Consider the following 72,089-nt stretch of genomic DNA (forward strand, 5'->3'; position numbering starts at 1 on the left):
CTGCTGCTCACGGTGTCACAGGTGTCTGTGCCGGGTGGCGGCGGCAAGGGTTCCGCAAAAACAGCAGCGAACGGCTCCACCTCGTTTGAAGGCGTCCCCTCGCACCTCCGTCGCGGGGGTGGGCTCGGGCTCCCTCGGGCTGCTGGTCGTAGGGTCCACGTCGGCAACCGACGTCCGGACGGTGGGTGTGCTCCGCGTTTCTGTGACCACGTTGTCCTTGCCCGGTTCTTTCCTCGAGGCGGCGGCCGCCGCATAGGACCGTGGTCGCAAGCAGTCTGCTGTGGCGTGGCTTCCATCGCAGCGCCGGCAAGTCGCTCCGCATCCGGCCGTGTCGTGGCCGAACACCTCGCAGCGAGCGCACCGCGGCGTTCGACGCGCCGCGCCGATGTGGCCGTCCTGTCCGCAGCGGGAACACACCTTCCGGACGCCTCGGTAGTCAAACATGACGCGGTGGCCCTGGACGGTCAAGAAGTTCGGCACCGCCTGCTTCATCTCCATCCGGACCACGCGCGTCCCGTTGCCGACGTGACGACGGCCCTTGAGGACGGGATGGGTGATTTCAAGCACCTTGCCGTAGGAGCTCAGTGCCGCCGCCAGCTCCGCGTCTCCCACGAACAGCGGCACACGAAAAGCCGTCACGTGGACCACGGCAGGACCCACGCAGGCTACTGGGACGGAAGTGCCGTTCACGTTGAAGGCGCCTTCCACGAGCATCTTCTCCGCCGCCGCAGCCGAGGCCATGGCGACGCAGAACTTCATGCCTCCATGGTGCTGGAGGCTCTCTAGCCCTTTCGGGCCGACAACCGACTCGATGCCGTCGACGATGTCGTCAGCTGTCGCGTCGGAAGTAACTGTGAACGAAAAAATTACCGACGATTACGTTACTTCCTAATGCGAAATTTGAGCGCAGCAAATAAGCTGTTTCACCTTTTCGATAGATTGAGGCAAAGAAATCGAGCAACACATGTATGCGCTATCACAGAATTTTTTTTTTAGCAGACGGAGGACTTCCATCGGTCGTCTCGCTCATGGCTCAGAAAGAACTGGCAGATAATTTCGCAGTGGCGAACGGCAGCGGCAATTTCGGCTCGGGCGCTGCACATATACAGATCCGCCGCCACCGATCTGGCTCTCTGATTGCCACCGCACAGGGCGAACGGCAGCGGCAATTTCGGCTCGGGCGGTGCACATATACAGATCCGCCGCCACCGATCTGGCTCTCTGATTGCCACCGCACAGGGGTTGCATTGGAGGAGGAGCGAAGAAAGGAATTAAGTTCGAGCCGGCGCTTTGACAACCGGAGACTCGCAGGAAGAGGGGGAGGGGGGGGGCGGCGTGTACACCCAGCGGCAAACGATGGGGGCAGAAGCACGCGCAGCAAGCGGACAACACGATAAAGGGAGGAGGGAAGAGATAGCAGCGACTGACTGATGCCGCTGACGCGGACAACACGATAAAGGGAGGAGGGAAGAGATAGCAGCGACTGACTGATGCCGCTGAGGCCGATAGTGAGTCAACCCCAGCTGCGGATGAAAGGGGGGCGGAGCTGGTTACGAGGCCGACGCCGACGACAACGCCGACGACGACGACGACGCGAAACCCAGGAACGGACGCCAAAGAGCTGCGCTCTAAAACAGTGCGCCTTTGGGGGCGGCGCACGGAACACCGGAGGGGCAGCAGGTCCCGGGCCTCCCATGACGTCACGGGCGGCCGACTGGGCTGCTGCTTGATCGAAGGTCCCGAAGTTGCCCGAGCACCGGCAAAGGCACGGCGCCTGGGCTGGGAGGCTAGTTGCGGAACCTCGGGGTCGCAGTTGATCCGGGGCCCGCCTGCACTTGTCGAAACTTCTCGGGAAGCCAGCGCCGAAAAAACTTCGCTGGTTCTGGACGAGCTCGGGCGTAGAAAGAGAAGTTTATTTTGTTCTGTGTTGACATAGAAAATACAAAACAAAACGGATGAACTGAATGCTCTGATGAGTCAAGCACATGCGCAGTACGCAGCACTGAGCACGTCAGTAATGCAGTAAGAAAGCCGATACTCGACCGCCGCGCAGGACGATAAAGTATGTCGACCATTTGCGCAAGAACTCCGCCTCCCTCATTGACAGAGCGTCCACGCATGCTTGTTCAAAGAGGCGCGTGCGGAGGCGCTGCAACATTGGGAACATTGTTCTTTGCGAACGCCCATTTAAGGATGCCACTCGACGCTGCCGCCACATAACGAACATGCCAACACACAAGAGCATATTTTGAAACACTTCGGGAGAACTAGTGCGCGCTTCCAGGCGGGTTAAAAACATGCGTTACACTAATGTCCAAAAGGTGCGCGCAACTACACACTCAAACATTGCGTGCTGCAAAGTTTCAAGGAGACCGCACTGCGGGCATCGGGCGGAGGGCGCCACGCCACACGCCACAAGGCGGTCTCTTGTGGGCAGGACCCGCCAGCCTCGCTGCCAGCCGAAGTCCCTGACATCTACAGGAAGCGCAGCTGAGGTCAGTTGGCGCCAGCGTGCCCGTCTCGTTTTCTGGAGTTGTTCGCGGGTCAGCGCAGCGACCGTTAGTGCTTCACACATCCTGGAGGGCGGGGTTTCATCAACATCCAGATCGGGCACGCTGGCAGTCAACGCCGCCAGTGTGCGACGCACATTAACGAAAAATGCCGGCGGCTGCTCGGCTGTAGGGCCAACCACGTGTTGTGTAAAAAACACGTTACGCGCTGTACCCAGAAAGTATGTGAGGAGTGTTCTCCCGGGATAGTCTGGGTTGCGTACAAGATCTCGTACTCCTCGCAAGGCGAGCACATTGCACATGGTGCGGATACAGGGTATACCAAACCCACCCATGTACGATGGAAGGCGCATGAACATTCGTGACACAAGTTCGGTTTTGCCCGCCCAAACGAAAGAGCCAGAGGCCGAGGTTAGCCTGCGAGCAAACGTGCGCGGTGGGTTTGCGACGCGCGCGACAAAAAACATGCGGCTAGGATTGTGGACTTAACTATATAGCAGCGCTCTGCCATTGAAAGGCGGAAAGTTGACGCCACCGAGAGGGGTTTCTCAGCGTTCGTGCGGAGGTTAGTCCAGGTTTCGCGGGTTACTTCTCCGCTGGCGAGGAATACTACACCCAGGACTTTCACTCCCTGCACCCACTCCACCTCGCCCGCAAGGTTCGGCGTGAAGGTGCCAAACCTTAGTGCCTTGCTTTTTCACCTGTTCAATAGGGCCCCCGATATCTCGCTGTACTCGAGAAACAGCCGCGAAAAAGCGGCGTAGCTATCCTCGTCCTTGAGGAAAAGCGACACGTCGTCGGCCGAAACGTTGATTTGGCCCTGGCGGGAGCTCGGGCAGCAACGAGCGTGCTCGGCGGTCGTCGAACAGAATGACCGCCGCTGTCGGCCGTGCTCTTTTTAAAGCTGATAGCGAACCTTCGAGATAGAGCTTTAGAAGTTACTAGAACATTCTGGCGCAAACTAGAAACGGCTCCGTCCGGCTGCGATCAATCGAGATAATTCTAGGCGCGTCTTGCGTCACAAACGAAGCGATAAAGCAGCGTGCCGGCAGCTTTGAAGCATGAACAAATAAACACAACAAACAAACGCTGCAAAGATTCGCGGCAATATGTTGCTTTTACACGAAAACGTAACCCAATAAACTCTGTGTACTGTTTGAATTCTACGCCTTTGGAAAAAGTTTCTGAATTTAAGTACCTCGGTGTACATTTCAGAGAGGACCTACATGGAGAGCCCACACTGAATATGTGGTAGGCAAAGCATCGAGAATGTTAAACGTCTTCCGGCGTAATTTCCATAAAGCCTCAACAAATATAAAATGATTGTTGTACCTCACACACATCAAGACCTATTCTTGAGTATGCTAGCGTGGTGTGGGATCCATGTATGATTACGTTAGCGGATGGTTTAGAACGCATACAGAACCGTGCAGCCCGTTTTGTCGTCAATGATTACGAAGGAGTGTGCGATGGGGGGGCTAGTTGGTAATCCATGAACTAAGAACGAAAACCACGCAAAGGACGATACACAGGGAAGAAGTAGACAGGAGGAGCGCGGACTTGCAACTGTTTATTTAAACCCATCTTCCTTCCATCACCAACCCTACGCATGCGCAACAAGCAATCTCTTCAGTTCCTTCTTGTACAGATGGACCGAAGCCTTGCTTACACACTTTTCGGGCCCATCAATCTGCCAGGCTTCGATGACCTCACGTGTTTTCTGGGCTTTGGCCCTTCCGATTATCTTTGTACGCTCAAAGAGTGGCGTGCATTTTTAGAGCGCACCTCTTTGGCGTTCGTTCCTGGGTTTCGCGTCGTCGTCGTCGTCGGCGTTGTCGTCGGCGTCGGCCTCGTAACCAGCTCCGCCCCCCTTTCATCCGCAGCTGGGGTTGACTCACTATCGGCGTCAGCGGCATCAGTCAGTCGCTGCTATCTCTTCCCTCCTCCCTTTATCGTGTTGTCCGCGTCAGCGGCATCAGTCAGTCGCTGCTATCTCTTCCCTCCTCCCTTTATCGTGTTGTCCGCTTGCTGCGCGCGCTTCTGCCCCCATCGTTTGCCGCTGGGTGTACACGCCGCCCCCCTCCCCCCTCTTCCTGCGAGTCTCCGGTTGTCAAAGCGCCGGCTCGAACTTAATTCCTTTCTTCGCTCCTCCTCCAATGCAACCCCTGTGCGGTGGCAATCAGAGAGCCAGATCGGTGGCGGCGGATCTGTATATGTGCGCCGCCCGAGCCGAAATTGCCGCTGCCGTTCGCCCTGTGCGGTGGCAATCAGAGAGCCAGATCGGTGGCGGCGGATCTGTATATGTGCACCGCCCGAGCCGAAATTGCCGCTGCCGTTCGCCACTGCGAAATTATCTGCCAGTTCTTTCTGAGCCATGAGCGAGACGACCGATGGAAGTCCTCCGTCTGCTAAAAAAAAATTCTGTGATAGCGCATACATGTGTTGCTCGATTTCTTTGCCTCAATCTATCGAAAAGGTGAAACAGCTTATTTGCTGCGCTCAAATTTCGCATTAGGAAGTAACGTAATCGTCGGTAATTTTTTTTGTGACACGAAAGACAGTGTTTTGGCAAATGCATGCAGCTGTGAGAGCCCAACGAATTTTACAATCCATCTGTGCAAGAAGGTCCATCTGTACAAGAAGAAACTGAAGTTCCTGAAGTCGATTAGATAGAGATTGCTTGTTGCGCATGCGTAGGGTTGGTGATGGAAGGAAGATGTGTTTCAATAAACAGTTGCAAGTCCGCGCTCGTCCTGTCTACTTCTTCCCTGTGTATCGTCCTTTGCGTGGTTTTCGTTCTTAGTTAATGATTACGACTTTCGACACAGCGTTTCAGCAACAAAGGAACCTCTCGGTTGGGAACTTCTCAGTAATGGCGCATGCGCATTAAACTTGAAATGTTCTATCGCATCTATTCCAGCAAAACCTGGATTGGCAAAACTCTGTATGTTCAGCAGCCACATTTTGTATCTGCACGTTGTGATAATGATTTGAAGGTGCGTGAAATCAAATGCCGAACAAACGTTTATCAGAACTCTTTCTTTCCGCATGTCATATCAGTTTGGAACAAACTCCCCAAAAACGTCGTTGACTGCACATCTGTTGAAGCGTTTCGTGCTTTTAATCGGGCTCTTATTCATTAATTCACTTGATCTTATCTCTGTATCATTAATGTGTGCGTGTGTGTGCCCGATTTTGCTGTATTTTACGGCTGTTCCGTGTGTTTGAATGTCTCATGACGTGACTATAGCACTTATAGCGCTTGATTTCGTTGTACGCCCCCCCCCCCCCCCCCCCCTGCAATAATGCCTTCGGGCGCTGCAGGTATCTGTGAGTAAATAAATAAATACCCGATACAGGAGCAAGCGCTTCCTTGACGAGGTGTTAAACCATCTCCGCGAGAACAAAATCCGGTTGAGAGAGTGGGCGATACCACTTCTCGCCTCGCGAGCGGTACAGCGCAATCAAGCGGTGCAGCAATCAAGGGGTTCGCTGGAAAAGACGCGTGCGGCGACAACGCCTCATTCATCTTCCCTGTCTATCCGTTCCTGTAATTCTTGGACGAGGCTTTCTGGCCAAGACAGGCATCGTGACTGAGGGTATACCGAGACAGGCGCCTTGAAGCGTTTCGCGAAAGCGCCGGCGGCGGTGGTGGTAGTGGTTTATTTAAAAAATAAAAAAGTGAAGCAAAAGAGTGTTGCCGGCCGCGGCAATTGCTATCTAATATCTTAAGCACCCGAGCTGCAGCCGGCGGAAATGAAAGGGAAAGGGAGAGGATAGTGAGGAGAAGTATAGACGGGAGCGACAGCAAGAAAGGACAGGGGAGAGCTTTCTACACTATTTACAAAATACAAAAGTAATCAAGGTCGCGCCGCTCGCGCGCTAATGTCCAAGCATTGTCCGAAAATAAGTGCGCGCGAGCGGCCACTGCGCACAATCACAAAAGATGTAAACTCTATGTACATAGCCGCGCGCACGTAGCGTCCTGTCTCGGACTAATCGCGCGCGCGACACACTGCACTAGCGGCCGGGGTGGGGCGCCCGGCCGCGTATACCGTCCAAGGTAGCACCAACGGAGCGTTCGTGTCACGCGTGCACTACCTGGCGAAGAGAAAGCGGGAAGTCAAGCCTGCCTGCTCGATGAACGCACAGAGGCTCACCATTGTTCTGTCGCGGGTGCGCGCACTGCCGCGCGGCCACAGGAGCGCTTCGAGACTGTCCGGGATGATTCCCAACGCCCTGTAGGCCGCGAGCATCCCGCGACGCGGCACTGCAGAAGCGGTACAGCGAAGGAGCATGTGCTCCAATGTCTCCACTGCGCCGCAGTCAGCGCACGCGTCGCTCGACGAAAGTCCGTGGCGCACCCGTCTTACCCCGGGCCACACGCAGCCGACGCGCACTCGGATGATCATCGCCCGCTGGAGGCGCGACAGTGAGCGCGCGCCGACGAGAGAAATGCGCTCTCCTCGCGCGATGCGTGGGTCCGGGTGTTGCTGACGGAGGTGGTCGTGGATCACCGCACGCACGTCTTCCAGGGCGAGCGGTTCGTCGCTGGGAGGAAGCTGATGTGCGGCGGTGGCGAGCTCGTCGGCTTGCTCGTTGCCGCGGATGCCGCAGTGACCGGGCACCCACTGCACGCGAATACTGCATCTGCGCTCCGCGAGGCGCTCAATGCGCTCGCGTAACGCGCACAGCAACGGGGTGCCACGGCCGGGAGTCTGCAGGCGGCTGAGGGCGGCACGGGAATCACACAGCAGAGCACACCTGGGTGGCGGCGGAGTAAGGGTGAGCACCAGGTCCAAGCCCAGGCGAAGACCCAGTAGCTCCGCCGTGGTCGAAGAGCCCAGGTAAGCCACTCTTTGCTGGCGGTGCAGCTGCAAGGGCGGGGATGGTGGCCGCTGCAGCGAGCGAGCAGTTTTCGCTCACCACGGAGCCGTCAGTGAACACAAGCAGATGGTCGCGCAGTTGCTCGTAGATGACGGCTCCGGCCAGCTGCTGCACCGCACATAGTGGTGTGCTGCGTTTTCCCGCGATTATTTTTTTTATTTATTTATAAATACTGCGGTCTTGAACTACAAGACCATCGCAGGTGGTTACATGATTTGTGTAACACCAAATGACAAAGAAAAGGAAATACAGCAGACAAGGCGTCACGGCCACGAAATTAGTACATCACACTCACAACCTCAGAATATATATACTGCAGTCATAGAGCCAAGCATATAATTAAGTAAATTTAAACAAATTACTCATCAACCGAACATTCAAAATTTCTTCACTTGTTGCAGCAGCTCCTCAAAATGGGACAAATTATTCTCTTCGACTATATGACCAGCAAGGTTGTTCCATTCGGTAATGGTTCTCGGAAAATAGGAATATTTGTAGCAGTTCGTTCTTGTGGATAAAGGTTTTACGGAAAGAGAATGTCTCAGGCGTGTTGCATAACCACTAGAGTAACTAACAATTTTCGAGATGTCAATGTTGTATTGCCCATGAATTAACTCGAAAAAGAATTTCAAACGACAGATACGGTTTCTATCAGTAACGGATGGTAAGCCACTCTTTTTAATAAGATTAGTGATAGAGGTGCGGCCATAGGAATTATAAATAAATCTTACTGCTTTCTTTTGAATCCTTTCTAATTTGTTAATGTTAATCTTGGTATATGGGTCCCAGATCATTACGGCATATTCTAAGATTGGCAGCACAATAGTGTTATACGCAAGGAAACGTGTTTCAGGAGTAGCGAACCGTAGTGCACGGCTCAAGAAGAATATTTTGCGCAGAGCATTTGCCGAGATGGTATCAATATGTTTGTTCCAGGAAAGATTATTGGAAATCCATAGGCCGAGATATTTGTAGCATGTTACCTCTGAGAGTGCACTATCGGAAGTACCATACTGGTAGAGAAGAGGATTCCTTTTAAGCGTTTTTCTCATATATACTGTTTTATCAAAATTTATCACCATTTGCCCCCTATCACACCAGCGCATTACTTTCCGAAAGTCATTATTTAGCCTGATTTGATCTTCCCTTGAGTTAATTCGTTCATAGAGGACACAATCATCAGCATATAACTTAACATTAACAGAGAGATCTTGGACGATATCGTTAATATAAATAATAAACAAAAGAGGTCCAAGCACAGATCCTTGGGGAACTCCCGATTCAACTGGAATGCAATGTGAGAGGGCACCATTTAGTGTAACAAACTGGCGCCTGTTTGTCAGGTAAGCCTTAATACAGGTTATTAGTTTATCGTTTTTTATTACAGAACTCAATTTATATATTAGCTTGTTATGAGAAACCGTATCAAAGGCCTTGCGGAAATCTAAAAATATTACGTCAGTTTGTCTTCCTTCGTTTATGGCTTCTGCAAAATCATGAATTGTTTGTATTAGCTGTGTACATGTCGAATATCCTTTCCTGAAACCATGTTGAGCTTTCGATATTACGTTATGTTCTTCAAGAAAGGTAGATAAATGTTTATGAATAATGTGCTCAAGTATCTTACACGCTGTGGACGTAAGTGAAATAGGGCGATAGTTTTGCACCTGCGTTTTGTCACCAGTTTTATGTAGAGGTTTAACTCTGGCAACTCTCCGTGTTTTTTCCGTGTTCCTTCTACTTGTGTTCGTGCTTCTTCGCTGCAATATGAATCAAGAATGTTACCAACTTGCCCAAAAACGTGTTTTACTCTGGCAACTCGCTAGTCATCGGGTAGGGCGCCTTCCTGTATAGACCTTCTAAAATGACACATAAATACTTGGAGCACCATTGCGCGTACTGCTTCAGAAAGGCATTTGGGATGTCGTCTGGGCCAAACGATTTAGAAGTAAATTGAACACTCCATTTTCAGATATGGTAACATCAGGTATAGGGGGTAAAGACAGACTGAAAGATGGGAGATGACCATTGTCTGCAGTAAAAACAGTTTTAAAGTGGTTATTAAAGGCTACACAGGCAGCATTATCATCGCGAATAGAATTTCCATCTATTACAAACATGTCGGCACTGCGGGAACTTGGGGTAATCGTCCTCCAGAATTTTTCAGGAGATTTTTTAATAAATGATGGGAGTTGGACACCAAAATATCTTTCTTTGTCAAGTAAAGTCTGATCTTTTAATTGTTGTGACACCTCCTCAATAACACGGGCTATGGAAGGGGTGGCTGATTTCGCTCGCTTTTTAAGACGTTTTAGTCGACGCTGCAAGTGCAGCGTCTCTCTGCTGATCCAAGGGTTGCGGCTACAAGACTGCTTAGATATCTTCGGCACAAAACACCGGATACATTCATGAACCATGTTCTTGAAGATGAGCCACAAGTCATTAATAGTGCAAGGATTCGTTTGGAAATCGTCATAACGAAGGTCAAGAATGTCAATGATGGACTCATTATCTGCTCGCGAAAAATTTGGAAAGGAATGAAGAGCATCTTCATGCTTTAAAGAAGCATCATTTAGTGACAATAAAACTGCCTTATGATCTGATATACCAGTAGCAACATCACAAGAGATGTTTTCCGTAATGGTGCCACTTAGAAAAAAGAGATCTAGGATGGACATCGAACCATGCTGTATTCTTGTAGGCTCATTTACAACTTGCAGCAGATCAAAGTTTAAGGCAAGGTCCAGCATTTCGTTTTCCATCAAATTACAGGACTGTGAAGAAAAAGTGCACCAATCAATATTCGGGAAATTGAAATCACCGGTCATAATTATTCTGTCTCCCGGTTTTACATGACACTGGATATACTCTTTTAAATGGTGCAAGACAGTGACAGGAGAGTTGGGGGGCCTGTAAATGGCGCCTAGTAAATACTTGATGTTATCAGCATAAACTTTGCAGAATATGCCCTCGACTCCGGTGACATCAGGTTGTAGAGATGCTTTGTATAGTATCGCAACTCCCCCACCTCTTCTGTCACGATCTTTTCTAAAGACCTGGTAGTTATTTGGAACAAATTCACTGTCATATATATCTTCACTTAACCACGTCTCAGTCAGCACTACTACATCACGGTCATGCTTAAGTAAAAGACCTTCCAACTCAACGACTTTATTAACAACACTGCGACAGTTAGTATTTAAAAACCGAAAACAACCTTTTTTAGTTTTGTTCTGTCAGGTGTGCTTGGTAATCCTGTAACGCTTGTTTTCAGTTTTGTCCCAGGCAAATAAAGTCCCGTTCACACTTAATTTATCGAAGAATAAAATCTAGAAGAGTGCGGTGAGGGGCTAGTTGGTACGACATTATGAGAACAAAAGTAACTGCGCAAAAGGACGGGACAAGAGAAAGAGAACCACACGGGACAAACGCAGACTGACAACTGATTTATTCCACCAACTCCTCTTTCCTTCAGCAGCAAAGCGCATGCGCACCAACCACAAAAACAAAAAACAGAAGCGACACTCATCTCGTGGAATCAAGGAACTCGAACTCCTTGCGGTACAGGTGTACTGAAGCATCGCTAATGCACTTATCAGGCCCTAACCTCGCGATTTCCAAGGCCTCGATAATTTCTCGTTCTTTCTTGTCCCTCGAGCGTCCGATAATCTTAGTCCTATCGAAAAGCGGATTACAATCTCTGTCATCATGCTTGCAAGTGTGACAATGCTTAGGCAGATGCTGCCCCCTTGAATCTTCTAAGGAATTTGCGTGCTCTAATAATCTAATGTTGACGCAGCGGCCAGTTTGCCCTATGTAGAACCTACCACAACTCAGGGGAATCTGGTAAATTACATTGCATGTACACTGGACGAACTTATTCCTGTGGTTAATGCCACACTCAACCTTCTTTTGCTTATCTTTTCTCGCCAAATTGCACAAACGCGACAACTTGCAAGGTGCAGAAAAAATGACGTCAACGCCGAATTTTCCGGCGACTCTCTTGAGGCCGTGCGAGACCCTGTGAACATAGGGCATAACTTCATACTTCCGCCTCTCCTGTGCATCCGCCCCCAGAGGTTTTGAGTTTGGGCGGAAGGACTTCAACAGGGACTCAGCGACAGCCTGAAGAAGGGCCAGCGGAAAACCAGCAGACCTAAGGCGACCAACCTGAGCCTCAAAGCTAATCTGAACTTTATGTGGACAGGACTTGGCTAATGAAGCCCTGAGGCAAGTTGATGCAATACCCCTCTTGACCAGCTTCGAATGACACGAGTTAAAGGGTAAGAGTGCCTTTTTCGACCTAGGCATGTACGCCCAGCAGAGGTGGTCAGGATCGTTAAAAAATAATTTTAAATCTAAGAATTGCAAACAAGAGTTTTCAGGAAGTTGAATGGTAAAATTAAAACTCGGAAAGGCTGACTTAAAAGATGCTAAAACCTCCATTGCCACCTGGGCCAAGTCGTCGTTGTGGTCAATATTTAAAAGGATTAAAAAGTCATCCACGTATCGGAAAACTCGAACGATACGGTCGTCAGATAGTACCCGCGATAGCGAGCGGTCAATTTCAGCTAAAAGGATTTCCGATAAAACTGGGGCTACACATGACCCGATGCAAATTCCGCGTTTCTGCACGTAAAATTTTTCCGGAAAACTCACAATCGTTGAAGTAAGATAAACCTTAAGCAATTCCAAAAACCCTTCAACAGAAATACCGCACGCATTCTGGAAAGACACAGCACCAGAACGTTCGATACAGTTCCGGACTGCTTTCGGAAATCCTTTTAGCTGAAATTGACCGCTCGCTATCGCGGGTACTATCTGACGACCGTATCGTTCGAGTTTTCCGATACGTGGATGACTTTTTAATCCTTTTAAATATTGACCACAACGTCGACTTGGCCCAGGTGGCAATGGAGGTTTTAGCATCTTTTAAGTCAGCCTTTCCGAGTTTTAATTTTACCATTCAACTTCCTGAAAACTCTTGTTTGCAATTCTTAGATTTAAAATTATTTTTTAACGATCCTGACCACCTCTGCTGGGCGTACATGCCTAGGTCGAAAAAGGCACTCTTACCCTTTAACTCGTGCCATTCGAAGCTGGTCAAGAGGGGTATTGCATCAACTTGCCTCAGAGCTTCATTAGCCAAGTCCTGTCCACATAAAGTTCAGATTAGCTTTGAGGCTCAGGTTGGTCGCCTTAGGTCTGCTGGTTTTCCGCTGGCCCTTCTTCAGGCTGTCGCTGAGTCCCCGTTGAAGTCCTTCCGCCCAAACTCAAAACCTCTGGGGGCGGATGCACAGGAGCGGCGGAAGTATGAAGTTATGCCCTATGTTCACAGGGTCTCGCACGGCCTCAAGAGAGTCGCCGGAAAATTCGGCGTTGACGTCATTTTTTCTGCACCTTGCAAGTTGTCGCGTTTGTGCAATTTGGCGAGAAAAGATAAGCAAAAGAAGGTTGAGTGTGGCATTAACCACAGGAATAAGTTCGTCCAGTGTACATGCAATGTAATTTACCAGATTCCCCTGAGTTGTGGTAGGTTCTACATAGGGCAAACTGGCCGCTGCGTCAACATTAGATTATTAGAGCACGCAAATTCCTTAGAAGATTCAAGGGGGCAGCATCTGCCTAAGCATTGTCACACTTGCAAGCATGATGACAGAGATTGTAATCCGCTTTTCGATAGGACTAAGATTATCGGACGCTCGAGGGACAAGAAAGAACGAGAAATTATCGAGGCCTTGGAAATCGCGAGGTTAGGGCCTGATAAGTGCATTAGCGATGCTTCAGTACACCTGTACCGCAAGGAGTTCGAGTTCCTTGATTCCACGAGATGAGTGTCGCTTCTGTTTTTTGTTTTTGTGGTTGGTGCGCATGCGCTTTGCTGCTGATGGAAAGAGGAGTAGGTGGAATAAATCAGTTGTCAGTCTGCGTTTGTCCCGTGTGGTTCTCTTTCTCTTGTCCCGTCCTTTTGCGCAGTTACTTTTGTTCTCATATTATCGAAGAATAACTTGACCTTCGCACCGTTCGACCTTTCCTCTGCAGAGCTTTCCCATAGTTTTTGCCTTAACTGACGAACGCGAAGAGAAAAATCCTCTGAAATCGATATTTCAGAGGATGCCGACGATCTCTCGCTGTACCTCCGTCGTGAGGGGCCAGGGGGAGCAGAGGCCGTAGGGGGGCGTGGCGCGCGTCAGCTGGTCATATTCCTGCAGTGCCGCGCGGGTATTGACGAAGGCGCTGCAGGAGTTCCCCGCCGTCTGGTGCGCGGTGAAGGCGGTCGATGTGGTGCAGCGAGCGCTGCGTGGCCTGTAGCTGCAGCGGCCACGCGCCCGCCTCGGCCAGTGTGGCCTCGCATTGCGAGTTGCCGGGTAGGCCGAGGCAGGTCCGCAGCGCTTTGCGATGCTGTACCTCCAGTGCCTTCCATGATGGTTTGCGCACCGTGACGAGGGGCAGCGCGTAGAGTATCGCCCCTAAGGCTGCGGCGTTGTAGAGGCGCAGCGCAGCCTGCTGAGAAATCCCCTGGCCCCGGGCGGTGAGCTTGTGCACGGCGGCTGTAGTCCTCTTCATCTGCTGGCAGGCCCTGGTCGCCGCGGGGCGAAAGGAGAGGCGCTGGTCGATATCCAGGCCGAGGTACCTCACGGAGCTCTTCCACGGCAGCGGCGTCCCAGCCAACGTCAGCGGCGCCAGGCGGGCGCTTCTGCGAGCTCCGCAGGCCATGGCTGCAGACTTCTGCGCGCAAAGCGCCAGACCGAGGCCCCGCAACCGGTCGCCGATAGCGTCAAGGGAACCCTGGAGGCAGTCTCTCACGCGGGAAGCCTCGCCCGGAGGTCCCAAGCACCACAGAGCGATGTCGTCCGCGTATATGGAGATGTACACGCGGTGCCGGTTGCCTGTGGGCAGACAGCCCGACATCGCCACATTGAACAGGAACGGGGACAACATCGACCCCTGCGGCACGCCTAGATCCACCGGGCGGGGCTGAGAGAGAGCTGCTCCCACGCGCACGCGAATAGTGCGAGCGTTGAGGAACCCCTGCACATAACGCAACCCGCCTCTTCCAGCCTCGCGAGAATTACCGCACGGTGGACGTTGTCAAACGCACTCGAGACGTCGAGCAGCAAGAGCAGTGCTACGTGCCGCGCCGCCATGGCGTGCTCGAGTGCGGAGACAACGTCCGCGATTGAATCTGCCGCGCAGCGCATCCCGCGACTTTTGGTCACGTGGGCCGGAGCAGACGACAACCGAGAGCTGTCAACAAAGGCGACAACCTCGCGATGGCTGCAGACCGGATACCCTTTGTCTCGGAAAAAGGAGGGCTCCCTCTACCGCACCTGCAGCGGGCTACCAAGGAGTACCGGGAAGTGCTGCGGGGTCCAGTCGCGTAGTGTTGACATCGGAATTCGTCTCTAAAGAGGAGGCTGACACCGCGTACCCTTCCGCGTAGCTTGCCCGTGCATTAATAGACACTTTAGTTGGACGTACGCAGTGAGCTTGCGTACGCAACGACACCGCGGGTAGCGAATGCGCATGCGCAGAACGCAACGTATCTAGCCGCGCGTTACGTACGCCCGCCCGCTGTAAAGCATAACGTAGCGTACGCAACGCGGGACGCTACGTGCTGCGTGGAGAACATGGCGGCGACCATCTCGCCCGCTTCGGACCGATTTCACTTCGCCGCTGCTTTCTTCAATGCGGAGGCTCGCTCTAAACTGTGCTGTTAGCTTTTATTTTGTCTACTCTCACCCACACGCCAAAATATTAGGGACAAATGCCCCTTGTTTTTCAGATAATGAAGCGATTTTTGGACCTTTTAAGCCTAACTAAGGTTGTGTACGTTTATCGTCATAGCAACCTAACCTGTCGAATAATTTTTTTTAGTCATGTGCCTACTTTTGCACTTCATTAAACAATATACATTTTTTCTTTCATTAAAAAGAGTAATATACTATTCATATTGTCAGAAACTGAAAAATGTTCAGCCGAGCGCTACAGCGCTTTCAGTGTTTGTCACTAGATGGCGACACAACGCAACGCGCTACGCGACTGCTCTGCGGCGGTACGGCCAACTATAAGTGTGACGGGGGTGTTCTTTACAGCGTACGGAACGTAGTGAGCGTTGCGTACGCAATGTCGCTACGTACGCAGCAACTAAAAGTGTCTAATAAGAAACACGCGCGACCAACTGCACACCTTGGGAATGTCGCTCGTGGAGATTCCTGTCTGCACAACAAAGACGCTCCTCTCAAGCTCAACACGTTGTGGGGGCGTGTTCCCTGGGGAGAGTGCGTGATGACCTGCCACAGTGAACATAGACACGCCTTCCTCGGCAAACACTGTCTCCATCTAGGGATTCTAGGGAAGAAATCCCTTATAAAACCCGGCCCCGGGGACGGTCAAGGAGTTCCTCACATCGAGTAGCTTTCTCTCATCGAGACTGTTCGACGGAGCACCATTCTGAGTTGCTGTACGTGTACATAACGTAAATAGTTGTATAAAGTTTTCCTCGCCTTCCTCCTAACCCAGTCTCCGATCATCCTCATAGCATCATCCGATCCTCCGAGTAGCAACAGTGGAGACCGTCCGGCCCGAGAGCTAGGATGCGAGCGGACAGGAGAGCGAGGCTACAGAGAAGGCTGGATGGATGGATGGATGGATGGATAGATGGATAGATAGGAGCGCCCCATTTGAAACGGGATGGTGGCAATTGCCACCATGCTCAGCTTTTCTTTCTTTATTTTTGTTGAACTGAGTTGTCAATTCACATTAAGATTCGCCATCTTTTTTACCTACGGTTTCCTACACTTCTAACCTTATGCCACATCTCTGCTTTTCAGCCACCAATCCTCCAATCGCTTTTTGCTAACTTCTACTGCAGATTTATTTGCATAACCATTGTTATCTTTAAATCCTAGGGCCTCCGGAAGAGTGACTGTGCCTGCATCGACATCCCGATGGATACCACCACATTTGAGTATGAGGTGTTCAATTGTTTCCACAGATCGACCACGCACTGCACATGTGTCATCTTCGTTAAATTTATTTTTGTAGCTGCGCGTTCTAAGACACCCTGACCTAGCTTCAAAAAGTAGGGCACTGCCTCTTGAGTTATCATAGAAAAATTCTTTCCTGGTCTGCCTTTTCCAGTATCGATATAGTTCTACACTACGTTTCTTTTCCATTGAATTAATCCAATTTTTTTAACTGCCGCGTTTTTAACCTGTCGTTTAATGCTATTTATTTCTCCGTCCTCATGACCGGCATACTTACTGGTTAGTTTTCTAGTTCTCTCCCGCCACTGTGAGTCAACGCTCTTCCTGTATAAATATTTAAATACCTTAGCTGCCCACCTGTTATCATCCAATTTCCTCAGGCGTTCTTCATATAGTATTCTACTCTTAGCTTCCCGTGCTTCGAACGATGCCCAGCCCATATCTCCTTGTACTGCCTCGTTTGTGGTTTTGCCGTGGCACCTAGTGCTAATCTTCCAACAGCTCTCTGATTTACGTCTAATCTCGACTGAACTCCTGCCCTTAAGCACAGAGCCGAAAGTAAGCCCCGGCACCATTATTTCTTTCCAAATACCTCTTAGTACTTCATATTTGTTGTACCCCCATAATGCCCTATGTTTCATTATCCCGGCATCTCTTCGTCCTTTTGCCCTAAGAGACTGTTCATGCTTTTCCGTGTATATCTGCCCTTCGTTAGCCATATGATTGGCCACGACACTGCTGCTACGGATCCATACTTACGAATGACGCTTGTACAGGTGCTGCTTACCCTGGGCCAGCTACCGAGCCGACCCTGTTGCCTGGATGGGCCGAAAATGGACGTCTGGGAGAGCGGCGCTGCAGCCTTCCTTACAGAGCCATCTGACAATTGCCTCCCCACGGATTGGCCGCATTACCCTTCACCGCTAAGCCTGGAACACTTCACAATTCGTCGAGCAACATGAGGCCACGTCACCTGTCCGGCTACTTGAAAAGGGCGTCATTCCTGTTGACGCTGTTGGCCACGACACTGCTGCTACGGATCCATACTTACGAATGACGCTTGTACAGGTTAGTTATCTTGAAACTAAGTGTTATCGTGACAATAATGTTTGCCTCTTTGCGGTGTCATGGCCACCTGATGTAGTCGATTATGTGAAGCATGTTCGTGCTGCTGCGTCGTACATTTGGCGCCTTTTGGTTCTTGGCGGTGACGTGGAGGTAAACCCAGGCCCTATGACTAAAGCTCAAGAAGACAAGCTTGACGCTGTAGCTTTAGCCTTTCAGCGTCTTGAGGCGAACAACACAAGCATTCTTGAATCGATAAATCAAGTCTTGAACCTCCACGTCACCCTTAGGAACACTTGGAACAGTTAACTAAAAGAGTTAATGACCTGGAATGCAAAATTGAATCTCTACCCTCCAGCCAGCCTGTTGAAAATGCGGATATCTCTAAAAAAAATTCAGGACAAAGTTGATGATCTGGAAAATCGCTCAAGGCGGTCGAACGTGTTGTTTTTCGGCATCGAAGATTCTGATCCCTCTGAGCCTTGAGAAGACTCGGAGCGGTATGTAAAAGAATTTTGCACAGATAAACTTGGCGTTACTGTCACTTCCGTTGCCAGAGCTCACCGCTTAGGGCGTCTTTCGACTGACAAGAAACGACCCATTATTGCAAAATTTTATAATGAGAAAGAAGTAGACTCCGTCATTAGTCTTGGCTACAAACTAAAGAACACCAATTTGAGCATATCACGCGACTACTCTGAGGCTGTTCGTGATAAGCGCCGTAAACTGTGGCAGTTTTCTAAGACGATAAAGAAAGAGGGGGAACGGATTCGTCTGTATTTTAATAAACTTCACGTAAACGACGACGTTTATCTCTGGGACACTACTGACAACCGGGCTGTGCGTCTAAGTGAGCCTTCTACCAACTGACAACATTCAAATCATCATGGTGCTTCCGATCGTGCGCTACCAATCTTGCCGGGACCGAAGTGTTTAGATAACATTTGCTTCCTATATACTAACATCAGAAGCGTTACAGCGAAAAGTGATGCCCTTTCCTCCTTTATCGACTCGTCTGGAACCTCATTAATAGCACTAACTGAAACGTGGCTTACCGATTATATCTCAGATGATGACATCCTTTCATGCGAATCAAGTTTTAAATTTTTTCGTTGCGACAGAAAGAACAGAAGAGGAGGAGGTGTGCTTATCGCGATTAAGCAAGAGCTCATATCTATACCAATTGTTGCTTCTGCTTTTCTCGAGTGTGTATTCGTCTCCTTGAAATGTACTGCTACGAACATTATTGCTGGTGTGTTGTATCGCCCACCCGACCTGTATGATGGCTTTGCAGATGAATTTTGTCGCTTACTGACCGATGTGTGTACGCGTTTTCCAAATTCTGTCAGAATTATATATGGCGACTTTAATTTCCCAGGCATCAATTGGGAAACACTATCTGTTCCTCCAAGTGATAAGGATGCGCACGCTTTCCTACAGATTTGTCTTGATTTTCACCTAACTCAGCTCATTACAAAGCCCACGCGATCCTCAGGTACCACTGCAAACATTCTTGACCTGATTCTAACCAATAATCCCGATGCTTGTTCTAAAATATTTCACCTTAATGGTCTTTCTGACCATGACATTATTACTGGGTGCATCAATTGCAGAATTATCGAAAGAAAAACTACCACCAAGATGATCAGGTGTCATTGCAGAGCTAATTTTGACCAAATGAACCATGAATTAACCTCTTTCTCTGGGCTGTTCTTGGCTGAATCTACATTCCGTTCCATTGAACAGAACTGGATAGTGTTTAAAACTACTCTAATTAACCTCATTACAAAACACATACCAGTTATCACAATTAAGTGCAGCAAAAGTGCGCCCTGGTTCAGTGGGCGGCTGCGAAGAGCTAATAATAACAAGAACCGTTTGTATAGGCAGGCAGTTGCTAACAACCAATTAAACACATGGGAAAAATACAAACAAAGTGATAAAAACTACCATAAAATGCTTAAAACTACCCGTCGCCAGTTTTATAATGACGTTTTGCCTACCATGCTGTCTAATAATCTCCGTAGGTTTTGGAGAGCAATTAACCCTCATTCGCGTGCCGATTCTTTTTTGACAAGTTCTGATGGTGACCAGCTGGACGATGTCCATTCTGCTCAGCTCTTCAACAATGCCTTTTCATCTGTTTTCACTCAAGAAGTCATCACCACCTCTCCAGTTCTCAACCCATTTCGAGATTATTCAATGCCCCCAATAGTCATCAGGGAAGATGGTATTCTTACTTTGTTAAGTAATCTTAAAATTACCACAAGCGCAGATCCACTGGGCTTTAACAACAAAATACTAAAAAAGATATCTCACAGTATTTTCCAAGTCTTGTCTGTACTTTTTTCTCAGTCTTTATCTTCTGGCTCCATCCCGCACGACTGGCGTATAGCCAAAGTAATTCCAATTTTCAAATCTGGCGTCCGCTCTGATCCTCTAAACTATAGACCCATATCATTGACTTGCACTTTCTCTAAGCTCCTTGAACATGTCATACACACTCAGATCATTCATTATCTTGAAGATCATAACATCATATTTAAATATCAGCACGGTTTTCGCAAGAAATTTTCTTGCGACACTCAGCTCGCCGGGTGTCGAGCTGAGTGTCGACACCCGACTTATTTAACTTATTTTACTAAACTTATTTTACTTATTTTACGACTTATTTTACTAACGACTTATTTACTTCTTTATATGTCGGAATTCAAGTCGATGCCTTGTTTTTAGATTTTTCAAAGGCATTTGATCGGGTTCCCCACCATAGACTACTTCTCAAGCTATCGCACCTTAATATTCACCCTCAGGTACTATCATGGATTAAAGACTTCCTTTCATCTCGCGCTCAGTTCACTTCTGTTAATGGTTCTAACTCTACAATGGCCCATGTCACATCTGGTGTGCCTCAGGGGAGTGTGCTTGGTCCCCTGCTCTTTCTAATATTTATTAATGACTTGCCAAATTGCATTTCTTCACAAATTAGACTGCTTACGACTGTGTTGTGTATCGAACCATTACAAATGACTGTGACCGACAATCCTTACAAACTGACCTCGATTCTATTAACACTTGGTGTCAGTTGTGGCGTATGACCCTAAATCCCTCTAAGACAAAGCTCGTCTCATTTACTAGAAATTCGTATCGCATACCAACCGCATACTCTCTTAATGACATAACAGTTGAGACAACTTCCACTTACAAGTATCTAGGAGTTCACCTTCAATCAGACTTAACCTGGAGCTATCATATTAACTTGATTCTAGCAGCTGCTAACCGTTCTCTTGGCCTTTTAAAACGTAACCTTCGACATGCTCCGGCGCACGTGCGTAAACTTGCTTATATTACATTAATTCGACCTAAAATTGAGTACGCTTCCGCCATATGGGACCCAGATCAAGCCTACATCAAAGATAACATAGAATCCCTGCAAAACCGTCATGATGTGAACAGCGCGAACTACAAGGGACAAGAAAAGAAGGGACACAGGACGAGCGCTGACTCGCAACTAAAAGGTTTGTTCACTGAAACCTTCTTATGTGAAGAAACAATCAAAGGGAAGAAAAAACACAAAAAACTAAAAACATGAAACGCAACAATCGTCAGGTGCTCCCGAGAAAATTCATCTCCCTATCGCAAAGGAAAACAGATGGTTTGCTGACGCAATTCTGTTGATCCCCTGCGATGTGAAAAGCCTCGACAACTTCTCGTGTCGTCTGATCACTGTGGGTGTATAGTACACGTGTTTGATTGAATAATGCAGTAAATTTTTTCTTTTTCTTTTTCATGACTTTACATTCTAGACAATGTCGTCCTGTGTACCTTCTTTTTTTGTCCCTTGTAGTTCGCGCTGTTCACATCATGAATATCTACCAACTCGCCCAACTGAACGTTTTGCTGCAAAACCGTGCTGCTCGTTTCATTTATTTAATTATTTATTTATTTATTTGAAATACCTTACAGGCCCATTGGGCATTGTATAAGGGGGCGAAAAATATATAATACAGTGCATTAATAACCAAAGGAAACATACGATCATGATAAAAAAGGAATAAATCTATACAGTGCATTAATAACCAAATGAAACAAAATAGAAACATATAAGTCATGATAAACAATATATCAACAAATTAGTAGAGAAGAAGAAACGACGCGGAAATAACAACAGGAAAAGAGAAAAAAAGAATACGCGGCACAAAATAAAGCACTACAATAAAGGATAATGTGCTCACCGAACGTGGGAACAATAAGTAAAATAGCGCGATGACGGAAAACACAGAAACATGGCAGACAAACATAAATAAGAAGACATCCGAATGGCACGAGTGTAGCAGCGAAGCAAATAACAAAAAATCAGAAAAAAATAAAATATTTGAACGTAGGCTTGCTAAATGACTGTTTCAGTGAAATATGTGATGAGTTGAGAATGGAAAGATTCTAGATTAGATGCGGAAGCGATGTTGTCTGGCAGATCATTCCATAATCTGATGGCTCGTGGTAGTGCAGATGAATTAAAAGCCAATGTGTCACCATATATTCTTGCAAAACTAAACTGATTATACAATCTTTTCGACGTGCGGGATGAGACATCGAGTTGAAATGAACTAGTTCTATTGAAGTGCGCATATTTGTGAAATAGTGTTAGGAGAGCGATGTCACGGCGCGTGCTTAATGATTGTAGAGAAAGATCTGTTTTAATCTGAGTGATGCTTGAACAGTAGTTATAGTTTCGTGAAATTAATCGTGCTGCCCTGTTTTGGATAGATTCTAACGCGATGATCATGTTCTTATGATAGGGAGACCAAATGGGAGAAGCAAATTCAAGTTGTGGACGGACAAAAGTGAGGTATGCTAGTTTTCGAATATTAGATGGTGAATTTCGGAGATTACGGCGTAGGTATCCTAATGACTTCGAGGCGACAGCACATATGGATGAGATACGGAATGACCATGAAAGATCTGAAGAAAGGTTAACGCCAAGGTATTTGTAATGTGATACTTGAGAGAGTAGATCATTTTGAATACGGTATGTATAGCTATATTTGTTATTTTTACGGGTGAAAGAGATGACTTTGCATTTTGATACATTAAGAGTCATTAACCATGAGTTGCACCAGTCGTTAATAGTAAGGAGGTCTGATTGGAGCGCCAGGTGGTCATTAGTAGATCTAATAGGGCGATAAATGATGCAATCATCCGCGAAAATTCGCATACTGGAAGTTATATTATTAGGTAAATCATTGATATAAATAAGAAATAATAAGGGACCAAGCACACTGCCCTGCGGTACACCGGAGTTAACCGGGGAAAGGTTACAGGACAGATTATTAACAAATACAAACTGTTGGCGATGCGAGAGGAAGTTACGAAGCCATGTTAAAGTTAGCGAGTCTAGACTGAGTGGTGATAATTTCGAAATCATGCGGCAGTGAGCTACGCGGTCGAAAGCTTTGGCAAAATCAAGGAATATACAATCAGTTTGAAGGTTATCGTTCATATTAAAATGCAAGTCAGTAGTTAGTTCGAATAACTGTGTTTCGCAGGAGTGACCCTTTCTAAACCCGTGTTGATTAGTGAAAAAAAAGTTATTCTGCTCAAGATGACTGAAAACATGCGATGAAATTATGTGTTCCAGCATTTTGCAGCAGATGCACGTGAGAGATATAGGACGGTAATTTTCAGCTGAGTTTTTGTTACCAGATTTAAAAATTGGCACTGTTTTAGCTATCTTCCAGTCTGAGGGTAGTATTCCTGTAGTTAATGATTGCTGAAAAATATGAAATAAAATTTTGCTTGCAACTGGAACTGTATTTTTTAAAATTTTTGAATTAATGCCATCAACACCAGCCGAAGTAGATACCTTAAGAGAATTTATGAGACACGTGATGCCATCTTCAGTTATCTGAATAGGTGTCATGTAGCGGTAATTAAGATCGGGAACTTCCGGAAGGGTAGAATGATCTTCAGAAGAGAACACAGATGAAAAGAAGGTGTTAAATATTGAGGGGAACTCGTTGTCTGGAATGGGGGTGTTCTGACTACTCACGTTTTACTAGCGTCACGGCTTTAAAAGCTCGTGCTGGACTTGACAGCCTTTCCCATCGTCGTAAACTGGCTCGCTTAACTCTTTTTCACAAAATTTACCATCATCCGTTGCTTCACGACAATTTCTTTCACTTGCCCTCAGCAGTGTTTCCACGCCGTGACCATCCTTTCAAAATCAAACGCATCACATGTCGCACTTCAAGTTATGCTAAATCATTCATACCCAAAACCATTATTGATTGGAACCGGCTGCCTTACACAATCGCAACTGAAACGAATGCGACATCATTTCATGAACTTTTAAAAAATCAAAGGCTTGTGTAGTTTTCTTCTAGTTCTGTTCTGCTCACCGCAGTGTGTTCGAGTTCTGTTTATTCCGTTGTTTTTATCTTTGTGTTTTCTTTTCTTGTTTTTTTTTTGTTTATTTTGTGTCTTGTTGTTCCGCCACATTTCGATTCTTGCTGACTACCAGTTTTTGCTTTTTTCTTGCTTCTTTTTTTGCCCTGTTACTCATGTTAATGTTCCTTCTATGTATTCAAGTTGAAATTTTTACCACCCCCTATGTAATACCCTCGTGAAGAGGGCCTTTAGGGGTATCTTGAAATAAAATAAATAAATCAATATCCCGAGGTATTTGTATTCGGCCACTTTGGGTATTTCGTGGCCTTGTATTGTAAGCACCTGATCAGTTGTATCGTTGAAAATCATCACACCTGACTTAGTTGCGCTAAAACTGAATTCTAGAGCGCCTCATTCGTCTCCGCAACCATTAACCCAAGTTTGTAATTCTTCCTGGCTATCTGCTAACAGTACAATATCGTCCGCATACATTAAACCCGAGAGTCGCTGCTCAACTACATTTCCGCCTAATCTGTACGACAGATTATAACCTCGATTACTTTCTTCAAGCCTTCTTTCCATATTCCGTATTATTTCCATATAGCCTGCCGCGGTAGAAGACCGCCCTGCAGGAAAGGGCAGCGCACCGCGTGTTGACTTTAAAAGAAATGTACAGCGTGAACAGAGACGACGGATGAAGTGCACAACACCAGCGATTCTGTTGTGAACTACTTCTTCGTCTCTGTTCGCGCTGTATATTTCTTTTAAAATGAATTTCACCCAGCTAGCCCAACTTGCCATCCTAATACACCCCTTGTCGGAAGTGAACTGCGTATCGGAGAGGGAGCAGGCACGTTTGTCATCTCTGTCCTACGAATTCAACGCGACATTCACGGGCCGTCCTGGCCTCACTATACTAGTAAGGCACAGAATAGACATGGGTGACGCACTGGCTTGGAAGTAGAATCCTAGACAAATTAGCCTGGCTAAGAGAAAAGCACCAGACAGCGCCTTAGACGAGCTTATCGACACTGGCTTTGTTAGAGGTCTAACAGCCCTTGGAACTTCCCGGTAGTCTTAGTTCCAAAAAAAGACGATACGTATCGACTTTGCGTGGACTACCGCAGACTGAATGAGGTTACGAGAAAGGACGCGTACCAACCATTTCTACCCTAGTGTCCAACCTAGGTGGAGCGATGTACTTTACAACGCTCGATGCTAGCCGCGGATATTTCCAGGTGGAAATGAATGAGCGTGATAAGGAGAAAACTGCTTTAACTTGTCACAGCGGTCTTTTTCAGTTCAAAAGGATGTCTTTTGGCATGGTAGGAGCACCCGCTACTTATCAGGGCCTAATGGACCGTGTTCTGGGAGATGCGAAGTGGCAACATGCGCTCGCATGTCTAGACGACATCGTGGTGTACTAGAAAACGTTTGAGGAACACCTGCGCCAATTTAGGGACATCCCAGAGAGACTGAGGTCCTTGGGAATCACTTTGAACCCGAATAAGGCACAGATCGCCCCAACCCGAATAACACTGTTGGGGTTCACTGTCCACAGAGGCCGCATTCTACGGTGCGATGATAAGCTCAAGGCTCTGCTTAAGTTTCCGTAGCCGTCAGATCTAGCCGGTCTCAGACGCTTCCTGGGAATGGCGAACTTTTATCGCCAGTTCATCCCAGATTGCGCAGCGCTGTAGGCACCTTTGACAAAGCTTTTGAAGAAGGGCGAGCGCTGGAGTTGGGGCCACGGTCAAGAGGCTCGCGGACACGGTTGAGTAGCCGCTAACCGACCTAAACAGGGAGTTTGTGATTCAAACACACGCAAGCGACCTGGGCTTAGGAGCAGTGTTGCTTCAGGAGCATGAAGGCGTCCTCCGTCCGGTAACATTTGCGAGCCGCTCGTTGACGCCGGCAGAGAGGAACTACTCGGTGACAGAGAAGGAAAAGCTTCACTATAGGCTCGTCAACACCGCGCTTCGCGTGGGCCACCCCTGGGCGCCTCCGCGGCGCGCCCTTCCTCCTCCTCGCCACCTGTTTACCCTTCCCCGCTGCCAGCGGTTCTTATCGCAAGGCGTTTCCATAACACCCGAGCGGCGGCGGCGGACATAAAAGAGGCCGCGTGCTCCGTCGTTACTTCTCCTCCTCGCCATCTGTTGACCGCTTGGGGCGGTTGGGACGGCGGTCTCCGTCCCAAGAGAAGGCTCTTTCGCAAGGCGTTGCGAGAACGCACGCGTGAGCGGCGGCGGCGGCCATAGAAGAGGCGCAGACATTCGCCATGCAAGGAAGAAAAGAAGACCCAGAAGTGGTAGCGAGGGAGTTGGCTCAAAATCTACACCGCTACCGTGGTGCTCCCAGTGCATTGTGCGCGAACTGCGACAGCCATGACGTCAAACAAAGCATAACTGCAGCTTTTCGCTTGTATATCCAGGCGCAACTAGAGCTAAGCCACTGCCAATTTTTTGCTCTGCGAAAGTTCGACTACTACGTCGACGGGGTGTCATTTGTGATCGACACGGATCACATGGCGCTCACCTGGCTGACACGACCCAGCGAGCCGAGCGGCCGCCTAGCGCGTTGGGCCCTCTTGTTGCAGCGTTACGACTTTACCGCCCGCTACCGCAAAGGGAACAACGCCGTGGCTGACGCGAGCGCCTGTACAGAGCGAGGAAGGTCTCGCGGCGCACCGCCCGACAGACAGAGAGAGCGCGGGACTGACCCTAGCCGTACCTCATGTAACGGGTGCGGACCAACCGCTGATCCCGGGCGAGAGCGTGAACCACGTGGACTACGTGAGTTCCGTGGGGATCGTGTTCAGCAGAACACGAAGCTCAGCGGCGAGATCCGTTTTGTCTAAGGGTGTTCGACAGGCTGCGGGAGCCGGGCGGGGTCTGTGCGGAGCGCTTGGAAACAGCTGGTAGGCGCGCTGGATTCGTATCTGCTGGATTCCGACGGCGTCCTGCTGAGGTGGATACCCTCCGAGAACGACACAAGCGAGGCGTTCAAGGTGGTGATACCGCCAGCCAGTGGCGTAACCAGAAATATTTTTCGGGGGGTGTTATATGCCGCCGGTAAAAACATAAAAAGAAAGAGAGCCTGCGCCGGAACAATATCTTAGTAATTTTTATTGTTTAATAAAACCGAAGGGTTAGGTGTTTCTTTCACTGTAATATCTACACAAAAATTCGAGTGCACACAGGACCCTGAAAACTTGATTCGTAAAGAACATTTATTTTCTATAAAAAAAAACACTCGTACGAAAAATCGCTGATATTTAAAATATTTCAGTTATATACAACAACACCAAAGCTTTTTTTCTACAACAAAGCCAGCAAATACGAACGAACGGCATTTGTCAAAACTTCTACCCCATGCATGTGAACCTGCGCTCGGCCGCAGGGGTGGTTTGAAAAAGAAAAGCACTTTTTATTTTCGCGATAGTTTATTGTCGTCTGGGGAAAATGCAAAGGACGAAGTATATTTAATTTTGTGAAAGTATATTTAATTGTGAAAGTATATTTAATTGTGTGAAGTGTGCCTAGAATTAAAAGCAGTGTCATACGTCGTGCGATGGCCAAGGAGAGTGGCTCCTTTCTGAAATAATTTCGATCCACTTCCAACTGTAGAGCCACCACAGTGTGCACCAACTTTTTCAAGAATAAACCGTAGCATATCGACGCTTATTGCCAGAAGAAGCTTGTTGCAATAGAAAAGAAGCTTGAAAAAATTTGTGGGCTCGAAAAGCTAGTCACGGAGTGCGCCAGGAAAGTCACGGAATTAGAACGTAACCTTGCTACCATAATCAGCAAAATCGACGACCTTGAGAACAGAAATTGTCGCTCTAATCTAATCATTTATGGTGTTAAGGAGCAGGAGGATGAAACTACAGACACTTTGCATGAAACTGTCACGAAAACAGTCTTTGAGGATACACTTGGAATTACAAAGACAGACATTGAAAGAATTCATCATCTGGGCAGACCAAGTAAAGACAACGAAACTAGACTTAGGCCGATAATAATGAAGTTTCTTGACTGCCGACACAAACTTAGCATTCTTAAAAAATGTTCTAAACTAAAAGATTCCGGTTACTCCATTGGAGAAGATTTTTCGCTTGCTGTCAGGAATGTTAGGAAAAAATTATGAGACCGTACTGAAGAACACCGTGGTAAAAAAAGAAAAGGTCTCTCTGGTATACTACAAAGTAAAAATAAATGGTCAGCTCTTCACATGGGATAGTGAGTGCAGTGACATTGTTGCAGTTGAGCCAAAAATTGAAGATCAAAACAAAACTGGAAAGCGAATCACCAGGAGTCAACGTCACTAACTGCACTCAACTTAAATGCACGCAGTATTACAAATAAAACACATGAACTTGAAGCTATTGTGCTGGCTTTCAAACCCGATATTGTCGCAGTTATAAACATGGTTACACAATAACATTTCTGCTCGTGAAATTGTGCCGCCGGGCTGCACAATTGTAAGAAAAGACCGAGAATCAAAAGGAGGGGGTGTCGCTCTACTTAATAAAGGTGGCATAAAATATTCAGTCATGCCGGACGTTCTAACAGCTGAATCAGTTTGGTGTAAGATTTATCTGACAAATGGTATCGCGCACGTTGGCGCTGTTTATCGGCCACCAAACACAGAAAACTCGTACCTAGATCCCTTGTTTGATTACATGTTGAAGCATATGTCTGGCAGCAGGATACTAATGGCAGGAGATTTTAACTTTCCGGAAACTGACTGGAGCTCTCAGGGTTCAGGAACTGTGGCAAGATCCATAATGCTTGATTTTTTGTTCACACTTAATCTAAGTTAGCTTGTTTCCACGCCCACTCGCATCCAGGGAGCGTTCAGAACAATTCTCGACCTAATATTTGTTACGAACCACTTCCTCCGCGGTACAATTGATATTCATATACATGAAGGATTTTATGACCATGAACTGGTCTCGTGCACCTTGCCCTTACCGAATGTCATCCGCTCTCATCGTCCATTTAAAAGTGTACACGTTTTTAATAGAGCAGATGACGCAGCCATACTTACATACCTTGCTCACGAATTTCCAGATTTCTATGATCTCTGCACCAATGAACAAACTAGCATAGATGAGGCCTGGCTTCAATTCAAAGCTCATATTGGGCATTGCATTGGCAGTTTTGTACCCTCCTCCCTAAAGGTCATCCGTAAGCAAAATCCTTGGATCACGCGTGATATAATACACACGAAGCGCAAAATAAAAAGACTATGCAAATCTAACAAGTTACAAGCTGTCCCAGCCTACCAATCGCCGAGCCGGGAATTAACAAAGTCACTTAAAGGGAAAGAATTAAAAGCCGCTTGTAAATGTTATGCTCAGAAGCATTGACACCAAGTCTTCGGAACTGAGCCGGCAATTTATTATGAATTTTTAAAAATCGTGTTTTTTAAAATTCGCGGGCCGTTCGGTGTCTTCGTAGGGAGCCATTTTGGAACCAAAATCGGGAAAACAGACGTCACTAGTCCCATGACGTCGGCAGGCCACCACACGCTCTCATTCGCTCGAGCCGCGGCAGCTACGACGTCACGGGCACACTTCCGGTAGCGGTGAAAATCGTCTGCTCGAGCCGCCGCGCGACCCCCTCGGGCAAGCGCGAGCCAGGGCATTGCCTTCGCGCATGTTTTCAATTTACCTCTGCCGGCTCTTTCTGTCGCGAGTTCGGGAGCCAAGAAAGCGCAGAGACCGGAGAGACGCTGCCGACGCACGCTGCTCCTCGGGAGTGCGACAACCGGAAGTCGTAAACCGAACGTCAGCGAATGACGTATTCATGGGCGGTGCCCAGTCCCGGAGCTGTTTTCTTTATTTTTTATGGTGCTCCGCGCGTACGAGTTGAGGGGGAGAGGAGGGGCGTGATTTTTAATCGTCTATAACTTCGTTGTTATTGATGCTAACTCAAATATTCTTGAGCTGGGGCGACGAGTGATGGATTGCCTATCTTTACGTAATCTCAATAAATTTATTTCATAGTCCCTTTAAGAATAAAATTAAATGCTCGAAAGAATGTTTTTGCAGCAGCACTTTAAACAATTTTATCAAAACCGCCCCGTGCCGCCGCGGTGGCTCAGCGGTTATGGTGCTCGGCTGCTGACCCGAAAGACGCGGGTTCGATCCCGACCGCGGCGGCTGGAATTTCTTTGGAGGAGAAATTCTAGAGGCTCGTGTACTGTGCGATGTCAGTGCACGTTAAAGAACCCCAGGTGGTCGAAATTTCCGGAGCCCTCCACTACGGCGTCTCTCATAGCCTTAGTCGCTTTGGGACGTTAAACCCCATAAACCAAACCAAACCAAAACCGCCCCGTATAAGCTTTGGCATTATATTAATCAACGTCCAAGCGCTCATTCGCCGGTATCTCCCTAGGAAGGCAGAGAAAAGGCAAATTTATTCAACCGGTACTTTCAGTCAATTTTTTCGCCAGACGACAGCCAGCTTCCTGAATGCAGGTCCAGCACTACCGGTCACGTTAAACTGTCAGGCGTTCCTATTATATCTGAGAGCGGACTGTTATCGCTTCTGCTGAGTCTAGACGAGAAGAAAAGCAACGGACCGGACGGAATCCTAAATACTTTTCTGAAACGGTATGTGGAACCAGTCAGTAAATTTCTCTCTTTTGTATTCAAAATCACTCCGGGAAGGCCGTTTCCATCAGAATGGAAAATAGCTAAAGTAGCCCCTGTGCACAAGTCAGGCAACTCATCTTCACCGACTAATTATCGTCCCATTTCACTCACCTGCACGTGCTGTAAATTACTTGAGCATATCATACTTAGATACATGGCCCAGTTTGTAGAACACAATCTACTTAATACAAACCAACATGGGTTTCGAGCGGGCTTATCTACCGTTACCCAGCTAATTGAAACCCTCCATGACTTTGCGTTAGGCATTAACGACCACTCACAAATTGATGTTATTTTTTTTTTATTTATCAGAAGCCTTTGATCGGGTGTCCCACATGAAATTGTTATTTAAACTAGAGAACTTATTTGTAGACGGCCCGATTCTTCGCTGGATTATTGACTATCTTCGCTACCAGTTTGTACAGCTTGGTGAATGCGTTTCAGACACGGTTCCTGTCCTACCCGTCGTTCCATAGGGCTCAGTACTTGCTACTCTTCATTAACGACGTAACCAGGGATATAAATGCCAAAGTTCGCCTATTCGCAGATGATTGCGTGATTTATCAAGACATGAAAAATTCGAATGACCAAGTAAACCTTATCAACGCCCTGAATCATGTCGCGCAATGGTGCAATAAATGGCAGATGATTATGAATTCAGACAAAACAGTTTCCATGAGAACAAGAATAAGACATCGTTGAATTTTGAATATCGCCTCAACAAAGTCCCACTACGTAAAGTGCAGGAGTATCGGTACTTGGGCGTACCGATAACATCAGAACGCACGTTCGAAACGTCACAAAAAAGCTACGAACAAACTGTTTTTTCTCAAACGTGTGCGGCGTCACACTGCTCCCTGCACTAAGCAACTCGCATATGTCACCCTTATTCGTCCAGTTCTTGAATACGCCAACGGTTTCCGTACGTGAAAAACGATGTGACCATGTTAGAAAGCGTGCAGCGCAAGGCTGTTCGATTCATATTCAATAGATACCGCCGCAACGATTCCTCAACTGAACTACTGCATCGCGCAGGCCTTCCAACGCTGACTAACCGAGCAAAGGTACACGGCTTCAAGTTCTTATTTCGACTGCTTAACAATTATTTTAAGATTGATCCCTTAGCCTTTGTTAGTACCAACCGTTCTAGAAACACACGCCGCAAACACGCTCTCACGCTTCAGAATTCTCGAGTAAAAACAACGCCTAACGCTCCGTTTGCCCGGTTCCGCAGGTCGTTCCCGCCCCTTTGCATCGACAGTTTCTAGCCGACCGAGCATTCCCTCCGCTTGGACGCGCTGCCCTTTACCGGACAACCGGCACCAGGGGACGTAATCGTCACCGACGAGGGGCGTCTGCTGTCACCAGCAGCAGTGACGTACCGCGACCCGGATATAAAACCGCTATCGCTGGCTACCCTCATCACTTGGCAGTAGCGACGACGCACGGAAAACAACGCCTAACGCTCCGTTTGCCCGGTTCCTCAGGTTAGTGCTTGGCATTTACACATCGAATTTTTTGCATTTCTTGTCCGTCGCCGCTGCTGCCAACTGGTGTGTGCCCTGTTGTTCTGAAAATGTCAAAAGACGCGGCAAAAGTAAAAGATGAAATGCGAGCCGATCTGTCAAAGTTGAAAGAAGAGATAAAGCAGGAACTGAAAGCTTCACGAGAATCTGTCGAACGAAACCTGCGCAATGAAATCCGAATAGTTCGCAATGAGCAAACTGAGATGATTAAGAGCATTGACCACGCGCATGCTGAAATTGAGGACCTAAAAAGGGAACTAAAAAATGAAAAGGAAAAGAACGCCAAGTTGGAGCAAGTAACCAACGAATTGAGCTTGGCGTGTGCTGCTCTGGAAAAGCAGACAAAGGAGCTTGAGAGAAAGCTTAATCATGCGGAACAGTATTCACGAAGGTCGAACATTGAAATTAAAGGTGTCCTGAAGCAAGACGAGGAAAACGTTCTTAATCTTGCTACAAACCTTCGAGATGCTATTCATGAACCTATCACTGAGTCGGACGTAGCGTGTTGCCACCGAGTGCCCACTCGTGACCCTAATAATTCAAACATTGTTGTTCAATTTAAATCCCGTGTAAAAAGGGACGCAGTGCTGGAAAAGGCGAAAAAAGTACGTCTGAAAAATGAGGACATCAGTGTAGATTGTTCTTTGCCAACTTCACCACCGATTAATGTCAATGAACACTTGACACCAGAAAACAAAAGGCTTCTAGGCGCTGCGATTGCGAGAAAGAAGGAGGTCTCGTGGAAACATGTGTGGACGAGGAACGGCACTTTTCTAGCCCGCCAAACTGACGATTCTTCGGTGGTTCACATCTACTCACAAGCAGACTTATCGAAGATGAATTAGGGACGCCGTAAAGCAGCACACCAGGAAATTGCTCTTCTAACATTGCCAATGGAGGAATCGCCACTTTTCACACCTTCACAGCTCAACGCATATTTTTCCCAAAACAAAGACAAATGCTGCCAAATCATACATTTTAATATGCAATCGGCCGTAAATAAAGCTGACCAACTAACATACTTTTTATGCAGCTTAACCTGTCCCTTGGATGTCATTCTATTGACAGAAACATGGTATCGCTCAGACGTTGACGTCATCCATATTCCCGGGTACAGATCATTTTTTCTTAATCGTACTACGAAGCGGGGCGGAGGCGTAGCAATGTTGATCAAAGAAAACTATTCCTGTGACATTTTATCTGATCACTGCTTAAGTAACGATGACATAGAAATGCTGACAGTTAGGTGTGGCGGTCAAGTTTTTGCGTTGTTTATCGTCCCCCACATGGCAATACAGCCAATTTTTTTGGCAGCTTCGAACACGAGTTATCTTTTCTTTCTGAAAACTTCTTGGCGTGCATCGGGGGCGATTTCAACATAGATATGAGCACAAGCAGTTCAGTGCAAGAGCGCATGTTAGTCACCATACAAACAGCTGGCTTCCAAAATGAAATCCGCGGACCTACACGTGTTACCTCACATTCTTCTTCTTCTTTGGATTTACTAATCACCAATCGCGAGGATGCGTCATTTGCCGGTCGTATTGCGATAGACATTAGCGACCATCTTCCTATCTTCGTCCGTCTTCAAAAAGAACCTTCCGCAAAGACAGCCTTGAAAGTCCGTCGACAGCTACTTTCCCAAAGCCGCCTTGACCATTTCAGGAACAGTATTTCACTTGTGAACTGGAATCCTGTTTTCCAGCACGCAACACCCGATGAATCATACAGTGAGCTCCTTCGGCTATTTCTCCCAATTTATAATGAGTGTTTCCCTATCGTTGAGATAAAACCTTCAAAAAAAAGCACGAAAGCCATGGATGACTGCTCGCTTGGTACGACTGGTAAAAAAGAAACACAAGCTCTTCGTGACTTTCATAAAAAGTAGAGCCCCCGCAGTGTTAGCCACTTATAAGTCGCTAAGGAACCGCTTAAACAGCGAAATTAAATCATCTAGGACTGCCTACTACAATAACTTGTTTAATGCGCATCTCTCAGACCGCCCGAAAGAAAAGTGGAAACGCCTAAATATTCTGCTAAATCGAAATAACCAACATCAGGACCTCGCGAGCCTAGTTATGCATGGCAAGGAAATCGCTGGGCCGTCCCTTGCAAATGCCTTCAACCGATATTTCACTGAAGTTGGATGCAGTCAGTACAATCCAGGTATGTCTAGATTTTTGGGCAACAGGCTAAACGAATCGATGTTTCTTGAACCAACCGACGAAGCTGAGGTTTACTCGGTGTGCAAAAGTTTAAAGAACACGACAAGTCTTGACCCAAGTAATATTCAAAGTTTACCTGTAAAATACGTACTACCTTTGATCGTGCCATGCCTTACACATATTTACAATGCCGCGCTTCGCACAGGACGTTTTCCCGCTGCCATGCAGGTGGCCAAAGCTGTGGTTATTTATACAAAAGGTGATAAAAACGTTCTAGGAAATTACAGGCCAATATCTGTACTACCTTTTTTCTCCAAGGGGCTAGAGCGAATAATGCATCTACGTTACTACAATTTCCTACAGAAGCACTGTGTAATAGCCAACTGTCAGTATGGATTCACAAAGCATAGATCATCATCATCATCATCATCATCATCATCATTTATTTACCCTTAAGGGCCCTTGGCTTAGGGCATTACATAAGGGGGGGGGGGGGGAAAGGTCGTTTCATAATCAGTGGTCAGTGAAATCAACAAGAAATACAAAGTACAGGGTACATGGTCAACATTAACATTATCAAAATATTAACAAGAGAAAGACACAGCAGCTCAAGAACAACTTGAGATAAGAAAAAAAAACACATGCACACACTCAAAAACACGACAAAATAACTCAGCCCTTGAAATGTGATGATAATAACTGCCTGAATTTAATGGGTTCTGTTTCAATAACTATGAAATCGGGTAAGTCATTCCACAGTGTAATGGAGCTAGGTAAAAAAGATTTATTAAATGAGTTTGTGGAGCCGTGAATGCGCTGCAGACTTAAAGAGTTAAAAAGTCGTCGTGAGGTGCGAAGCGGCGGGTGCAATACAGAGTTTCTTAGCTGTGGGAAGGTGTAGTACAATTTGTGAAACAAAGAGAGCTGTGAAATGTTACGCCGGAGTGCCAGGGGTTGCAGATCAAGGGATGCCTTGATGAGAGTTACACTGTGTTGTCTGCCGTACTGCGATGTGATAAAACGGGCCGCGCGATTTTGGATGGCTTCAAGCTGATCGATTAGATATTTTTGATGGGGATTCCAGATCGCCGAGGCATATTCGAGTTTGGAACGGATGAATGTTACGTAGGCGAGCTGTCGGACAGAATGGGGTGAAAAAGCAAGGGATCGTCTGATAAACCCAAGCATTTTGGAAGCGTCTGTACAAATTTTTGCAATGTGCTCACACCAGGTTAGTTTGTTGTTTGTGATGATTCCAAGATACCGGTATGATTCTGTTTCGGAGAGTGGTGTGGAACTTAATGAATACTGATAGCTGAGGTTATTTCGCTTTCTCGATACATGCATGAATTTGCATTTCGAAATGTTCAGTTGCATGAGCCATAATGTACACCAGGTTTATATGAGGTTTAAGTCGCGTTGAAGCAGAGTCTGATCATCGGGAGTAGATATGCGGCGGTAGAGGACACAATCGTCTGCGAAGAGGCGGATACGAGATGATACGGCATTGGGAAGATCATTTATAAATATGAGAAAAAGGAGTGGTCCTAGCACCGATCCCTGAGGGACACCAGAGAGGACTGTGGTATTTGACGATCTATGGTTGCCTATTACTGTATATTGTGAGCGGTCGCGGAGAAAGCAGTCGATCCATGACAGGATTAAAGGGTCGATGTGGAGGCAGGAGAGTTTTGTCATTAAACGCCGGTGTGGAACGCGATCGAAGGCTTTGGAGAAATCCAGGTAAATGACGTCGGTTTGAAAAGAAGAATCTAAGTTTAAGTGAAGGTCTGTAGTGAATTCGAAGAGCTGGGACTCGCAAGAATGGCCTGACCTAAAACCGTGCTGTTTTTTATAAAAGAAAGCGTTATTGTCGAGGTGTGATGCGATCTGCGAATATAATATGTGCTCCAGTAGCTTGCATGGAATGGATGTTAATGAAATTGGGCGGTAGTTAGAAGGGTCGGATCGGTTGCCTGCCTTAAATACTGGAGTTACTTTACTAGTTTTCCAGTCATTTGGTACTTCACCATTTGAAACCGACTGCTGAAAAATAATTTGCAAAATACGGCTAGAAATGCTCACAGTTCCCTTTAATATTTTTGCAGTTATGTTGTCTGGCCCAGGGGCGCTTGACACTTTAAGGTTGTCGATGAGTTTAGTGATGCCCTCATGGGTTATAAAAGCTGGTGGCATTTGGGAAAAACTAGTGGAAGGTATTGAGGGAATATGGAGAGCAGGTTCATGCGTGAATACGGAGGAAAAATATGAATTCATGACATCTGCGCGCTCATTCTCAGGGACATGTAAGCCGTCTTGGTTAATCAACGAAATGTTTTGAGTACGGTTTTTGCAAGGAGTGACCAGATTTCAGAATTTTTTCGGGTTGACGCGCAATATGTTTCCAAGATCTTCGTGAAAAAATTTCTTTTTAGAACGCCGTAGTAAGGTAATGTATTCATGTAGGCACCTGCCATATATTTCCCATTTTTCAACTGAATTCGTACGCTTGGCCGCACGATAGAGGCGCTTCTTTTTGTTTGCTAACTGACGTAAGGCATTGCTATACCAGGGCTTGTTACAGTCACCGCGTATGCAGATAAGAGGGACATGTGTTTCGACAAGGGATAAGATTTTGTTCTTGTAGAGCAACCAGTTTTGTTCTACTGATTTAGAGGGTGCGGCTTGGTGGAAAAGGTGGAAAAAAGTTTCTAACTCGAAGTTAATAGCGCGAAAATCTGCTTTACTGTAGTCGCGAATGTACTTTAAGGAGCGCTGCTTGGTGTGGATGGGAACGGCAAAATTGAATACAAGCACCTCGTGATCGCTTAGACCGGTGATGCTTGTTAATGACTCAATTAACTCAGGTTTAGAAGCGAGAACAAGATCGAGAACGTTGTCACCACGAGTAGGCACTTTAACTGTCTGGGTAAAGTTAAACGTGAGCACTAAGTCAATAAAATTGTTCGACGGACCGGAGGGTGCTGACAAGGTTTCCCAGTCAATATCGGGAAAGTTAAAGTCTCCACAAAGTAGGAAGTTGGCATGAACAAAGCGGGAGTGCAGATCGAGTAGGACGGAGTGAAGGTCGGTAAGAAAGGAGGAGTCGCAATTAGGAGCCCGATAACATGCAACAATAATATTTGTTTAACGCAAAGTATCTCGTAAGAGGAACTAACATGGACGGGAGATGTATGCAATTCAGATTTCGTGAGAACAAGGACACCACCACCCCTTCTTCCCTCTCTGTCTCGCCTGTAAGCAATAAAAGATTTCGTTTCGGAAAGAAGCTCTGTGTCCTCGATATCTGAAGTCAGCCAAGATTCGGTAAAAATAGCAATATCCGCAGTGCTATCTTCAAGAAGGGATCCTACTGCTTCTTTCTTTGGGAGGTAACTGCGGATATTTGTCAATAATAGGGTCATTTTCTTAGAAGCCCGTGCATCTCTGTTTGCTAATGACGATTGATGAGGACTGGCACGTAGACGGCGGAAAGGAGGTGGTGATGATGGCTATGGCGACGACAGCTGTGTTACAGAATCGGTTGTGTCATTGTACACGTACTGCTTGCTACCAATAACAAGCTTGTTGAAACGGATCTTGAACGAAGCGTTAGTTTGCTGAGCATACTCAAAAAGTTTTTTCCGGGCCAACCTAACACGGGCTGAATAATCTTCGCGAACATTAAACTCCGAGTTTTTAAGCTGAGATGTAGCTGAAAGAATTATTGATTTGGTTTTGAAACGCGCAAATTTTACAATAATGGGGCGATTCTTTGCTTCCATGTAACGTCCCATTCGGTGCGCACGCTCAATGTCAGCAGGATCAATTGACACACCCAGTTTCTCGCTGCAGAAGGAAACGACATGTTCTTCAGATCGCGCCCACGTTTCATCTTTTACATCCGAAATTCCAAAAAAGATAAGGTTCGACCTTCGAAGGCGGTTCTCCGCGTCATCACATTTTTCGGCGAGCTGTTTGATTTCAAACGAAAGTTTAGTACTGTTCTGGCTTGTGTTATTGTGTGGGCAGGGGCTACTCGAGTGATCGTTCTTAACATTTCTTTCCAAATCATCGACACGCAGAGACAGATGATTCACAGATTCTAGTATGTTAGACTGGGCACCGCGAATAGCTGACAACTCAGCAATTATTGTGGCGTGAGTTTGTTCGAGGCGAGCGAATGCTTCAGAAATAGACTCTAATGATACAGAGGGCCCAGGATTAAGTTCAATATCACCTGACTGGACGAGCATCAAAAAGACAAGGAATGCATTAAAGTAGTGGAAACATGAAAGGCGCAGCATCCGGCGAACACAATCAAGCATTTCATGGGGCACGACACCGCGAGTAAGAACGGGTCATTTGAACGGAAGGATGCCGAGGACGGCAGGTAACTAACCTGCGTAAGAAGGGGCGAAATCATGACCGAGTTCCGAGCGGTGAAGTGCCCCAAGTGGCTCCAGAGCAGATGCGTCTTTTCTAGTCGATGCGTATCTCCCGCGCTGATAGTTCCACCAGGTTGCCAGGCGTTATACTTGACAGGGGGCGGGAACGGCGGTGCAAGGCAGGTTTCGAGTTCTTCGTGGTCGGTGGCGGAAGGGTACCAAGGTAAGTCGATGAAGTCGAAGAATCCGGGGGGTTTGTTGAAGCAGGGAGGCGGTGCGGTGATGCAAAGTAGAATAAAAGCCTGCGTAAGAAGGGGCGAAATCATGACCGAGTTCCGAGCGGTGAAGTGCCCCAAGTGGCTCCAGAGCAGATGCGTCTTTTCTAGTCGATGCGTATCTCCCGCGCTGATAGTTCCACCAGGTTGCCAGGCGTTATACTTGACAGGGGGCGGGAACGGCGGTGCAAGGCAGGTTTCGAGTTCTTCGTGGTCGGTGGCGGAAGGGTACCAAGGTAAGTCGATGAAGTCGAAGAATCCGGGGGGTTTGTTGAAGCAGGGAGGCGGTGCGGTGATGCAAAGTAGAATAAAAGCCTGCGTAAGAAGGGGCGAAATCATGACCGAGTTCCGAGCGGTGAAGTGCCCGCTCAAGTGAGCATGCTCTGCTTGATCAAAAAGAATACATATGAAATAACTTCGAAGCTCAACACCTCACCTCAGGCGTCTTTGTAGACTTTAGCAAAGCATTCGATACACTGAATCACGAAACTCTGTTTAAAAAACTCGACCACTACGGTATAGGTGGCCACGCCCTCTGTCTCATTCAATCGTATTTCGGTTTGGTTTAGGGGGTTTAACGTCCCAAAGCGACTAAGGCTATGAGAGACGCCGTAGTGGAGGGCTTCGGAAATTTCGACCACCTGGGGTTCTTTAACGTGCACTGACATCGCACAGTACACGGGCCTCTAGAATTTCCCCTCCAAAGAAATTCAACCGCCGCGGCCGGGATCGAACCCGCGTCTTTCGGGTCAGCAGCCGAGCACCATAACCGCTGAGCCACCGCGGCGGCTCAATCGTATTTCAGTGCTCGTCGCGAGTATGTTGCTTTAAATCACTGCTCTTCGGACTTGTTAGCAATCACAAACGGCGTGCGCCGCCGCGGTGGTTCAGTGGCTATGGTGCTCGGCTGCTGATCCGAAAGACGCGGGTTCGATCCCGGCCGCGGCAGCTGGAATTTTTTTGGAGGAGAAATTCTAGAGGCCCGTGTACTGTGCGATGTCAGTGCACGTTAAAGAACCCCAGGTGGTCGAAATTTCCGAAGCCCTTCACTACGGCGTCTCTCATAGCCTCAGTCGCTTTGGGACGTTAAACCCCATAAACAACAACAACAAACGGCGTGCCCCAGGGCAGCCTTCTGGGGCCGCTCCTATTCAACATATATATTAATGACGTATGCAACATCAGTAACTTAGTTAAATACATCATATATGCTGACGACATCAGTCTGTTTTTGTCCTCACCTGACATCAAATAACTAACTAGCACCGCAAATACAGTTTTGTCATCATTATCTGAGTGGTCATCTTTGAACTCATTAAAAATAAACAAATTAAAAACTAAAGCTTTATTATTCCATCCGAAGGGGCAGCATATATGCAGTGTGCCACCACTCTATTTCGACAACGCCCCCATTGAGTACGTGGAAACCTTCACATTACTCGGAGTGGTATTTACTGCTACTATGTCGTGGGACGCTCATGTAAGCAAAGTGTGCCTATCCCTTTCCAGATATATTGGGATAATTTCGCTGAATAAACATATTTTACCCGGCAAAACTAAGCTGAATCTGTACTATGCGTTCTTTTATTCTTATGTATCGTATTGCTTCCTTGTATGGGGACAAACCACAGCATCTAACATCCAGAAGCTTCTAGTACTGCAAAAAAGAATACTTCGCGTAATTTCTAATGTACCGTATGATGCTCCGACACGTCCTATCTACCAGCAATAGAGAATGATACCCGTAACAAGAATGTTCGATTACAGGTTTGCATCCTTCTATAAAAAAATAATAGCCGAAGACGACACATTTCTTTCTAGCATTGTGACACTTACACCACATCGGACACCGTATATGACACGACAGCGTATCATCTATGCATTACCACGATGCAAAACAAACTATGGCTTTTTCACACTAAAATACATTCTTCCCAAATACTTGAACACGCCCTTTTACGACATGTTGCTCAGCATGTCTGTCTCGGCTATTCGAAATGTGTTTGCAAGCTAGGTCCCACAGTATGCGTACCCATGTGTAGAATTCTATTGCACTGAACCGTAAATGTTGTGTAAAACCTTTATTCTGTTGTGCGGAAATATTACTTGTCCATGCAAAATGAAAACAAAGTTTCCTTTTATGCATGTATTTAGAAAAAAAAAGTTTCTTTTTATGCACATATTTAAAAAAAATGTTTCCTTTTATGCATATATTTACATGCCTTGTCCTTCCGTGTACCTTGCGTTGTTACCAGTGTATGAAGTAACCATCATAGTCGCTACCAAACTGCCTCTTTGTAGGGGTGGCGAGGCTTGTCAAGCGGTCGTAATGACTGCTTTTCTCTTGCCGCCCTCAGTTTTTGCAAAAAAAAAAGCTGAAATAAAGTGATTGATTGATTGATTGACCCAGCTTGTAGAAGAAACGCTATTGTGGCCAAACGCAGAGTGAAACTATTTTATGATATCTGTGTCGTTATTACATTGATCATTTTGCTTTCAGTGTTTGGTGATTCATTCTTGCATGTATTTTATGATCCTAATTTTATAAACTGTGTACTTACCATTGTTATATGTGTATTTTGAAGCACAGTAAGTATTCTGTGTTGGTTCTTGTCCTGTAATAATGTGACCAGTCGATTGTGCCGCTCTGTCTCTGGTATAATTCCTTGTTACCAATAACTGTAAAATTTCTTTTTTTCTTGTACCCATCCCTGTTACAATCCCTCTGGGGATTGACAGTATATTTAAATAAATAAAAAAAAATGAAAAATAGCATGTGCGAAAAAAGGCCGAATAAGTCGTGTCGCTTTGCTGCCTGGCTTGGTATGAAAAGCGACGTAATACGCTACGCCCGCTCGTGCCATGTGTGCCAAAGCGTGAAGGCCCGAGGCGGCCGACCATCCGGCATCATGCAGCCCATTAACAGCCTGGCACCGAGCAGGAACAAGATTTGCTGGTGGTCACTCAAGCAAGCGGGCAGAACTTTTTCCCCTTGGCATAAGAGAAGCTGATGCTCGACCGTTAACCGCTCGACTGGGTATGGGGCCGTCTTCTCTAACGGACGCCAGTCGCTTCGTCAGCATGGGCTGAATACGCGACGCAGCTGCGCAACCTGAGCACTGCCAAGGCGCAGCAGAAAGTGCAGCACAACCGGGATGTTCACTGCGAAGTGGGTGATCTGGTGCTTCGGCGCCAACGCCTTCTCAGCGACGGTAGCCAACAGTTTGCGGCCTCGTTGGCGCCGAAATGGATCGGGCCGTTTCGCGTGCGCGTCGTTTACAGGCAGGAGAACTCCCGCCGACGCTTCTCCTGTCATGATGACCCTAGCGCATCACGTCCTTTCATCGAAGCCGCCAACCCTGTGGGGTTTTCCCAATCCGTTGATGCCGCCTCTGCACAGCGTCCAGCTGGTCGCCTTGCTTCAGCGGCTCCGAACGTGCTTCCACTCCGAAGTTGAATCGCGCAACCGGCCACCATGTCGAGACCCATGGTCCCTTCGGCTCCTACCGCGTCTCCACCGGTGAGCGCGGCATCATTGCTGAACAGGTGAGCGACATGCTATACCGTGGAGTGATCCAGCCCTCTCACAGCCCGTGGGCTTCTCCGGTCGTGCGCGTCAAGAAAAAGGATGGCTCCATTCGATTCTGCGTAGACTATCGCCGGCTAACAAGTTTACTTGTAAAGACGTCTGCTCCCTGCCTGGTATCGATGACGCGCTAGACTGCCTGCATGGAGCGTACTTTTCTTCTTTGGATCTGCGCTTTGGGTGCTGGCAGGGGCCGATTGTCGAAGTATTCTGCGATTCGCTGATAACATTGCCTCGCTAGGTCACTCAGGAGATGAGCTGCAAAGCATGATCAGCGAGTTGACAGGCAGAGCAGAACGTTGGGGATAAAAATGAACATGCAGAAAACGGAAGTAGTGTTGAACAGTCTCGCAAGGGAACAGAAGTTCACATTTAAGGGAGTAAAGTCTGCATAGGGCAGGTAGTGGCCGCAGATCCTGACCATGAGAGAAAAATAACTAGAAAAATAAGAATGGGGTGGAGCACATATGGCAGGTTCCCTCAGATCATGAACGGCAGTCTACCGATATACCTCAAGAGAAAAGCATACAACAGCCGTACCTTACCGGTACTCACCTATGAGGAAGAAACATGGAGGCTAAAGAAAAGGGTTCGGCTTAAGTTAAGGACAACGCAGCGAGCTACGAAAAGAAAGATGATAGGTGTACCGTTAAGAGACCGGAAGCGGGCAGAATGGGTGAGGGAGGAAACGCGGGTTAATGACATCCTATAGTCGAACTCAAGAGGAAGAAATGGGCTTGGGTAGGGCATGTAGTGCGAAGGCAAAGCAACCTCTGGTCCTTAATGGCAAGTGAGTGGCTTCCAAGAGAAGGCGAGCGTAGCAGGGGGCGGCCGAAGTTAGGTGGGCGGATGAGATGAAGTTTCATTTCATTTCGTTTCGCTTTATTTTTCGAGAATATAAGTTACATCCTAGAAAGATGGGAGGGCTAAAAGCTGCTAAAAAGCAGCTTTTATCACAGCTTGACGGGGCCCAAGCACCTCAAATGGCAGTACACGACAGAACGCGAAAAAAGGTTTACAAAGATATATAGGTTAGAACAAACAAACACAACGAAGCAAGTGACATATTGATTCAATACAACGAAAACAATGGCTGTTTACAGACGCACGAAAACAAAGAGAGGACCCCCCCGCCAAAAAAAAATGGATGAGGCTTAACTTGGTTAAGCCTGGAGAATGCAAGGCATCATCGTGTCGCGTAATTTGGAGGCGCACAACCACAGCGACGGCGCGAGGTGGGCCCCCGTTTCTCCACTGTCGTGACGTCATCAAGTCACGTGGTGTGACGTCATGTATCACGTGATTTAGAGGCGCACAACCACAGCGACGGCACGAGGTGGGCCCCCGTTTGTCCACTGTCGTGACGTCATCGTGTCACGTGGTGTGACGTCATGTATCACGTGATTTGGAGGCGCATAACCACGGTGAAGGGCTGAAGTGGTAGCTAAAGTAGTATGCTTCGCATAAAAACAAAACACTTATTGTGCATACATGGCACCGGCAGACAAACAGAGGCACATAAAATGCAACCTGGCTATATATTAACAAAATACATTTTTAACTCACTTTGTTTAACACTAGCCAAAACTTTGTACTTTTTAAGAGTGGTCGGTAAATTGTGTTCAAGCGTTTGAAGTTTATAATTATTTCGAAAATATGGAATATACCAGGGATCGGTGTTTCGGGTGTGGGTTCGATTCGAAGCGGTCCTTAAATGGGCAGTATGTACGAGGAAATCTCTATAAGCAGGAGAAGAATGGTAAAAAAATCTCAAAATGCGAAAAACATACATATGTTCAAAACGAATTATTTTATAATTAATAAAGGCACTGCGTGATGGAGAGAGATAAGGAAGGTTTGCAATGTAGCGGATCATTTTCTTCTACAGAACCTGTATTTTTATCACATTTGTTTTCGTGGTGGTTGCCCAAACAGAGTTACAGTAATTCAAAACGGAGCCTATACCCGTAAACGGAGTTTACGGGTATAGGCTGGCTGCAGCTGGCACAGGACAGGATTAATTGGCCTCTTTCCTGCAATGGTGTAGTAAGGCTGATGACGATGATGGTTTCGGCCCCATAAGGCCACCGGTAAGATACAGCAGTTGTGTGCTCTTGTCTTGAGGGTAAACTGCCATTCATGATCTGACAAATCCAGGCGGTGCTACGTGAACCGCCACGTGCGCAGCTGAATCTTATTCACACTGCAACATGACATTCGAAGACGTCCCAGTGGCAGAGCTCATGGTGTCTCAGGAAGACAGCTGCTTTGCGTGAATCGAGGCGGGCACTGTTATGACTCTCCTCCCCTCCACCCCCCTCCCCATTTGTGTGTTCCTGCCACAGTCGTCTTCACTTTGTGGGGACGCCTTCGTCCCCTGCGTTCGCTTTCCCTCAACGCCCTAGTTCCCTGTAGTTAGCTCCTCCGAAACGCGCTCTTCTCAGTTTTGGTTACTTTAACTAACAGGGGAGGGCGCTCGCGTAGTAGCGACACCAGCGCCACGGATGGCGTTTTGCTGCGCGCTCGCGGGGACCGCCGGGCTCTCTTCTCCCTGGGACAGGATAGCGTGTGGACGTTTCCGCGCGCAGCTCCGCTCTTCGTCGACGGGCGCCTCTTGGTCGGAACTTGCTCCCGCCGAGCCCGTCCCGCTCGGCCTCGGAGTTTATCCCTTTGCCCTACCGTGGGCGAACGTTCGCTCGTAGCCGTGCTGGTGAGTCGGACATCCTCGATTCCCCAGTGTATTTTGTTGCTAGCTGGCGTTATTGTTGTTATAGCAATAAATGCCTTGTTTGTGTCAGCCTGTGTGTCGTTCCTTTGTTCCCGTAGAGCAAGGCCCGCCGTGGTCGTCGTGCGCTCGGTAGCGTACGCGACCACGGGGTGGGGTCCGCGCGGCTTTGAACTGTGTCAGCCGCGGTTAAGCGGGGAGAACGTATTTATCTCTCCCCAATTTAAACCCCACAACTTAAGCGATTCCCAGGGGCAGTGCGGGGTTGTGCTACAGTGGTGCTCCTCCGAGTACGCGCTCCCATGCGACACCTGCAAAGAACAGTGGCGCCCGATACGACGGCGGAGACTGAGTCTAGACGACTCCTCTCTTCCACTGCGGCGTCACTGCCACCCCGTTTTCCAGACTTAAAGGGCCACTGCCCAGGGTCCGGACATTTTTGAAAAACAAGCCCACTGCATAGATGAGGCATCGGAGATATCCTCTGCAAAATACTAGAGCCATGCGCGCCCCGAAAGGCTGCGAAAATTCAAATCAAAGCCCGCTCGTTCTTTCCTTCAACAAAAACGGCCCGCCCCACTACTCTGAACCCCGTTGACGTCATGGGGGTTACTTTCGCTAAAGGCACTCCATTGGTGCATCGTTCTGACTGACGGGAGAAGGTTGGGCGTAGCCTTGGCGTCGCGTCGTCTGCACAACGCTTTCCGCAGCGCCTTCTGTCCTGGCTCATGCCTACAAACCCGCATGAAGGAACAAAAAAAAAACTGCGGAGGGAGCGTGCGGCGACAGCCTTGAACCCTAGCCATAAAAAGTAAAAAAATAGTAAAACTGAGGGAGTTGGTTCGCCCCCCCGCAGTGATCACGTCACGAGACGCTCTGCGTGCGCGCTCCCTTCTGTTTTTTTTCTTCTATGCAAGCCCCCCAAAACAAGGTTTTAATCAGTAGTGCAGCAGAGCCTTTCTCTCGCTCGCCCACTTGACCGCTCCGCACAGACACCGCTTATCCTTCACACATCTTGCGTACGCCTTGACTCCAATGAACGACATGGGCTTCGGAGCGGAGAAAAGACAAACACAGAACACAAACACACATGAAGAAAAGCAAACGGGCGGTTGCCGGGTCCGCACTTCGCCGTGTGTTTCGAACAGAACCGACTTCCGCCCCTCCGCTCGTGAAGCGGTGGGGAGGCCTAAAAAAAATGAAAAGGTGGCTCGCTAACTGGGAATGACAAACAGATATATGAAAGGATGCGCTCGCTAACAAGTCTAGGTGGTCGAGCCGATCGCGCCTCTCGATCGTTCAGTGTGCGCGCCCGCAGCGCCCCCCCCCCCTCCCCTCGAACAGACCCAGCAGCAAAAACCAAGAAAAGAATTCTATTGAAGGCGGGGCCATGACGTACCCTGTGACGCACTCCACAGACATCACTCCTCCGGCTTACGTCGGAGAAGGAAGGGGTGATTTTGCCTTGCCGAGCCTACTCGACGAGGAGCGGGAGAGAAGAATTTCGAGGAGGGAATGGAAGGAGAGGAGGCTCGCTCAAAGAGGTAGAGAGTTCAGGAGAGCAAGCTGCCGGGCTAGTTGGTGAAGCATGTTAAATTGAATTCAGCGCAAAAAAAAAAAAAAAGACAAGGGACAAAGAGAGACACACTGAGACAACACGAGCGCTAACCAAAAAGAGCACTCACAATGTCTGGCGTGACCCCTTTCCGGAGGCAGAAGGCTAACTGACGTGCTTGACATGTTGTGCTGACGATGTGCTGAACAAGAAGATCGATGCGTGAAGGGGAAGCAGGTGACACACAAAAAGATGGGCCCGCTGTACTAGAAATGCAGTTCAGGAGAGCAAGCTGCCGGGCTAGTTGGTGAAGCATGTTAAATTGAATTCAGCGCAAAAAAAAAAAAAAAACAGACAAGGGACAAAGAGAGACACACTGAGACAACACGAGCGCTAACCAAAAAGAGCACTCACAATGTCTGGCGTGACCCCTTTCCGGAGGCAGAAGGCTAACTGACGTGCTTGACATGTTGTGCTGACGATGTGCTGAACAAGAAGATCGATGCGTGAAGGGGAAGCAGGTGACACACAAAAAGATGGGCCCGCTGTACTAGAAATGCAGTTCAGGAGAGCAAGCTGCCGGGCTAGTTGGTGAAGCATGTTAAATTGAATTCAGCGCAAAAAAAAAAAAAACAGACAAGGGACAAAGAGAGACACACTGAGACAACACGAGCGCTAACCAAAAAGAGCACTCACAATGTCTGGCGTGACCCCTTTCCGGAGGCAGAAGGCTAACTGACGTGCTTGACATGTTGTGCTGACGATGTGCTGAACAAGAAGATCGATGCGTGAAGGGGAAGCAGGTGACACACAAAAAGATGGGCCCGCTGTACTAGAAATGCAGTTCAGGAGAGCAAGCTGCCGGGCTAGTTGGTGAAGCATGTTAAATTGAATTCAGCGCAAAAAAAAAAACAGACAAGGGACAAAGAGAGACACACTGAGACAACACGAGCGCTAACCAAAAAGAGCACTCACAATGTCTGGCGTGACCCCTTTCCGGAGGCAGAAGGCTAACTGACGTGCTTGACATGTTGTGCTGACGATGTGCTGAACAAGAAGATCGATGCGTGAAGGGGAAGCAGGTGACACACAAAAAGATGGGCCCGCTGTACTAGAAAAGCAGTTCAGGAGAGCAAGCTGCCGGGCTAGTTGGTGAAGCATGTTAAATTGAATTCAGCGCAAAAAAAAAACAGACAAGGGACAAAGAGAGACACACTGAGACAACACGAGCGCTAACCAAAAAGAGCACTCACAATGTCTGGCGTGACCCCTTTCCGGAGGCAGAAGGCTAACTGACGTGCTTGACATGTTGTGCTGACGATGTGCTGAACAAGAAGATCGATGCGTGAAGGGGAAGCAGGTGACACACAAAAAGATGGGCCCGCTGTACTAGAAATGCAGTTCAGGAGAGCAAGCTGCCGGGCTAGTTGGTGAAGCATGTTAAATTGAATTCAGCGCAAAAAAAAAAACAGACAAGGGACAAAGAGAGACACACTGAGACAACACGAGCGCTAACCAAAAAGAGCACTCACAATGTCTGGCGTGACCACTTTCCGGAGGCAGAAGGCTAACTGACGTGCTTGACATGTTGTGCTGACGATGTGCTGAACAAGAAGATCGATGCGTGAAGGGGAAGCAGGTGACACACAAAAAGATGGGCCCGCTGTACTAGAAATGCAGTTCAGGAGAGCAAGCTGCCGGGCTAGTTGGTGAAGCATGTTAAATTGAATTCAGCGCAAAAAAAACAGACAAGGGACAAAGAGAGACACACTGAGACAACACGAGCGCTAACCAAAAAGAGCACTCACTCAAAGAGAGTGTCTGCTGCCCGGGGGTGGGCAGGGGCCCTTTAAGGGGTTTTGACATTGGTGAAAACAGCGCGAAAGAAGAAGCCTGAAGGCGAAACGAGGAAGTGACAGGAAAGAGCGCTGACTGACAACTGAATTTATTGAGCGAAACTCGCGCAATATATAGGAAGGCAGTGGCAAAGATAGTCAGATGTAGTCAACGTCACATGGTGAAAACAGCCATAAAAGCGATAAAAACAAAACAGGGTGATAAAGCTAACAGTGAACTGAATCTCAAAAGGGATGGTAACAAAATGAAAACTACACTCAATGACTATACACAGTTAATGTCACATGGTCTAAAGAGCCATAAAAGCGATAAAAACATAACAGGGTGAAAAGACTAAAAGTCACCAGAATCTATGGAGAAAAGACCCGCTGTGCGGTGGAAAAGAACTTCACTCAGACGAGCCTCAAGCCGAGTAAAGTGAAATCGCGAGCTGTCGCCCTCTGCAAGAACTTGGAACTGGAGCAGTTGGCAAATGCTATAAGTGCAAAGAAAAGACTCTTAGCATGTTTTTACTGCAAAGGCCCATAAAGAGGAGGTTCTGTTCCGGTGTATTGTTAGTGAGCGCTACACTTATCAAAGGCTTATTAGCCAATACCTGTTAAGGCATTTAAACGCGCTTGTCGCTGATGATCCCTTCTGTACGAAAAACTCGACGGAAATTATTGCTTTCTTTCAATCCTCCAAAGGCATTGGAAGTGTGTTTTCGGTAGATGCCTTGGACCTTTTCTATTCCATTCCACACAAACAGTTGTTCTCAGCTGTTGAGTCTTGCATTGAAAAGAAAGGTGTGTTGTTTCAAAATTCAGCGGGTGTTTCAATGGAGAGTTTTCTTTCTTTGTTGGAATTCTACCTTAGTGCTACTGTGGTCGAGTTTGACAATCAGGTGTACACACAGAAGAAAGGAATTTGTATAGGGTCCTGTGTAGCGCCAGTTTTGAGTAATATTTTTCTCGCAGCAGTTGACAAAAATCTGGACGATAGGTTCGACAACAGCAAAGTTTTAAAGGTTTTCACGTATGTCGACGATTTTTTAGTAGTGTTAGCCAAGCAAGACGAACCAGCTTACAGAGCCACTGTAAATGAAATTCTAGATGCGTTTAATGAACTGAGCCATGGTTTGGAATTCACTTGTGAATTTCCACAAAACAACAAGTTACAGTTTTTGGACTTTGAACTCTCCTTGGAACGAGATAGATTCTGTTGGATGTACAAGCCTCGAAGTCAAAAAGAGCTGTTGTCCTACGAGTCAGCTCACTCAAAAACAGTTAAACGAGCCATAGCCACATCAGGATTAGGATCTGCACTAACAAAATCATGCGAGCATTGCATGCAAGAGAGCTTCCAACTGCAGACCGCACGGTTACTACAGGCAGGTTTTCCGCAGACTGTGATTTCGGCAGTGACTGAAGCTCTGCTTCAGAAAGTTAAAGGCAAGAAGAAAAACGTTACTCAGGAAAGCAATAGGAGGGTGAGGCCAGCCGTTATCCCGTATTCCCCCCGGGTAGCACATAATTTGAAAAAAGGTTGCAAATAAATATGAGATTCCCGTAGTCTTTTCTGCCCCTTGCAAGCTAGCTACGTTGTGTCACAGGATAAATAACGAAAAGCCAAGACAGCAAACCTGTGGCGTAAAGCATGCCAACATATTCGTCAGGTGTAGGGAAGGGGTGATTTACCAGATTCCGCTTACATGCGACAAAGTTTATATTGGACAAACCGGAAGGTGCCTGAACGAACGTTTAAGGGAACATGAGCGCTCACTTGAAAAAGGCACTGGCTCTAATCTAGCGCTTCATTGCAAAGAGTGTAAATGCATGCCTCGATTACGCGAAACTGCTGTTCTTGATAGGAGTAGAGACAGCGTAGCCCGGGAGTTGAAGGAGGCTTTCTTTATAAAAAGAAAGGGCTTGGAATGTGTCAGTGACGCGTCAAAATCATTGTACAGGAGTGAACTTGCCTTTTTGGAACAACATTGCTAAATTTTTATTGTTGACTACGCGTGTTTCAATCGTTGAGTGTCACTGTTTCATCGTTTTATTGTTAAGGTCTGTGCATGTTTTTAGTCATACGTTGTTACATTCAGTTAGTTTTTATTCTTTCCACAATTCCATTTCGTCAGTTTTTATCGGTTTTACCCTTGTTACCTGCTATGGTTGTTTTATCGGTTTTTATGGCTCTTTACACCTTGTGACATTAACTGTTTTTGTCATCATTAATTTTTTTTTGTTACCATCCCCTTGAGATTCTAGGCCTTTTCACCCTGTTATGTTTTTATCGCTTTTATGGCTCTTTACACCATGTGACATTAACTGTGTATAGTCATTGAGTGTAGTTTTCATTTTGTTACCATCCCTTTTGAGATTCAGTTCACTGTTAGCTTTATCACCCTGTTTTGTTTTTATCGCTTTTATGGCTGTTTGCACCATGTGACGTTGACTGCATCTGACTATTTTTGCCACTGCCTTCCTATATATTCGATCCCGGCCGCGGCGGCTGAATTTCTTTGGAGGAGAAATTCGAGGCCCGTGTACTGTGCGATGTCAGTGCACGTTAAAGAGCCCCATGTGGTCGAAATTTCCGGAGCCCTCCACTACGGCGTCTCTCATAGCCTTAGTCGCTTTGGGACGTTAAACCCCATAAACCAACCAACCAACCTTCCTATATATTGCGCGAGTTTCGCTCAATAAATTCAGTTGTCAGTCAGCGCTCTTTCCTGTCACTTCCTCGTTTCGCCTTCGGGCTTCTTCTTTCGCGCTGTTTTCACCAATGTCAGAATTGACCAACTAGCCCAGCAAAAAGTTCTGCTAGATTAAGGGGTTTTACCCATGTATGTACCACCTCCAGGGAGACAACACTCAACGCCTGTCACCACGCACCGAGACGACTGGCTGTCAATAATCCGTGCTTCGCTCTTTTGTCGACATCGCGGGTGGCACCGCTGCCAGTGTTCGCCTTCGGGCGTCTCCATGAACAGACATGGACCCCCTGGCCAGCTTCTTGAAGGGTCATCAGCTGGCGGCTGCGTCTGGTTAACTGCGCGTCCAACTGTGGGTTGTTGTTGTTGAAAACATTTATTGAGAAAAGCAAAAGAAAGTAAGAAAATGAAAGGTTACAGAACGGGTGGTGTCCTCATTTCAGGACCCCAGTGGCTATCGCTGCCGCCCGGGCTTGTTTGATCAGCTGTTGCTGAATGGCAAGGTCCGAGCTGAGCAGAGTGGCCTCCCACTGCTCCATTGTTCTAGGGAATTTTAGTTCCAATGGTTTTGGCCCAACGCACCCACTTGTAATGTGGTATGTTGTGGGATGTTCTTCGCACCACGGGCAGGAGCCTTCGTAACGGCCCGGGAAAATAATGTGGTACTTATATGGATTAGGAAAGGTGTCGGTCTGGAGTTGCCTCCATTCGCGCGCCTCCTGAGCATTTAGCCTTTTATGCGGTGGGGGGTATTGCTGGCGAAGCGTTCTAAAGTATTGGAGCCGTGCACTGTAGGCAGTGGGGATTTCGGGGGCGGTGGTGTCCTGGTCGGGGGTGTCTGTCGCTCGGTTGGTGTGCCCTCGAGCTGACAGGTCCGCGGCCTCGTTTCCCTCGAGCCCCGAGTGCCCCGGAGCCCATGTGATTTCGTGTCGGAGTTCGAAATTGTGTACAGGAGAAGTCGTTGCAAATATGGTGAACTTTTTGGGGATTCTTCCTGCGAGAAGTAGTCGACATGCCGCCTGGGAGTCCGACACAATCTTCACTTCTTTGCCGTGCGTATCTCCGTACTGGCCGGCGAGCGCTATCGCGCCCGTTTCAGCTTCAGTGACCGTGCAGTGCCTCAGGGAAACGCTGGCCACTTCTTGAAATGTCGAGTCCACCACCACTGCCGTGGCGCGCGTGGCGTCTCTGTGTAGGGCGGCGTCTACGTATAGAGTATAGAGCTGCGGGCGACTGTGCGCTTTAAGTAGTCGATCCGAGCGTTGCGTCGGCCCTCGTCGTGCGAGCGTGATATGTTCTTGGGTAGTGGATTGACGTGGACTCTATTGCGGTACTTGGGTGAAAGGTTTTCCGTCTACTCGATGACTTGGACATCGGCCGGGAAGCCGATTCTAATGAGTATCTGCCTGCCGGTTTCCGTGCGAAGGAGTCGCTCTCGCTGTGCGAGGAGGAGAGAGTCTCTGATTTCGTCGAAGGTGTTGTGAAGTCCCAGTGCTTCGAGTTTGGTGTTGGTCGTATACGGGGGTAGTCCGAGGGCGTGTTTGTATGCCGTGCGGATCAGCGCGTCCGCCTTCTTGAAGTCTTGTCTGAGAAGAGCGTGATACGGAAGACCGTAAGACATGCGGCTGAGGACAAGCGCCTGCACCAGTCTTATTGTGCCTTCTTCTCGCATGCACTTTCTGTTCCTGGCCACCCGGCGTATCATTCGGGCGATTTGCTGGGTGGCGTGGGACAGTAGCTTGAAGGTGTGTGTGGCTTTGCGGTCGCTTTGTATCCAGAGACCGAGTATGCGGACTAGAGAAGTTAACCTTCGGGAGTGACTCAGCCGAGGAAGACGCTGGAGAGGGGAGCGCCGTTAATGAGAACCCTATTTCGACAAGATGGCAAAGCCAGCCAATCAGCGTCGTTGGCTCCATTTAAAGGCGGCGCCCAAAACGATGTCCCTACGATTGGACGAAATAGGCGGGAAGAAAACGGGAGAGGCTATTTAAAGCGCTCGACTAGTTCGTCGAGCAGCGATTCCCTGAGACTCTTCTCAGTTTTTACTTTGTTTTTTTTTCTTTCTTTTTTTTTAAGTTTTGCCGGTATGCTGTTATGTTGTCTGCATATTTTCCCTGTACAACTTATATCTATTTTTGGGGAGGCGAGAGCTCGTCAAGCTACACCCCTAGCTTTTTCTCTCTGCCTCCCTCATCCTTGTGATGAAAAATAAAGGCATTATTATTATTATTATTATTGTTGATGTTTGCAAATAATGTTGTAAATATGTGAATATAGTTCTCCTTTGCTCCTCCTATTCCCTGTCTCCGGCTCCAGCCCACGTTCCTACCTCCATCGGCACAACGGCGGTGTTCCTGGACCCGATGCCTGGTGAAACACGCTACTAGCTCGGCAGAACATATCAGCAGTCGGTTTGGCACATACAGAAAGACACTGCGCGCTGCTAGCGACCACCGCTCCACTGCGTAAACAAGGATGCCCGGTTGGAGAGATGAGGCGGCAGCTGTGCGAGGACCACCAGCGCCCACAGTCCTGATTGCCGAGGGCGCTGCCAGCCGCACAGACCCGCCGCGGTGGCTCAGGGCACTCGTGCACTGCTCGGGTTCGAACCCGACCGCGGCGGCCGTGTTTTGATGGTGGCGATGTGCGATGTCAGTGCACGTTAAAGATCTGAAGGAACAAACAGCGCGACGAAACACGGACACACGTAGAAAAGACACACACACGAGCGCTGTCTTTTCTACGTGTGTCCGTGTTTCGTCGCGCTGTTTGTTCCTTCAAATGCATTACCAACTAGCCCGGAACCTTGCTCTTCTGCACGTTAAAGATCCCCAGGTGGTCGAAATTATTCCTCCGGAGCCCTCTACTGCGGCACCTCTTTCGCTCCCTCCTTTACATCTTCTCTTACGGCGTGGTTCGGATGACATTTGCGAGACAATTACTGCGCCATTCCATTTCCTCAAAAACAAGCCCATTTTCATCCGCACAGACGCGGTGTGCGGTCGCCCTCCCAAAGGCTGTCCTCGGCGGGGATCCTTCGAAACGAGGAGCAGAATTTAACGCCTCAGTCAGTCTCCCAAGAGGTCATAGCTTTTTTTTTATTTTGAGGCAAGGAAAATGACGCAGTAATTGTCTATCATATCGGTCGCGCTGTAAGGGAAAGAATAAGGTAGGGAGTGAAAGAAGAAGGGAAAGAGTGAAAGAAGAAGGAGGTGCCATAGTGGAGGGCTGCGGAATAATTTCGACCACCTGGGGATCTTTGACATGCACTGACATCGTACAGCACACCGGCGCCTTTTGCGTTCCGCCTGCATCGGAACGGCCGCCACGGCCGAGTTCGAACCCCGGAACTTGGGCTCAGTAGACGAGCGCCCTAACACTGAGCCACTGCGATATCTTTTTGTCGGATGTTAATAGTAAACGTAAAAAGCTTTCGATGAAGGCAAAATTCTAGAGGTCCGTGTACTGTGCGATGTAAGTGCACGTTAAAGAAACCCAGGTGATCGAAATTTCCGGAGTCCTTCACTACGGCGTCCATCATAGCCTGAGTTGCTTTGGGACGTTAAACCCCAATAAACCAAACCAAACCAAACCTTCGCTGGTATAATGCACCAGCTACATCCATCCGTAATGGGCTTTTCCACTATCTGCTGCAATCTGGACACGTGTCCAGAACTGGAGTGACGCAAATGTTCCTTCCTCTCAGCGTGACATCCGCCGCGAAGTGGTTATATGGTGCTGACCCGTAAGACGCAGGTTCGATCCCGGCCGCAGCGTTCGCATTTCGATGCGGGCGAAATGCTAGAGGCCCGTGTGCTGTGCGATGTCAGTGCACGTTGAAGAACCCAAAGGGCATCCATCGGTTTCCTGCTGTTGCCTTCCGGCATCTCGTCAATATCGGAGGTTATAGCTCGTTCAGTCGAAGACCCGTCGGCGTAGTCGGCACCGCGTGTCGGAAATCATCGGGGGGCTACATAAAAAATGTGTGCCATGAAAATTCGTGGTTGTGCTGATTATTCGATGTGTGATAGGCGATGACGAGGTAATGAAATCATTGTAGTTGATTAATTTATGAATTCAGGAAATTAATCAATTGGAAAAAGGCGTTCAAAGGTGTCAGAATGCTCAGAACGGAAAGCCAATGCGTGATGATGGTAATTAAGAAAATGCAGTGTGGAATTGATCAACTAATTAATTGAAACCGAAAAAAATGAAAAATGCTTACAACCATGTCAACTGCTCAGAATGGAAAGCCTAACCCCGGCCAAGTGCGTTGTCGGCGCAACCGAGATTTCTGCAGAAGGTGTCAGGCCGAGTCAATCCCTCGTTCAGTGTATGTCGCCGATTCCAGAGCCAAATTGGGCCCTGCGATGTAAATTACTCTGGCAATAGATAGAAGAAAGCTTTGAAGCAGCATTATTAAGAAAGACTGTTTATCTGGACTCCAAACCACGCGGTCAACTATAATTGTGCGAACAGCCGCTGCTGGCAATATTCTATCCGGAAAGAGAACCAAACGTCTCACGCGTCGCATCGCGCAGTAAAATGGGCGCTGCTGAAACATAACGGCCCCTCCCCCGCAAAAAGAAAGAAAAGGACATGCTATCTATTACGTATTTAGAAAAGATGGACCACCAAGTGTGCAGCCGAAAATTCATAATTGAAACCAACCATCCATCTTTGTCATTTGTATGAAAGCCACTGGCCATATACCACCGATGCAGCAGCGATTCTTCTTGAGATTGCTCAGACATGATTTCGACCTGCGCTTTGTTCCAGGAAAGCAGCTCCTCCCATCAAACAGAAAGCGATACGTCAGCACCGATGGCCAAAACGTGCCCGCAAGTTAGCAGCGATGAAACGTATCGCTGCTGAAGCGAGCTACCTGAAAACTGTGCTTCAGAACTTGTAAATGGATGAACCGCTAGAAGGTCATTTGAAACCGTGCTCCTACTCAGAGCTTGCTCATGTTCAAGGCGTCATGCGAGGCTTAGCAAATGTCATTTGGGGATCATCAAATTTATAACAAGGATATTGCATCAGAAATGCGCTGCATGCAAAAAGTGCAGTCAGTCCAAGGAACCCTTCCTGACCAATGTTGGCAGCAGCTGACAGTTCGCCGCAGCTATCGCAAAACCATTTCAGAAGGTGGCAACATGCCCACCGGGTTGTACGCAGCCTGCCATCATCAGGCTTCAACCGCACACAGGATGGTTTTTCCGCCAGCGAGGCACCTCTAACGCACTACATGCGCGGTAAGTTTTCACTGCCAGCAGCAAGCTGGGCCTGACGCGCCCTGACCTGACGGGATTAAGACGGAAGGGAATATCGGAGTGCACACTTAAACACGCAAGTGAAATATTAAAGAAAACACGACACTCCTAATAACTCCCCACATATACACCTACTATGTTGTTCCAAACAACTCTGACCCAGTCGTTAGAATGAAAACTGGCACTAGAGTTTATTGACCAGACTGCTGACACTGTTGAAAACCGTGACGTACCTAAGAGCTCTCATGCACGGTGCTTTCTGACGAACACAGGCTGCAAAACTCCAAGTTGGGCAGTCACGGCACACATGCACGCTCAAGCGCGCAGCGTCTCGTAGCGGGGCGGCAGGTCTCCGGGCAGCGCGCCCGAGAGCACGGGGTCCGAGTCCCCGAGGCGCGGTGGCTGCGGCCTGAGCAGCGGGGGCGCCGCCGTGGAGCGCAGGAAGACGCTCTCGCGGCGACGCATCCACAGTCGGATGGCCAGGTGGCAGGCGCCCAGCGACAGTACGCAGCCCAGCAGCAGACCGATGATGGGCAGCGCCACGCTAGCCTCGTCGTCCGAGGGGCAGGAGGAAAGGCCGCAGTCGGCCCGCGTCGGCCGCCACGCCAGCTGCAGCAGCAGCAGCAGGCACCCCGCCGCCATTCCCTGCGGCCGCCAATCGATGACGTTTTCACCACTTCATGTCGCCCCACTGTTTCCTGCGGATGCGCAGTCTGCGCGTCGTCTGCTTCGGCGCGCCCCCAACGCCGTTCTCGGCGCTAGCGTGCACTGCACGTTCAAGTCACGTGTTTTGAGCATTCGCGCCAATTTTGACGGCAGCGGTACGGCCGTACGGCTTTGCTTTCCAAGCTTCCCTCGTTACCAGCGCTGCTCCTCGCCATGGCGGGCGTCGTGTCAACGGTATCTGAAGAATAAACTCTTCGAAGAGATTTGCTGGGTGTAAAGAAGCAAGGAAACATGCGGGAAGGCTATGCTTCATCGCGCGGGGCGTTTGTGGACCTTCAAAGTGGCCTCGCCTCCACCAACATAGCACTCCGAATGAGCACTTCTGCACAGCCTTTCTGAAAGGCTCGTGCATGATACGGCTGCAGATGTCTCAAACGGCTGGTGCACGGGCTGCGTTCCTTGAGCCCGCATCTTTTTTTCTTTGCAGGGGGGGGGGGGGGTTGGACGTTCTTATGTAGAAATGGGGGGAGGTGGTGTCACGCACGCTTGGGAATGCTCTTCGCTCCTGTAAGAAACGGGTTTTTTGTACGGCTGTGGCTAGAGTTCCGTCTAGACGGAACTTTTTATTTATTTATTTATTTCAAAATACTGCAGGCCAGCTTTGGCCCAAGCAGGAGGGGCATGAGAAAACACAAATCACAACACCACGTGAAAACATTTCATGTGACACACAGCAAAAGTGGACCTTAAAAGATGAACATAGCAACGGCAAAGAGAAATACATGCTGAAAATTGAATACAGGAGAGTCACTTCCTTTTTACTGAAGCAAAAATGTTTTTAGCGCCTGTTCTACGTTAGGGGAGTTAAAAATCGATTCAGGGAGTGCGTTCCAATCTGCTATTGTTTGAGGGAAGAAGCTGTGCTTAAATGAGTTTGTTTTAGCGAAAAGATGCTGTAAGGAGTGTTCACGAGTATGACGGGTCCTTCGAGCAGTGGAGTGCTTGATGAATGAAGGGGGAGAAATGCTGAGCTTGCCTGAGATAATTTTACGAAGGAAAGAAATAGGTTAAGTTTTCTGCGCGTACGAAGCAACGGAATGCTATTGACTTTCATGAGCTGTGTTGGGGAGTCAGACCTTCTATATTTATTAAAAATGAAACGTACTGCCTTCCTCTGGATGAGCTCAAGTTGATAGATATCTTTCTTTGTGTGCGGGTCTTAAATTTCAGAAGCGTATTCAAGTTTGGACCTGACAAAAGTTTTGTAAGCCAAAAGCTTAATATTTCTAGGAGTATGTTTTAATTTACGCCTCAAGAAACAAAGCTGAGAGAAAGCGGCTGAGCAGATCTCAGAAATATGAGTGCCCCAGATTAATCTATTGTTAAGAGTAATTCCTAGATATTTGTACTGGGAGACCTCTCTGATGTGACTGTGGTGAAGGCAATATTGGTAATTACTAACATTTTTTTTTCTCGTAACTCGGAGAAGCGCACTCTTACCAATATTTAAATCCATGTTCCATTCCTCACACCAGTGACATATTTTCAGCAAAGAATCTTGAAGCAATTGATGATCTGCAATTGAGGCTATTTCTTTGTATACAGCGCAGTCATCCGCGAACAACCTTATTGACACAGATCATATATATCATTCACATATCATTCATATATATTAAAAACAGCAAAGGTCCTAACAGACTGCCCTGAGGAACACCGGAAGTAACAGGAAGCGATTCAGAAAGAGTACCATTCACATCAACACACTGAGTTCTGCCGCTTAAGTATGCTCTGACCAATTCAACAAGATACAACGGAATACCAAGTAACTGCAGTTTAAAAAGAAGCTTTGCATGTGGTACCTTATCAAAAGCTTTCGCCATATCCAAAAAAAGAACATCGATCTGTCCCGAGTTGTCCAGCACTCTAAGCAAATCATCAATAGTTGTAACTAGTTGAGTGATGGTCGACATTCCCTTCCTGAAAAGGTGACAGAATATTTCTTTCTTTTAAAAAATCAATTATAAAGTGGGCCACAATGTGCTCAAGAAGCTTACAGGATGTAGAGATAATTGATACCGGTCGGTAATTAGTCACGAGTAACTTTTCACCTTTTTTATGAATCGGCACAACACGAGCCTTCTTCCAATCTTCTGGCAACTCACTGGTTTGTAGAGATAAAGTGAATAGTTTAGCCAAATGCTCCGAGATCTGGAGCACGTAACGCTTTAAAAAGGCATTTGGAATGTCGTCTAGACCATGGCCCTTCCGAATATTTATTTTTCGCAGCAAAGAGAGAACCCCTTCTGTGGAAATAACGGGAACTTCGTTAGGATCGATAGATTGTTTGGGTGCATCAAAAACCATGTCTGAAGGGCTCCCGAAAACACTTTGAAAGTACCTGTTAAAGACTTTAGCTATTTCCTTCTCATCAGTGACGAGGCTCCCATCCTCAGTTCTAATTTCTTTGAAGGTTTCCTTTTGTTGACCAAGGTATCGCCAAAATTTTCGCGGATCTGTTTTTATGAATGAAGGAAGGGTGACCTTAAAGTAATGGGATTTTGATGTAGACACTGCCTGGCTTAATTCATGTTTTAATTTCTGCAAATACCGAGAAGATGAGGAGTGATGTCGCCTAAGACGTTTAAGTCTACGCTTCATATGAATGATATCACGACTCACCCAGGGGTATCGACGCTTAAAAGAGTAGAAAACTGAGCTAGTTGGTTCATACTTCTTGGTGGGAACAGCCGAAATAACAAAACGCAGACACAGAAAGGAACACACAGAACGTAGACGAAGCTGACTGTCAACTACAATTTTATTGGAAAACCCGCGCTTTTCGTTTCCGTGTCAAAAAAATCTTGCTTTTATCTCCAGTGGGGTTCGTTCAAGAAGGAAATTTCTTTTCTTGATAGTATTAAGATCGACGTCAGCGGGTGTCGTTTGGAGCCAGCCAGCACACCTGTTTCTACTGTATAGATATGGCTGCGAGCAACTTCAGCGTGATTACTTTCGGGCCTGCCGCCATGGACCGCACGCACGAATAGGACCCAGGTGACAGCTGACTTCAATTACAGAGTTTGCCCGGTCGGAGTACAGGTACAAAACGAAGGGGCTGAGTTTAAGCAAAACCAGGCCCCCTTTCCGAAGTGCCTGCACGTGTAGAACGCCGCCGCCGCCTCGGGGAGACGAACGTTATCTTCCCCATTTGCCGTGGCCATGCCGGGGAACAAAGGGCCTCGTTTCCTGTGGCTCTTTGGCGTGCCAAGCACCGCGACAAGCTGGCGGGCATCATCTCCGACCCTCGCGAACATCTCCAGGCACGGGGAACCACTTTCGGCCTTTTCGTGACCTCGCGTACCGGCCTCGAGCGGCAGATGACATTTGATGATCAACAGATGTCGGTGACCCGCAGAAACCTTCGGCTGACCGGAGGCCATCACCTACCGCCGTCGACGCTACCTCGACGACAACCTTCTTTCCCTCAGACTCCACATGTGACGGGGGCGTAGCCCTAAGTGCAGTGGTGTGTTTGTGCGCACAAGTTTGTGTTGTTTGCGATCTGGGCCCCTCCCACCCCGGCGTGGGTGTCCTCAACCTAGGGAATTTAGGGAGGGAGAACAGTATAAAAGTCGACAACGAATGCGGCCGATCAGCCTCTCTTCAAGCCTCATTTTGAGCCTCATTTGGAGCCTCACTTCAGTCTCTTATGCTTGTAAAAAGATGTAAATAAACCCTCTTGTAATCTTCCTCCCATCACTCAACTCTTCGACTTGACGGCACTCATGTCCTGGTGGTGGTGGGAACGGGTGTCGGTAGCTTGACCGCGGTTACGTCAAGCGAGCAACTAGCAGCAGCAAGCTAGCAACGACTCCGAACCGAACCGACCCATGTTCGCCAACAACTGGTGGCAGCACCATCAACTGGTGGCAGCGGTGGGATGAACCTGGTGACATGGTACTGCTTCTGCGGGTGAGTGTTTGGTTTTTGCTTTGGATCCTCCAGGCTTCAAATTCTGGGTTAATAATCTGAACTGCTGGTTGATCGGGAACAGCTACAGGAGCGTGAAAGAGCTGAGGAAGCGGAAAGAGAGGAACGAGAGGCACAGCTACAGGAGTGTAGGGAGAAGCTAGCAGAGGAGCTAAAAGAGCTTAAACTCGAGGCTGAGAAAAGGCGGCTCGCAAAGCTCGAAGGGCTAAATGGGCTAAAGGGGTAGTTGCGCAGAATCACCATGAGCGAGCAAAACCAATATTTAAAAGCAGCGACCGTGGACCTGACGAGGTTGTCGAGGACAGAACTGTTGTTCTTGTGCGATGAGTTAGGAGTGGATGTGGAGGAAAGAGCGAAAGATTCGGATATTGTTCAAGCAATCCAAAATTTGGAAACGGAGGAAGAGGGTGATTTTGAAATTGCTTGGGATAATATGCACAAGTGGGTAAAAGAAGAGCAGCGTAAAAGAGCTGAGGAAGCGGAAAGAGAGAAGCTAGGGAAACAGCTACAGGAGTGTAGGGAGAAGCTAGCAGAGGAGCTAAAAGAGCTTAAACTCGAGGCTGAGAAAAGGCGGCTCGCAAAGCTCGAAGGGCTAAATGGGAACGAAGTAGCAATGAGCGACGCTATCTTTGTCCAGACAGGGCCCTTAACGTTCCAGTCCATTGCCGGGCTGGAGAGACATGACGCCATAATACAGAATTGCGAAATGGCGCAAAACCGGCATGGATGGTACACGACAGAGCGCGGCCAAAGTAGAGAGGCTACAGAGACAGTCTCAGAGGAGTTAGCTAGGTGTAACTCCGCTAGAGCTCGTTCAGAAAACGTATGGAGAGGGCACGGATGGCGTCGGACAAAGCCGAGCCAAGAGAGACCTCCGAGGCTAGCTAGCCAGACCGTCGCCCAGTCAGATAGTCGCAAGCCTGCGATTAAGGGCCGAGAAACGGAGTCTAACCGGCACCCGCGGTTTAGAAAAGAGAGAGCTCCGAATGGAGGCTGTGTAGTGAGAGTAGGAACCGTCGCCGAGTTAGTTAAGCGCGAGGACGCTAGTAAGGGGCCTGTACTGGCAACTAACTGGCACGGGTGTGAAAGGGATAACTCCCCCAAAGGTAGATGTTTCGAAAGGGAAACAAAGGGGAGCCCTTTAGAGATTGTGAATCGTGGCAACTCAGATTTGAGGCATCAATGCGGTGCCAGTGACCAAGCCAGGGTTATGGCTACCTCGGCGAAGCTGGCGTATCAAGAGTGTGGAGCTGCTGTTGGGTTAGAACGCAGTATTGAACGCCATGCTGAGACAAAGGACGAGAGCCCGATTATAGATGAGCAGTGCGTTTCAGAGGAAAGCACTGAGAGCGATAAGCCAGCTGCGGAGGACTACCTTCAGGGGAGCGAACTGCTCATTTGCGGGGCAGCTGAAGGTCCGTCTGTCAGCTCTGTGGAGATGACCATCTGTTGCGAAGGCAAAGAGGTCAATTTTGTGGCTAATGAAAGATCACGCGATGCATGTCAAGGGCTGGAGGAAACAGTCTTGGCTCAGGCGGTGCACGCGGAAAGTTCAAAGCGAAAAAGGAAAAGGGCAAGAACCAAAAGGAAACGGTTGAAACGTCAGGCCCTAAATTCGCGTGCGCGTACAGGTGCTAGTGTTAGCACAGATAAAAATGCGGCAGAAGGGAAAGAGAAGCCTTCCCGCATTAGAGCTCGCAAATTTGCGGCTAAAGTTACTGTTTCAAGAAATGCTTCGGCGCGGCAGACAAGGACAAAACGTAGAATAACACCACAGAGCGCCAACTAACAACTGATTTTATTGGAACCCGCGTCAACGAATATATGCTTTGCGCTCATCAATGACAACAGAAAAAAGATAACATGCAGTGAAGACAGCATTAGGCAAAAAATGATCAGCACCCATGGCACGTGTGGCACACGCGTACGTCGTCATGCCCCAAATCTAATCATTCTGATAGGAATTCTAATTCTCTCTTGAGAAAGTTACTGGTCAGGCGACACGCGTGGATTGTTGTAAACCTGACCGCAGTAACAGAAAGGGAAGGCCGCATCTTCCAAGCAGAGCAGGAGGGAGGTTTTTCAAAGGGCATCGGCCTGCGGGAAAACCCAGACAACCCGTACCTGACAAGAAGGTGGCAAGGGAAAAGGCAAAGCGGCCCAAGAGACCGGAAGGCGCTAGGTTGCGCGACCATCAGCGCATGCGAGCACAGGGATTGAGCAACAGAGACCCCGCACGCAGGCATGTTCACCGCGCGCAATTGAAAAGAAGGATGCGCCCTTCACTTTCGGCACTGGATTCCGGGAAGCGCGCAGGGCGAAAGGGTAGCCGAGCTTCGTGCTGGGGGCGACAACAAAGAACAGCTTCTCAAGCTGGTCGCTGTGCGTCGCCAAGAGCCGGTTCTCGACTTTGCATGTGCTACCAAGGCTTTCTGAGCGTGTCGAGGGGGCGCGGAGACGACAGAGGGAGTCGTAGGTGGCTTTTTTCAGAGGCCTTTTGTAACGAAATGACAGCAGTGTCATCAGTCAAAACGCGACCCCAGCGGGCGCGTCTGAAGGGCTAATCCCTTCAACCCGGCGGTGAGTCAGCTTTCACCCCCGCGTAGCCTCTCGAAGTAGCTGTTTTTTTTGTTCCTTTTTTTGTGCGTGCGAAATCAAAAAGGGAAAGGCTACTTTGTTTTGGGCTAAAGATTTGGAGTTGATGAATGTTACTGTGTTTTCTCTTAAAATTGAGGAAGATTAAAGTGTGAGTTAGAAATGAGAGTTCAATTTGTCATGCTACCCAGAAATAAGGGCACTTAAAGGAGTGTAGTGAAGATTCCTGAGTAGACCATGTGCGGTTTGCATAGTTGGAACCGTTCAGAGCATTGAAGTTTTGCTGTGTTTTAAGGTTGGCACAGGTTTCTTTTGTATCGATAGTAGACTCAGACGTGTCAAACTTGGTTAAGATACCATGGCCTTGTTACTACGTTAGCGGCATTCATCATCATCATCATCATTTATTTGACCCTTAAAGGCCCCTGGGAGGGGGTATTACATAAGGGGGGGGAGTAGTACATTCATCATGACTCACATTGGTGGGGAAAAAAGAAAAAAAGAACAAACAAGAAAACACACACACAACAAAAGCATAAAGAGAAATAAAGTCACGAAAGGGAAATGAAACCATTTATACAGCAAGATAACACATCAGACGTTCTTTAAACCTTACTGGATCGCTTTCAATGACAACCGATTCTGGAAGCCGATTCCAGTCTTGAATAGCGGCTGACAAAATGATTTGTTAAAGGCATTAGTTGATCCGTGTAAACGTTGGATGCTCATGGAGTTGAATAAACGGGATGACGTGCGCACAGGAGGGACTAGAAGGGACTCGCGTAGGTTAGGAAAATTGTGATATAATTTGTGCAATAAACATAAGCGAGAAACTTTGCGTCTAAGGGCTAGTGGGCTGATAGCGATGGATGACTTGATAGCGGTAATGCTGTGGTGAAAATCGTAATCTGAAGTAATGAAGCGTGCCGCACGATTCTGAATGGATTCAATGGTGTTAATTAAGTAAGCCTGGTGAGGAGACCAAATTGCTGATGCGTACTCAAGTTTAGTGCGAATGAAAGTCTCGTATGCTAGTTTACGGATTGATTGCGGAGACAGTGAAGGCATTGTAGCTAATGCCTGGTAAAGGCAAAGAAAGTGCGCATGGCTGTGCATATCTGCGTATTCTTGTTTAATGGCGTGTGGTTAGTCAGCCGATTGTGGTATTCGGAGATTAACCAACTGAAGTGGCTGCAGAATTTTGTAGAGAACAGCTGTGGCAGCTTTGTGTATAGGTTATGGCGCCTGACGCAACGAGTATAAGAGAAGTATTGCGCCAGTACTGTAATGAGTACGGATTCTGAAGAGCAGTCGTATCTTTGTGAGGTTAACTGGAGCAGTTGATTCTCAGTCTCAAGCGATGAAGGTTCTTTGAGAAGAGCCAGAGGATTAAACTGAGCGTGGGCCAAATTTTAAGCAGACTTTCGATATTCGGGTGGTATTGGGGATCAGAGCTTGATTGATAAGGAATGGAGTTTCTATTCAAAATTTGTAGGCTTTGACACACCACCGCTTATCGTACAACGTGGCAGTCTGTCTATGGCAACCTCAGATGTGACGCGGACGCTCGCTTTGACCCTAAATTCGGGCAAAATTGAGGGGTCAGTGTTCTGGAGCAGGGTTTTGTTTGGTACTAAAAGGAAGCCTGGTGGGTCTTGAGTGAATTCCGAACGCTTGCGCGTGGAGCGGTGCTTTGTTGTTTGGAACGTCCCATCTGTGCTTTCCTTTGTTGGTAATTTGGTGTTTTGGGTTTGCCTTGGAAGTTGATGTTGCAAGCCAGGATATCAACGTGGACGCGAGCCCATCTCTTCCTGCCCAGCGGTGGGGAACGCTGGCCATTCGAGATTTTCCGGGCCGCGCAGGAGCTATTAAGATCGACGTCAGCGGGTGTCGTTTGGAGCCAGCCAGCACACCTGTTTCTACTGTATAGATATGGCTGCGAGCAACTTCAGCGTGATTACTTTCGGGCCTGCCGCCATGGACCGCACGCACGAATAGGACCCAGGTGACAGCTGACTTCAATTACAGAGTTTGCCCGGTCGGAGTACAGGACCAAAACGAAGGGGCTGAGTTTAAGCAAAACCAGGCCCCCTTTCCGAAGTGCCTGCACGTGTAGAACGCCGCCGCCGCCTCGGGGAGACGAACGTTATCTTCCCCATTTGCCGTGGCCATGCCGGGGAACAAAGGGCCTCGTTTCCTGTGGCTCTTTGGCGTGCCAAGCACCGCGACAAGCTGGCGGGCATCATCTCCGACCCTCGCGAACATCTCCAGGCACGGGGAACCACTTTCGGCCTTTTCGTGACCTCGCGTACCGGCCTCGAGCGGCGGGTGACATTTGATGATCAACAGATGTCGGTGACCCGCAGAAACCTTCGGCTGACCGGAGGCCATCACCTACCGCCGTCGACGCTACCTCGACGACAACCTTCTTTCCCTCAGACTCCACATGAGACGGGGGCGTGGCCCTAAGTGCAGTGGTGTGTTTGTGCGCACAAGTTTGTGTTGTTTGCGATCTGGGCCCCTCCCACCCCGGCGTGGGTGTCCTCAACCTAGGGAATTTAGGGAGGGAGAACAGTATAAAAGTCGACAACGAATGCGGCCGATCAGCCTCTCTTCAAGCCTCATTTTGAGCCTCATTTGGAGCCTCACTTCAGTCTCTTATGCTTGTAAAAAGATGTAAATAAACCCTCTTGTAATCTTCCTCCCATCACTCAACTCTTCGACTTGACGGCACTCATGTCCTGGTGGTGGTGGGAACGGGTGTCGGTAGCTTGACCGCGGTTACGTCAAGCGAGCAACTAGCAGCAGCAAGCTAGCAACGACTCCGAACCGAACCGACCCATCTTCGCCAACAACTGGTGGCAGCGCCAACAATAGAGAGATTGATGGTGTACTAACGCACCGCTGTCCTGTTTCCCGTATCGCCAATGCCTCAAGGATCTCACGTGTCACTTGGTCTGCATACCTTTTCATGACTTGAACTTCATGCAACTTGGGCTGAAACTTGCGCACTTTTTTGCCTTTTTTGTTTTCTTTACAATCTCTGCAATGCAGGGCTAGATTGCTGCTTGGGGCACCTGACAGCGATGATGCATGTTCTCTTATCCTACCATTGAGGCACCTTCCCGTCTGCCCTATATATTGTATGCCACAGGCCAGAGGGATATTATACACCACACCTTTAACACACTCGCTGAATCTTGTTCGGTGTGCGATCTGGCATTGCTGCTTTTTTTGCCTGTTGACTCGAGCACACATGCTCATTGCCTTGTTCGGTGCAGAGCAAACAACCCGGACCCCGTGCCTCTTGGCAATATTCATGGGTTTGTAGGTCAATCCATGAACATATTGAACCACTGCTAATTTCTCCCTTTCATTGCCTTCTTCAGGTCCACCTTTCCTTCCTTGCACTCCTTTCACTTTCCGCAGCAAGCTTTCAGCTACGCTGCTGAGCATCAGAACGGGGTAGGCCGCATTTTTTAGCCTATCAATCTGCCGCCGAAAACTTGTCTCCATCTGATGCTCACATGATTTCTTCAGAGCTGACAAGAGAGCAGCACTCGATATTGCCCTTTTCACGGTCTTTGAATGGCTTGACGAAAAAGGGAGAAATTGTTTCTTCGCATAAGTGTCCGGGTTGGAATTCAAGGCGTAAGTCCAGGAATTGCAGCGAATCCTTGGCTGGAAGCTCGTGGGTGAATTTCAACTCTGGGCAGGTATTGCGAAAGGTCTCCAGCACGCTATCCTTGAGTCGCTCAAAGTCTGTTGAATCCTCTGTTCTGCACAGAACCAAGAAATCATCCACATAACGAAAAATCCGCGTGACGCGATTTTCTTTCACAGATTCTTGTATTCTCTTGTCGCATGCGGCCAGGTACAGGTCACTGAGTAGTGGTGCTACCTTAGAGCCGATGCTGACGCCTCTTTTTTGGACGAACAAGGAATCCTCATGAGCGACGATCGTAGAGCCAAGATAGGCGCGCAGCAGCTCTAGGAACCCTTCCAAGAAAAGAAATTTCCTTCTTGAACGAACCCCACGGGAGATAAAAGCAAGATTTTTTTGACAAGGAAATAAAAAGCGCGGGTTTTCCAACAAAATTTTAGTTGACAATCAGCTTCGTCTACGTTCTGTTTGTTCCTTTCTGTGTCTGCGTTTTGTTATTTCGGCTGTTCCCACCAAGAAGTATCGACGCTTGTTTCTAATTTTTCGCCGAGGTACAAAATTTGTGGTAGAAAATGCAATGCCCTTCTTGAGGCGTTCCCATAAGCTATGAGTGTCACCTTCGTTGGTACACATCAACACATCATCCAAATAATCAATAATAGAAGTGTCGTCAGAGCGATCAAAATGATGGACATAGGCAACAGACAAATTACGGGTACTTTTAACGTGATCAGCAGGACAAAAAATACCGACGATTACGTTACTTCCTAATGCGAAATTTGAGCGCAGCAAATAAGCTGTTTCACCTTTTCGATAGATTGAGGCAAAGAAATCGAGCAACACATGTATGCGCTATCACAGAACGTAAAGTAACGTAATCGTCGGCGCTATCACAGAACGTAAAGTAACGTAATCGTCGGCGCGTCGACAACTGCGCGTCGGCGCTATCACATAACGTAAAGTAACGTAATCGTCGGCGCGTCGACAACTGCGCGTCGGCAACCGGCGCGTCGGCAACTGAAGAGCACCCTATCCGCCACACAAGAACAGGGGGCGGGGGGGGACCCTTTCCTCCTCTTTCTGCATGGCGGCGACGGTGTTCTATGCAGTCACGTTATCTTGACTCTCTAGCGGCGTCAGCGGCATCCAGCGGTATCAGTCGGTCGCTGCTAGCGCTGGGGGGATGAAAGGGGGGCGGAGCTGGTTACGAGGCCGACGACGACGCGAAACCCAGGAACGGACGCCAAAGAGCTGCGCTCTAAAAAACAACAACATATGGTGATCCGAAATGCCAGGTTCAACTCTCATTTCACCTTTAGAGAACAAATCAATGAAAAAAACAAATCCAACAGAGCATTTTTACGTGTACAGTCACGCACAATTTGGTTAAGGTTTAAGGCTAACATAACCTCCAAAATTACATCACTAGAAGCACAGGTTCCGTAAGCTAAACTCTCCCAGTCCAAGCCTGGTAGATTGAAATCCCCCGTCATAATCACATTATTTTCACGCTTGGCTAGCAGGTGATCATATAAGCTGTCAAGAAATGCAATTTCAGTGCCAGGAGCGCGGCAAACTGCACATAATAAAAAGGTCAAACCCGAACACGACACATTTAAAAACAGGCTCTCATGATCAGGAATTTGGTCATGGACAGTGACCCGCAAAAAGGACTTCACAATTACTGCGACACCCCCGCCCCTTGAACCACGATCCCCTCTAAAGGTTTGATAGCCAGGGGGAATAATCTCTTCATACTTATTTTATCATGCAACCATGTTTCTGAAAGAACAAGAACGTGTGGGTCATAAGAAAGTAGTAGTAGTTCAAGGGCGTCAGTTTGGCTCCTAATAAAACGTTCAGTTGGGCGAGTTGGTAGATATTCATGATGTTAACAGCGCGAACTGCAAGGGACAAGAAAAGAAGGGACACAGGACGAGCGCTCGTCCTGTGTCCCTTCTTTTCTTGTCCCTTGTAGTTCGCGCTGTTTACATCATGAATTTGCTCCTAATACTTCTGGCGTTAAGGGACAACACGCGCAGATCATGCGCTTGGGCCTGCAACCGCTATCTATCAGAAGTCTCGCCTCCTCTGTTAGGCGCAGGAACACGTGTATTAGATGCATTGTCCCAAACGTAGTAGGTGTTATCAATTCGCAGTTTGTCATGCAAAAGGGAAACCTTCCTGCTACTATCACCTTCATTTTTTGCACTCAGCCAAAGTAATTTACGCCTTTTAACTGTCTCCGCAGAATAGTCGTTTTGGATAGACACTGCGGACCCTTCTAGCTTTCTAACATTGCTCCAAACCTGTTGTTTTTCAAGGTAATCCTGGAAGTATAAGATAACTGGTGAATTCGAACCTCGACGACCTAACCTGTGAATGCGGGCAACAGAAGAACACGTAAGTCCAAGTTTATCGTAGAAAACTTCATCGATCACCTTTCGGCGCAATATTTCTTCAGTCTCGTTTTCTTCTTTTTCAATGCCAAACACAATCAAATTGCTTCTGCGACTTTTATCCTCTTGATCAACTAACCTTGCACTCTGCGATTTCAATGATTCCTGGACTTCTGCTAAGCTTTCATGTAGGCCATCTATTTCCTTCGTCTTTGCGGCTATTATTTTCACGCTTTCCTCAAGTTCGTTCACGCGCAGGCCAAAGTTCGCAAGAGTTTTTTCTGTCTGATCTAGCCTACTGATAACATTGGCCAAGTCACTGCGTATAGCTTGCTGGACATCAACAAGTTGCTGAAGCAATTCCGTGACAGAGGGATCTGGACCAGGGTTTTGCTCAACGTCTGCGCACAGCAATAGCATCGATGTACAGAAACACTCCTACGCAATGGTCAAAACCATATGTGGGCTCGGCATAACGACAAGGCACCTTTCATCACTTCTGTCCGAACAAACACTACTACCTGGACAGTAAGCAGGAATCTTTGAGTTAGCGACATGATCCCCGCCGCCTCGCCGAGCCCACTGGTGAAGTATTGCTGAGGACAGTCTTTTATAGCTCGTGCCAGAGACGTCAATGATACGGGAAGATCCTGAAGTGTAACACTGCGCATGTCTGGCAGTAAGTCCGCATCCGGTAAAGGGCAGATTTCACCGACGGAGCTATGTTTGCTGTAATCCGGTCCTAAGTGGCGACACGTGCTTGAAATCGTCGACGCACCGGCTGTGGCGAACAGGGCAACCTGGACAGTAAGCAGGAATCTTTGAGTTAGTGACATGATGCTCGCCGCCTCGCCGAGCCCACTGGCGCCCACAATTTGCGCTAAATTTCCGTCCAGACGGAACTGCATGTAGCGATGGGGTTCCGTCCAGACGGAACTGTATCTGACACCACACAGTTTCATCGAGCACTATCTGCCACAAGAGTTATGTCAAGACGGAATTAAAGCTGCCGTTAGGTATTGGGAAACCAGTTTACTTGCAGACTTTTGCATGCCCATTTAAGAAAGTGACAATCCTGTTCCGCCTAATGTGTGACAGGATATTCTGCTCCATCATTTTATTTTCCAAGCAGTCAGTGAGAAATGGCAATAGAACGAGTTTTGGCTTGGGTTTGTTGGTGCACTTGCATAATGCTTGTTGTACAGGTACGAACACACTAGCGGCAAAGCGCGCGCGGCACGCCGCCGGCGGCGAGAACTCCGCGCGGCAGAGAGGCCACATGGGTTGTGCGCGCGGCGACCGCCGCGGGGTCACGTGACAGTGCAGATCTCGCCTTGTCTCGAACTGGCCGAGTATAGGCGTGATTTCGCGGTCTTCGCGAGCTTTTAAGCATGAAATGCTTTTAGCTCCCGTTGTCGGCAGTGTGGTGACGTCACGCCGAGATCGAGGACCAACATCCGGGCACTGAATCCACTCATCCGGGCACTGAATTCTACTCATCCGGGCTTGAAGAGAAGTTTATTGAACCCAGGACCAAAAAGGGACATCGGTCCCTCTACAAAAACAACTAAACATTGCGGCGACTGATGTCGCCCGGTGCACACACACACACGCAGGAAACTTAAAGAGTCCAAAACCACGAGATGTCCAAGAAAGTTTAGGTGTCCATACGCGCGGGGGAAGCACGCCGGATGGAAATACCGCGCACAAATACCCGCGCACAAATATAACGCGCGAACAACGAACACACACCCGGCGCACAAACTCCGGGCGCGAACATAGCGCGCACAAACATAACGCGCGCGGACAACGCACTCAAACCTCTCGCACAAACTTCGGGCACGAACATAACGAGCGAACATCGTGTACGAAACACGCGTACCACACAGGCGCGCCACACTTAATATGGCAGGAGCCGCACCGACACACGGCCCCTGCCCGCGACGATGAAGCGGCTGGACCAGCGCCGAAGGAACTGGTGCTCCTCCAGCGACACGAGGTCCACGCACGCCTGGGCGAACATGCGAGCACGTACCCGCTGTAACATAGGGTGCATGGCTCTCCGTGGTCGTCCCTGCAGAGCCGCCACACCTCTCTGGCGCCACAGTACGAATGCCCCGACGCAAAGAAGCATGCGTACGAAAGGGTCGCGAAACCTGGAGTTGGGACCGAGGGTCTCTCCAAACATTCTAGACATGAGAACCCAAAATGTCCTGGCGACAGAACACTCAAA

The 72,089-nt window shown here is 48.1% G+C and overlaps 1 protein-coding gene across 1 annotated transcript; it reads right to left on the minus strand.

Annotated features, from left to right (window-relative positions):
- Positions 1-793: 793 nt before the first annotated feature.
- Positions 794-57,224, minus strand: LOC149325616 (uncharacterized). Its single transcript, XM_089563663.1, has 2 exons — positions 56,776-57,224; positions 794-851 (listed from the first exon to the last, which is right to left on the minus strand). The coding sequence occupies exon 1, from the start codon at positions 57,182-57,184 to the stop codon at positions 56,858-56,860; it is 327 nt and encodes a 108-aa protein (XP_089419789.1). The 5' UTR covers positions 57,185-57,224; the 3' UTR covers positions 794-851; positions 56,776-56,857.
- Between the last annotated feature and the right edge of the window lie 14,865 nt (positions 57,225-72,089).

Source organism: Amblyomma mixtum, chromosome 10 (assembly GCF_055824585.1).
Source record: "Amblyomma mixtum isolate Tamu chromosome 10, ASM5582458v1, whole genome shotgun sequence".
Classification (NCBI taxonomy): Eukaryota; Metazoa; Arthropoda; class Arachnida; order Ixodida; family Ixodidae; genus Amblyomma; species Amblyomma mixtum.

Excerpts from the sequence above, each read along its gene's own strand:
- LOC149325616 (XM_089563663.1), bottom strand. The coding sequence starts at position 57,184 with ATGGCGGCGGGGTGCCTGCTGCTGCTGCTGCAGCTGGCGTGGCGGCCG.